At 40.7% G+C, this 72,089-nt stretch overlaps 1 protein-coding gene across 1 annotated transcript; it reads right to left on the bottom strand.

Moving 5' to 3' along the window:
* Positions 1 to 27,828: 27,828 nt before the first annotated feature.
* On the bottom strand, positions 27,829 to 67,223 carry NDFIP1 (Nedd4 family interacting protein 1). Its single transcript, XM_083353588.1, has 8 exons — positions 66,914 to 67,223; positions 53,974 to 54,061; positions 52,052 to 52,182; positions 50,388 to 50,475; positions 48,441 to 48,565; positions 46,273 to 46,339; positions 37,369 to 37,474; positions 27,829 to 28,761 (listed from the first exon to the last, which is right to left on the bottom strand). Exons 1-7 carry the CDS (start codon positions 66,971 to 66,973, stop codon positions 37,371 to 37,373), a joined length of 663 nt encoding a protein of 220 aa, XP_083209714.1. The 5' UTR covers positions 66,974 to 67,223; the 3' UTR covers positions 27,829 to 28,761; positions 37,369 to 37,370.
* Between the last annotated feature and the right edge of the window lie 4,866 nt (positions 67,224 to 72,089).

Below are 72,089 nucleotides of genomic sequence, written 5' to 3'. Positions count from 1 at the left end.
ACCAGTCACTCTCTCTCAGCCCAACCCACCTCACAAGGTTGTTGTTATGGGGAAAATAGAAGGAGGAAGGTGTGCTGGATATGTTTGCCACCTTAAGTTATTTGTAAAAAATAATAAAGGTGGGATACAAACAAACAAATAAAAACAATGTTGCGAGCAAGATAATTAATCCCATCATATTCCAGCACCTAAAACTATGGAAAATCATTGTCCTGCAGTCTGCTTGTAAGCAGTAGCCACCCAGAGCATATGTGGGTAATCTCCTGTCCTTTCCTTATACAGAAAGTTCCAAGGAATTGTATACTCATTCTTGATCTTTGCCCTGGTCATTGCCTCTGCTTTCACAGGGCTGTCTTCAGTTCACCCCAGAAGCCTAAGCTATCACATGAATTTTTGATAATATCCCAAAAGTAACTGCTTAAGCTCTGAATCAATAAGTAGCTTTATCACTAAGCTTTAAGTCCATTGTCAGTTCTTTTATCTGGCACATATTTATGATGTGTTTGGCTAGCATTGTTGGAATCATTAAATAAGAATCCTCGGGAAAGGAGTGCCAAGGAGCATAATTTTTCTTCTTCTTTTTCTTTCCTTTCCTTTAACTAGAAAAGACAGACATTCCAAAGTTTCTTTTCCACTTCTAAACAATACTGTCAGAAGAATCCCAAGAGACATAAGCTTTCTTGGCCCCACAAGATATGCTAAGAAGAGCTATGAATTCAGAGGATTTAAAATCTCCTATCTCTCCCTACAAAACTGCAAAAATAGATTTATGTTCTACAGTGGTCCTGGAGCAGACATAATAGCCGTATTGCCAGACAATGCTGGACTCATTCAGTAAATATATTCTGTTTGGGAAGGAGATACATATTAGTTTATAAGATAGTCCTTATATGAAGAGATTCTTACTAAATCAAAATATGAACAACCTCACTGGGCTTCTGTTAAAAGAGAATAATGTACAGTATTAAGTATGTACCGACTGAATTTAAATTGTGGCTTTTCTTGTAACTCACAAAAGAAACTGTAATGTAAATAAAGGCCATATTTAAGCTCACTGGTAGCTATGTTTAACTAAAATAACAACTCTGTTTGCATAATAGCCATTTTATCTGCCTTCTGAGCCTCTGAACAAATTGCATGGAAACAAAACGGAGAGAACTGCAAGTCCCCTGCAAAAATTAACTGTAATCATGGGGATAGTGAGAATAAAAGAATGACAAGTTATCAAAATTATAGTTTGGAACAGAAATTCCCACTTTGTTGATTGTTGAAGTTTAGCATAAACAAAAAAAGGGCCAGTTGCTAATGGAAAATGCAGAATATCCACAAAGAATAAGATTATTTTTTTTAGAAGAGGTTTGAAACTTCAGCCTGGCCTTCAGTGCAGAGCAAAGAAGGATCCCCTCCTGACACCCCGACATTTTCAAGAAGGAACCTGTAGCTTCAGTCAGAATAGATACTGAGAACAGAGGAGGGAAGAAGATGATTCTTGCAGGAAATCCATTTTCCTCTGCTAGAACAGCCTCGTGTTTTCAGCCAAATAATCTTGGCTGTACATGCTTATTGTTTCAAATATGTATGAGGTAATTCACAGTAAACTCAGGAAGTTTGTGGTCATAAAGCACTCCTTCCTCTAGAACTCCAGCTGGAGTGGGCTTGGGTAATGAATTGTTCCTCTCTGATAAATATCGCACTACACAACAGGCAAGGACACACAGGCCAAAAAAAAAAGAAAAAAGGACCGAGCCGCAAAGGACATGTCCTTCTGCTTGTTGGGTTACCTTTTTTTGCCAGCTTTGCAGCTATGAGTCAATACACAGGTTGGCTCAGTTATTTATATATGCTTGAAAATGGCCTTATTTGCTCATTCTTCACTCCATGGGAGTAATTATTTAGATAGTTTTCCTCAGCAGAATGTACTCAGGAAAAAGAAGGGACATGGAAATGAACCTAGATGGACCCGAGCATGTGCGCAATGGAGGAAAAAAGATACAATAACAAAAACAAGGGCAAAGCAACAAACAGGGGGAGCGTGCACAACTCAGTGAGAAATATTTTCCCCAATGATAGCACAATGTGCTCCGAGGGCCACTCATTGCTGATTCTCAACAAAATCTTGTACAAGATGGTTTAGTTTGGGTTTCAGTGCAGGTTTCTGAGCAATGTTCGCCTCGCCAAAGCTGATGCCATTCAAGCAATGAGCAATTAGGTGATTAGATGTTTAGAAAGAAATAGCCAGCACAGAAGTAGGTGTGTGTGTGTGTGTGTGTGTGTGTGTGTGTGTGTGTGTGAGAGAGAGAGAGAGAGAGAGAGAGAGAGAGAGAGAGAGAGAGAGAGAGAGAGAGAGAGAGAGAGAGAGAGAGAGAGAGAGAGAGAGAGAGAGAGAAGCACAGGTAGACTTCTAGCTTTGACTCTGCAGCAGTCCCAGAAACTCTGTGTAAGGAAGATTTCTATGAAGAGCCATGGTGACGCAGTGCTTAAAATGCAGTATTGCAGGCGAATTCTGCCAACTGCCAGGAGTTTGATCCTAACCGGCTCAAAGTTGGCTCAGCCACCCATCCTTCCAAGGCCAGTAAAATGAGGACCCAGATTGTTGTGGGGGGGGCCATATGCTGATACTGTAAACCACTTAGAGAGGGCTGTAAAGCACTGCGAAGCGGTATATAAGTATAAGTGTTATTGCTATGAAGAGGTTAGCACGAATTGAGTTTTTTTCTCCCATGGAAGTGGATACAGGCAGTCCTCAATTTACAATCATTCATTTAGCAACCATTCAAAGTTACAATGGCACTGAAAATTGTGACTTACAACCATTGCAGCATCTCCAGGGTCATGTGATCAAAATTTGGTAATCGGCATATACAGTATTTACAACAGTTGCAATATCCTGGGGCCATGTGATTGGCATTTGCAACCTTCCCAGGTGGCTTTCAACAAGTAAAGTCAATAGGGAAGGCTGGATTTGTTTAATGACCAAATGATTCAGTAAAGAACTACAATGATTCACTTAACAACCATGACAAAAAAATGTTGTATAATCATGTATGACTCACTTAATGTTTCCCTTGCTTACTAACAGAAATTCTGGCCCCCAATTGTGATCGCAAGTTGAGTATTACCTGTACAGCACCTATTGTGGATCCAGAGCACAATGAAACAAGGAGGTTTGTGGCACTATTAGAGTTCCATTTTCCCCATCTCAAACTGGATTGCATTTTTTTCATGCCTGCTCTCAAATATTTTAAAAGGATTTATGCAATTCACCTTGTTTCCCCCCAGATAGTGAACAAGAATGGAGACTTTTAGCTCTACTATATGGCATGTAAGCACAGGTAACCAAATATTGAGGACATAATCTGGCCACCAGCCATTGCAGTGAATTTGGTGGGATTTTAGTAAACAATGTTCACAGGACGTCATCTAAACCCTTGCTATGATGGGGGAAACCACTATATTGTTGCTGGTTTTTTTGTTTTGCCTGCTTTTCTTCAAAAGAAAGATCTGCTAATTAATTTGGAACAGCTTCAAAACACATCTAGTGGGGGCAAATGAGCTTCAGGAAACTTTGATAAGGAATTTGTCTGTAGGGGAATTTGTCCTCAGGATGTAGGAACAATCTTACAAATAGAGAAAAGCAATCTCCTTTACACCTTGTGAACAATTAAATATACACTATTGTGGCATTCCGATGTCATTTTTTAAAACTATATGTTATTCAAGAGCTGACCTCAACCGTGTCCATCTGTCCACTCTCCTTGCATGAAAGACAGAAGGCTGGGATAAGTTGCTAGTGCAAAGATACTTGCTATGGTTGCCAAAGGCCGTTTGGGGTATGAAAGCACTCTTTGGAAATGTTCTGTAGGAGGTAATTTTAGTTCACAAATATTTGCGCAACATTGCATAACCATTTCTTATTAGCTCTGTCATGGGTCCAACCTCCTACTTGAAAGTGAAATGCTTAAGCAATTACATGAAACAAGGGATATGTTCCAGCTCCCATTCACCTATGTCTTTCCCATGTTCTTCCAAGATATCTCTGTTTGTTTGACGGCCAGGTAGTGGTTGACAATGAAGGAGCAACCTCGGTGGGGGGAAAAACAGGCTGTAGTAGACCAAGAACAATGGACCATGGGCCAAGGATTCAGAGCTTCAGTTCCCATTTCAAAGACTCCACAGTCCATATTAAACCATGAAAACAACAGATTTTCCCCTAACTCTTCAATATTATAAAGCACTTTTGTAATGGGACCTGCGATACAGCAAAGTTGGTTGGCTGGTTGGTTTCAGGAGGAATGTAATTGGTATTTTCCTGCTTGGAACAAGCAGGAAAGTTGTATTAGTCCATTTAAAATGTTGTTTGTAAAAATATCAGGAAAATAGGATGGTCATCCTAACATCAGCTTATACTGATTGAACAAGAACAGAATTATTGATGTAAATGAAAGATGTATCAGTGGAAATAGACTGACTCAGATTTGTGCTGAGCTACTTAGAAGAACTGATGTTAGCTTCCTGGTTTGATTTTGTATTTTTCCCTTTGCGTATAACACAGTCATCTGCAAAATAAAGGAGCAAATTGCTTAGATAGCAACAGTACTGCTATCCAATGAGTGTGTTTAATATACAGTATATCCAACATGCAGACAGCATCAATAATTGGTGAAAGTGGCAGTTTCAGGGAAAGTAGGGAAAACATGTTGGCTTCATAATTATTCCTGAAGGTATTGTTGTGTCTGCAACTTTTTTTTTCCTAATCAAGCATTGGATTATGTCTATAGCAGACAATCTTGGCAACTTAAAGATGTGTGGACTTCAACTCCCAGAATTCCCCAGCCAACATGGGAACTCCTAGTCTAGAACATGCCACTACAGTAGGCACAGTGGGCATCACGGTGGGACTGTCCTCCCTCCCAGCTCCCTTATAATATGGGCTCCAAAGGGATTGAATCCTTATGAATTTTCATTGCTACCTTTGATTTTAGAGACTAAGGTGTTGGGCTGGCACAGGGGAGACTTGGGTTCAAATCCACTATTATGCTGAGATTTTGACTGACTGGTTCAAATATTCTCTCTCAACCTAACTTCTATCTCACAGAGTGTTGCTGTGGATAAAAATGAGAGGAAGGGGCATGATGTACACTCCCTTGAGCTCCTGAATGAAAGGTGGGATAGAAATGTAACAAATCAACAAATGTATAAATCAAGTATGTGAGCCAATTTTACTTTAGTTTTGAGAAACCAGGGCATGTTGTCAATTCATAGTCATTTTCCCCTAAGGCTCTTTTCTCTATTGTAGGAATTCTGAATTACACAGGACCCAAGTCCACTTAAATATAATTAAGGATCATTGATTCTTATGTCACTGAGTAATTTCCCCCAGACTGGTACCTTCTGAAAGAATTAGGATGAATCCAACATTAAGTATGAAAAAACTCCACTTTTCACTTATCTCTTGGTATGGAAAAGACGATCCCCTTGTAAGCTTCAGATGTAGGGGCTTGCTTTAGTGGATGCTCCCATGACACCTGGCATGCATTTGTCCTTTAGAGACTTTGGAAGCCTCAAAAACTCATCAGGAACCAACTTAGTTGGCAAATACATTGAATTGCTTTGCTTGAACAATGTTAAAGCCATCTTTTTATGAGGCATCAAGCCCTATCCTTGCTGTCTTCTGCATTGCAACCAAGCAATCACAGAATACCCTATCACTGCCAGAAAAAGCATTCGGATTAATGGCTAATATTTAGATGCTTCTCCTGGTTGTAAATCTACTTCACGTAGAAACATGCATTATTTTTCCTTATTTTTTAAAAAAGCAGAGATCCCTCATTTTAATTATGGCACTCTCAATATTACTGTCTGGGAGCATGTGTATGTTATGTTGCAATTGATATTAAACCGGGGATGGGGAAAAGTCCTACCATCAGAGTAATTACAACCTGTTCAGTTCTATATAAGTTCCTTTGAAACATGATAATAGCGCTGGTGGCGCAGTGGTTAGAATGCAGTATTGTAGACTGACTCTGCCCACTGCCAGGAGTTTGATCCAGACTGCGTCAAAGTTCACTCAGTCTTCCATCCTTCTGGTAAAATGAGGAGCCAGATTGTTGGGGACAATATGCTAACTCTATAAACTGCTTAGAGTGCAGTTCAATATCTAATGCCCTAGATCTAGCCAACCAATCAGAAATTATCAAGTGATCTAATCTACCTTCTTAATGGCCTTAAGTGGAATAATAAGAGCACCCTGTGCCAATGCCTAAATGGGAAATTTGGAGAATCTAAAGTTGAATTCAGGCTTCTCAACATGGAGTCAGTTTAACGGATGTTTCAGGAGACAGTGCTGTGCTGTGTCAAAATGAGGAACCTCTTGCACACCCCTTTTTCACATGTAGAAAGTGACTGGACTGGACACAGAATTTCCTTTCTACTTTGGCTAAAGGATAGATTAGAAGATTCCAGGATAAAAAGAGGGAAGATACAATCATGTTATCTGTTTAGTAGTAGGACCTTTGATTTTGCTCAGTGAGATTTCTACCTAAGCTGTCAGTCTAGGCCAGATTTCTCCAAAAACAAGCTGGAATTATATTGAATGTCAAATTCCTCAGTCTCCAACTTGGGGATATGGAAGATGAAATTCAAGGTATCTTGGGTAGAAGATTAAGAAGAGCTGGTTTAGAGTAGACTTAAGAAATGCCAAGATAAAAAAAACTCTGAGGATCCTGGGTGGAGTGGGAAAGAGAAGCAGTTATAGAACGGGTCTATGACAATTTGCCGTGGCCAACTCACCATGGCCAACTTGAACGGCGAACTTGCCATGGGCAACTTGCTGTGGGACAACTCGTTGCTGGACAAAAGTTACACTAATAACAAAGAAATGATGGTACAGAATCATTAAAGAAAGGATGCAAAAGGAGAGACAGAATGAAATGTGATCAACAAAAATTAAAATAATGTTTTATTTATTTTCAATAATTAAATAGAATTGTTAAATTGTTCTGCAGTGAGTTGTCCCATGGCAAGTTGGCTGTGGCAAGTTATCCTGCAGCAAGTTGGCCATGGTAAGTTGGCCATGGTGAATTAGCCGCAGCGAGTTGGCTGTGGTGAGTTGTCCCATTTCCTTTTTCTCACCCTTCCAATTCCCAACTCTTTCCCCATTTCTTTCTGCTGTCCTTGTTCTTCGGCACCACTTGCATTTGTAAAGTAGACCAGCTCCAGATTAATTCACAACTCAGACACTGCTGTTTCCTCTGCCAAAGTAGCCTTTTAATCCGATTACAAGAAGACAATTGAAAGCTCTCACCTAAAAAGTTTATCTAGGAAACGGGAGGTGAGAAACAACCGATAGCCCACTCTAATCAAGGGTGCGTGCTTGATTATCTTCAACGTCCGACCTCTTAACTGTGGAATTGTTAGCAGATTTATTTTACAATAGAAAAATGCATCTTCCTTTGTTTAAGCACCTGTCTTATTTCCTCAAAATGTGTCCACAAATCAGCTCCTTTAGGTTTTCCACCCATCAACCCCAAAATGTATAAAAATCTCTATTGTTCAGGGTTTCTCTTTTTTTGCAAAGCAGGCGCCCAACAATTATTGAATAAAGTTTCTCCTCAGAGCTGTGTTTCTTTCTTTGGTGAAAATTCTGCAACCCTTAATTACTCTAGATACATGTTCAGAAAAGGACATCTATTTTCCAAGACCAGATCTCAGTTATAATTACAGCTACCTTGATAAATCACTCCAGCGTGGACGTTCTAATAGAATGCTCTACCGTTTAAGTTAGTGATATGCTTCAGTGAAAAGGCAATACCGATGAAGTCTCCAAGATGCCAAGCTCAATTCGTGCTACCCATAAGGAGGCATCCATGTAGTCCTTGGTAGCTGAACAAAAGTGGTTTGCCACTACCTTCTCTGCAATGTTTTTCAGGCTTTCCAGTCTAGCCTATAAACCTACTTAATTTCCAAGTTTGGGCAATATTAATCATACATTGCTGTCTGTTCAGAGCACTGACATCATGAAGGAATTGAAGGATTATATCATGTTCTGAAGGGACGCGGTGGCTCAGTGGGTTAGGACGCTGAGCTTGTCGATCAGAAGGTCGGCAGTTTGGCGGGTCGAATCCCGAGTGCCGCGTAACAGAGTGAGCGCCTGTTACTCGTCCCAGCTTCTGCCAACCTAGCAGTTCGAAAGCACGTAAAAATGCAAGTAGAAAAATAGGGACCACTCCGGTGGGAAGGTAACAGCGTTCCGTGCGCCTTTGGTGTCTAGTCATGCCGGCCACATGACCACGGAGATATCCTCGGACAAGCGCTGGCTCTTCGGCTTTGAAACGGAGATGAGCACCGGCCCCTAGAGTCGGAAACGACTAGCACGCATGTGCGGGGGAACCTTTACCTTTACCTTATCATGTTCTGAGTGGCCAGGGCAGCATGCTGTTAGAGGGCTCCTAAAGAAGAAAACATATCCATTGATTTCAAGACCTTAATTGACTCTTAATTGTGAAAGCTATCCTAAATAAACTAAATAAAACAAAAAAAATCCATCTGTTGGATGCAATCGAATGGGATCCAGTCAGATGAAGGAAATGCAGATTGATGTTTCATTATTATTATAGGATAGAAAGGAAAGGAAGATCTAGAAAACATTTTATCTGTGATGGAGCTGGCAGGTTACAGAATGCCTGGCATGAGGTGTGGCTAACTTTTTTTCACTGTTGATCCAGAAATAAGGCAACAGTAGCATTTGATCTAGAAGCTAAATTGCTGGGCGTAGCTTGAAACCATTGTCCAATCACTCTGAAACAAACAGAAGATAAGATAATACTGTATTTTTATTTTGCAATACGCTACCCTTTCATATTGGGCAATGAAAACAAGTCCAGGGTGTAAGCTATATATTGTTCCTTTATATTTTATTTCAGTTCATACATAGCTTACCCAGAGGACTCTGCAGGTAGTAAAGAAAATAATAGCTTCTCCGTCTGTAACAATGCCCTTCAGTAATATAGAATCCAAGGTACTGGCTCTTCACCTAATAACTGTATCCAATGATTAAGCATTAGGAAAATAGGTCACATCTAGGGGTATTACATCTTTAAGGATTACTTAGGATATGTCCCCCATATGCTTAGATGTTCAGACCATTGCTTTTTAAAGCCAGGCTGTATCCCTATCGTGCTGCTAAAATGTGAAAAATAATTAGCAACATCTGATGACATTTCAGAATCAGGAAATATTCTAGTCATCGAGAGTTCTTCCGTGACCTATAATGTTTTGTAGCTTTCTTTGTGGCTTATGATACAAAATTAAATGTGAGAATAAGAAAATGTAAGCATATTTTGCCTGCTTGATTCATATTAACCCTACTCTAATACAGGGACACAGAAACAATCAATACAAAATACCTCCATAATGCCCTCGTAGTTTTTTAATTGCTTTCCCATAATGTAATCGTTAATTCTGATGGCTTTCAAAAGGATTTAGTAACTTAGTGACAGCTAATCTCTCCGAGGATAAGGAACAAATGAAAATATCCAGTCTGGATGTAGCAGACCCGGAATACCCACCATTAGGGAGCAAGAATAGAAGAAAGCTGATATATTCCAGGCTTGTTTACAGGCTTCCCAGCTACCACTGATTAAAGCAGAATAATAGGGTAATAGATTAAGTTGATCCACTAAGGCTCTGTTTATATTTTTATAGCTAAATAACCCTCTGGTTCAGGTTCTAATATTGTGTATACTTTATATACCTGCACAGAGAGAGAGAGAGAGAGAGTATACTTCAGTAGCAAACCTTCTATTCTTTACCAGTTGGTGTATATTCTTTACACACCTTTACAAACACACATACGCGCAGGTGCACACACACACAGAGAGCAGCAACCCTTCTACTCTTTGCCTGTAGGTTGTTTTTAAATAAGATCTTTTATCCGAAGGACTGGCCCTCAACATCTAAGCCCCACTGCAGAAGACTATTTTCCCTTCAGACCAGAGCTCCTCCCCTTTGCATCTAAAACAAAGTGCACGTGCGTCTCCATGCACAGACTTGGTACAGTAAGTGGCAACCATTATTTCCCCCCCCACCCCCGTTTTATGCCTTAATTATTCCATGAGCAAAGCAAGCATTTCTGGGTCACCCCTGCCGACCTCCAGATCAACCTTGAACCTGTTCTTCCAGCTTGTGTTCTTGGACTCAGGGGACAGAACCAAGCGATGACTGAAGGAGGTAAAGATGCTACATTGAGTTCTAGCAGTCAAAACCCCTTGGTTTTTGTACAGGAAGTCCTCAACTTACAGCAGTTCATTTAGTGACAGTTCAAAGTTACGACGTCACTGGAAAAAAGTGATTTATGACCATTTCTCACACTTATGAACGTTGCAGCATCCCCATGGTCACATGATAAAAATTCAGACAACTGGCAACTAACTCATTGAGACTCTAGAAAGAGTATAGAAAAGAGCAACAAAGATGATTAGGGGACTGGAGGCTAAAACATATAGGGTAGGGCAAGGGTCAGCAACCTGAAACAGTGAAAGAGCCACTCAGAACCGGTTCCCTCACAAAAGGAAAAACTGGGAGCCGCAAAAAAATGTGTGCGCATGCGCATACATGCGCGCATGCGCAGAACAGGGTTTGACTGAAGAGTGGAGCCAAGGCGAGATATGCACCTACCCTGCATATTTGAATTGATTGGTTGAACTTTTCTAGTCCCACTTTTTTGGGGGGGGGACTGCACATGGCAGAGGACTGGGAGCGGCAGGAGACGGCTGAAAGAGCCGCATGCGGCTCCGGAGCCGCGGGTTGCAGACCTGTGGGGTAGGGTTTCCTGCCTGAGCAGAGGGTTGGACTAGAAGACCTCAAAGGTCCCTTCCAACTCTATTGTTGTTGTTGTTGTTGTTATATTAGTAGTAGTAGTAGTAGTAGTAGTAGTAGTAGTAGTATATTTATAAGGGGGTCATGTGATTCCTTTTTGCAACACCAGATTCACTTAACAACCATGTTACTAACTTACCAACTGCAATGATTCACCTAACAACTATGGCAAGAAAGGTTGTAAAATAAGGCAAAACTCACTTAACTAATGTCTCACTTAGCAACACTTAAATTTTGGGCTCAATTGTGGTCGCAAATCGAGGACTACCTGTAATGTATTTCTACTTGAAACGCGCTCACTTTGGCTAAGATTATTTACTTCTTAAGTGAAGGCCTTAAGTAAGAAGGAGGGGAAAAAAACTGAAGTGGGTGCTGAAAGATTTGAAGTCAGCTTGGTTATACATTATGGAACCAGAGAGGACATGTGGATCAGCTGACGTCATCATTTGCTTTTCCTCCTTTGCACTTAAGTGGAGCAAGATGAGCTTTACAACTGCAAGAATCATATTCAGGCAATCCTCCTCTTTGTGTTAATGAATGTTCAGGATGTTCCAGTAGGAGATTATAAAGTGTTTTTGAGTTTTCATTGAGAAAGCTTGGTCAATTTTCATGCAGTGTAAATAATGCCTTATAAGGGAAAGCCAAACTATGAATGAGGCATTTTGTAGCGTAAGACTGTACAGAGGCAAGATTTTTTAAAGAAATCTTTACTATTTGCAATGCTAACATCAAGAAATCATCAACTTTATTAGCACAGAAACACAGCCTCTTAACTGGCCTATTAATATTCAGAACAAATTCTAATTGTCAGATGAATATACAGTTTGATAAAGTTTCCATCCATTGCTTCTTGTCCTGCCCTCAGGTGCTTTGGAGTATAGCTTGACTCCCTCTTCTTTGTGGCAGCCCCTGAGATATTGGAACAGTGCTATCATGTCACCCCTCACCATTTTTTGGTTCTGCTACAGCAATTTTCTCTGGGATAGGATTTCTTTTCCTCCCTGGCCCCCAGTAGCTATAACTACTGTAAATTGACAGTCTCACAGAAATCTCAAAGTTTTAGAGACAAAGCTATAACATTTTATCTTGTCCATACAACATCCTTCAAGAGTTTCTTTCAACACTGCAACTACAGATAGAAATCTCTACCTCCCCACACACTCAAATATCCCATTATGGGTTAGATTTATATGCTCTCCATTTGACTGGAACTCAGCTTGGTTACACAGCATGGCTCTCTGTTCTCAATTTTTTTCTCCACATAAACTGTACAAAATAGATTGGGAGGAGAGTTAAGTGTTTGCTTTGGAGCTTCTATAGTTAAGAATGGCCTTGAAGTTTCTCCAGGCCTAGACCAATACCATAACCATTATATCACAATGGTATCTGGGAGCAGAGAAGAGCAACAAAGATGATTAGGGGACTGGAGGCTAAAATATATAAGGAACAGTTGCGGGAATTGGGTATGTCTAGTTTAATGAAGAGAAGGGTGAGGGGTGACATGATAGCAGTGTTCCAATATCTCAGGGGTTGCCACAAAGAAGAGGGAGTCAAGCTATACTCCAAAGCACCTGAGGGCAGGACAAGAAGCAATGGATGGAAACTAATCAAAGAGAGAAGCAATCAAAGAATTAAGGAGAAATTTCTTGACAGTTAGAACAATTAATCAGTGGAACAACCTGCCACCAGAAGTTGTGAATGCTCCAACACTGGATGTTTTTAAGAAAAGATTGGACAACCATTTGTCTGAAATTGTATAGGGTTTCCTGCCTGAGAAAGGGTTGGTCTAGAAGACCTCCAAGGTCCCTTCCAACTCTGTTATTCTATCCTATCCTATCCTATCCTATCCTATCCTATCCTACACTACCCTACCCTACCCTACCCTACCCTACCCTACCCTACCCTACCCTACCCTACCCTACACTACACTACACTACACTGAGCTTCTCGATGTTCTCTCTGGGTTGGTGATTGAGTTCCCGAAACTTATAGTTTTGGGGGACTTCAATCTACCATCTCTGGGAGGATCATCCGAGTTGGCTCGGGAGTTCATGGCTTCCATGACGGCCATGGACCTGACGCAAGTAATTTTGGGACCGACTCATGAGGGAGGCCACACCCTTGACTTAGTTTTCTTATCTGGACGGTGGTTAGATGATCTTGGTGGGGGCTCCCCAATTTTTATGCCCCTGTCATGGACCGATCATCATCTCCTGCGGCTGGTCTTTCGTTTTGCCACCCCCCGCCGTGGGTGTGTGGAACCTATCAAATGGTACCGCCCCAGACGCTTAATGGATCCCCAGAGGTTCCAGGCGGCGCTGGGGTCCCCACCTGCCTCCCTTGCTCACAGCTTGGCAGATTCCTTAGTGGAAGCCTGGGAAAGGGCAGCCACTGAGGCTCTTGACCGAGTTGTACCCCTGCGGCCCCTGACCCAGTGCAGATCCCGTCGAGCCCCATGGTTTTCCGTGGAGCTCCGGGAGATGAAGCGTCGGAGACGGGGCCTAGAGAGCGGTTGGAGATCCAGCCGATCCGAATCCGATCGATTGCGACTAAGAACCTATACTAGGTCTTATCTCGCTGCGATAAGGGAGGCGAGGTCTAACCACTTCGCCACCCTTATCGCGTCCGCAGATAATCGCCCGGCCGCCCTGCTTAGGGTGACTCGCTCCCTCCTGAATCAGGAGGTGAGGGAGGATCCCTTGCAGGGTCGTGCCGAGGAGTTTAACCAGCATCTGTCGGACAAAATCGCTCGGATTCGGACCGGTCTGGACTCTGACTGGGCAGAGTCTGTCGAGCAGGACACGGGTGGTCTTGTCGATATCACCTGGGAGGAGTTTGATTCTGTGACTCCGGAGGAAGTGGACAGGATCATGGGGAGGCTGAGCACCACCACATGTTTATTGGACCCGTGCCCTTCCTGGCTGGTTTATGCAGCCCGGGAGAGGACACGTAGCTGGTTCCAGGCAGTTATATCGGCCTCTTTGAGTGAGGGTAGCTTCCCCGCCGTCTTGAAAGAGGCGGTGGTGAGGCCTCTCCTCAAGAAGCCTGCCTTGGACCCAGCTATATTGAACAACTTTCGTCCTGTCTCCAACCTTCGCTTTCTTGCGAAGGTTGTTGAGAGTGTGGTGGCACATCAGCTCCCTCTGGTCCTGGATGAAGCGGATTATCTAGACCCATGCCAATCGGGTTTCAGGCCCGGGTACAGCACGGAGACGGCATTGGTCGCGCTGGTGAATGATCTCTGGAGGGCTCGGGACAGGGGGCATTCCTCTGTTCTGGTCCTATTAGACCTCTCAGCGGCTTTCGATACCATCGACCATGGTATCTTGCTGCGGCGTCTCCGGGGGTTGGGAGTGGGAGGCACGGTTTTGCAGTGGTTCTCCTCCTATCTCCGGGGACGCTCGCAGTCGGTGTTGGCAGGAGGGCAGAGGTCGACCGCGAGGTCTCTCATTTGCGGAGTTCCTCAGGGGTCGGTCCTCTCGCCTCTCCTGTTCAACATCTATATGAAACCGCTGGGTGAGATCATTCGTGGTTTTGGAGTTGGGTATCATCAGTATGCTGATGATACCCAGCTTTTCTTTTCGACCCCAAACCACCCCAGTGATGCCCTCACCGTGATGTCCCGTTGCCTGGAGGCGGTTCGGGTCTGGATGGGGAGGAACAGACTTCAACTCAACCCCGACAAGACCGAGTGGCTTTGCATACCTTCATCCCGGATTTATTTGGACAGTCCACCTCTCGTTATGGGGGGCGAATTATTAGCCCCCGTAGATAGGGCTCGCAACTTGGGAGTCCTCCTAGATTCACGGCTCACCCTGGAAGACCATATAGGAGCTGTGACTAGGGGGGCTTTCGCCCAGGTTCGCCTGGTGCGCCAGTTGCGGCCCTATCTAAGCCGGGATGATCTATGCACGGTCACTCACGCGCTCGTGACCTCACGACTAGACTACTGCAACACTCTCTACATGGGGCTGCCCTTGAGGACCACCCGGAAGCTCCAACTGGCACAGAATGCAGCCGCGAGAGTTGTGTTGGGAGTCTCCCGATACTCCCATGTCACACCTCTGCTCCGTGAGCTGCATTGGCTGCCAGTTGTCTTCCGGGTGAGATTCAAGGTACTAGTTATGGTATTTAAAGCCCTACATGGCAGGGGGCCGGAGTACCTTAGGGAACACCTGCTGCCGGCATCAACTTCCCTTCGCCCTGTGCGTTCCCACAGAGAGGGACTCCTCAGGGTGCCACCGGTCAGAGAATGTAGATTGGTGGCCCCCAGGGGGAGATCTTTCTCTGTGGGCACTCTGGAGCTATGGAACCAGTTACCAGTTGAGCTCCGGACGGCGCCGGATCTTCGCTCCTTTCGCCGCGATCTGAAAACATACCTGTTCGAACAAGCCGGCCTGGCCTGAGGGTGGGATTGCTGGGGTTTTTATTATCATTTTATTGGGGGTTTTATTAATGTATTTATTGTTTTTTATGGGCATGTATTTAATAACTTTTTAATTTTTGTAACTTTATGTTTTATTCTTGCCCTGTACACCGCCCTGAGTCCTTCGGGAGAAGGGCGGTATAGAAATATTAATAAATTAAATTAAATTAAATTAATTAAACAACACTACACTACACTACACTACACTACACTACACTACACTACACTACACTATACTATACTATACTATCTTTAGTCACTGCCTCATGAAAATAGCCATGCCATCTGTTTTCCTAGGCTGAGCATTATGTTTTCCAGGTAGACCCATTCTCATGCCTTATATTGAAGACATTTTGAACACTGGTACAGAAAGCATGTGCTTTGCCAGAAAATTGTGGCCCATATTTGTACAATTGCCATTAATTTTTATTTCCTTCTGGGAAACTGCTTATACCTTGAAAATTTGCAAAATAGGAAAACACAATGATGGAGAACAAGTATCGTATTCCACAAAGTGTTAATTAGGGTTCCTTCCCACAAACCTATGAAACTATTACAATTCCTACTTCCCATCTTGAGAAGAGAAGAGAAGAGAAGAGAAGAGAAGAGAAGAGAAGAGAAGAGAAGAGAAGAGAAGAGAAGAGTGCAAGGGACCTCGGGGGTCTTCTAGTCCAAACCACTGCTCAGGCAGGAAACCCTATACCATTTCAGATAAATGGTTGTTCAATCTATTGAACAATACTACCTCTTAATGTATTTATATGCACAAAGACACACATAGGGGTGTTTGCAAGAAAGAACACAGACAGAACCCTGTAAACAAAATTCCACCTCTTTTTTTATGGACATGAGATGTGTTAAAAAGGAATAGAGCTTCAGTCACACAGTTGTGCTTGCCATCTTGAGTTTTTCTCTACCCTGTGGACACCCATAAATATACATTTTCTTGAAAGGTTCCTTACATATTTTTCCTTTCTCTGTGTGTGTTTCCTTTTCTGAATCAAATTTTCATGGTTAAATATTTCAAGAATTCAGCTCTCCTTTTAGGCTGAATGAAGTAGCCACATCAACTGGTGTACATTGGAGGTGAAATGGTGTTTCTTATGATTTAATAATAATAATAATAATTTAATTTCTATACCACCCTTCTCCCGAAGGACTCAGGGCAGTGTACAGGGCAAATACAATAAAAATACAATATACAAAAGTTAAAAAGGAATTAAATAGTGCAGCCCAATAACAATAAAAATAATACAATTAATATTAATATTAAAATACCCCAAACCCATCAGACCAGGCCGGCTTGTTCAAATAAGTATGTTTTTAGATCACGTCGGAAGGAGCGAAGGTCGGGGGCCGTCCAGAGCTCAACCGGTAAGCGGTTCCACAGGTCTGGCGCGCCCACAGAGAACGCCCTCCCCCTGGGGGTCGCCAGTCGACACTCTTTGACTGATGGCACCCTAAGGAGGCCCTCTCTGCGGGAGCGCACTGGACGAAGGGAAATTGATGCCGGCAGCAGGTGCTCCCGTAAGTAATCCGGACCCATGCCATTTAGGGCTTTATAGGTCATTACCAGCACCTTGAATCTTACCTGGAGGGCAACTGGAAGCCAATGCAGCTCACGGAGTAGAGGTGTTACATGGGAGCAGTGCTTTTTTTGTAAAAGAAAAAGGTGCCGGAACTCACACGTCATACAACCCACCTTGCCTACCCTACAAGGTTCCATCCAAAAAAGGTGCCAGAACTCCGTTCTGAGGGTTCTATGACAAAAAAAGCCCTGCATGGACTCGCGCACCTGCATTCTGCACCAGCTGAAGCCTCCGAGTAGTCCTCAAGGGCAGCCCCATGTAGAGAGCATTGCAGTAGTCCAAACGGGAGGTCACGAGCGCATGAGTGACTGTGTGCAAGGCATCTCGGTCCAGATAGGGCCGCAACTGGCGCATCAGGCGAACCTGGGCGAAGGCCAGGTGATTTCTCCATCACTTTTCCCCATCCTTCCATTGGGGATGCTGGGCTGGTTGACTGGCATCTTTTCAAAGCATGCTGGAGAATGCTGTGGGAAAGGCCCGTGAACAAGGGAGTTGGTGGGCCACCATCAAGGGTAACAAGCCTTGCTTTTTACACCCATGTGTCAGATGAAATTCCCCTTCCTGAGATTTTGGACACGTTTGATGATTCAGCAGGCAAGCACCAGGAAACCTATCAACTGGCAGTACTGGGTTGAAGGACAGAGCTATGAGTGTCATGTAGCCAACCTGTACTTCATTGGTCTTGCCTATCTTGCCGTGCTTGGGTATGATGATTCTTAGTATTCTATTGCAAGTGGTAAAGCAAAACACCAACCCACCTGGCTTCCAATGGGAGCCAGTAATAGGAGAGCAGCTGAAAATGAACAGTAAAAAGGACTCCCCCATCACTTTCTCTCCTATAAATCAATTGTGAAGCATGACCGAAGACTAGCAGTCAAAGTGCACCTCATTTCCTCCACGTAAAAGTCCCACCTGCATTCATGATTGATAGACAAGGGAAGGCAGGAGAATATGGTATTCACCATGCTTACTCTCATTTATCTTTCTTCGAATACTTTCATTTCTCCATTTCTTACTGCCCTTCTCTCTCCCTCCCTCCTTCCTTCCCTTTCCTCTTCTTCATCTCCCCATGACTTTATCATTAATATATTATAATGTGAGGCTTTGTTTTTGTTTATCGTGGTTTTTTTTAACCTAAGATTTTGTCCCAGAGATGATGCTAACAGCAGGAAGGGTTGCACTTGCAAACTCTAGACCATTGCAAAGATGCACCTGAAGGCAGAACAAGAAGCAATGGATGGAAACTACTCAAGGACAGAACCAGTCTAGAGATATGGAGAAATTTCCTGACAGAATGATCAATCAGTGGAATGAATGGCTTGCCTTCAGAAGTTGTGGATGCTCCATCTCTGGAGGTTTGAAGAAGAAATTGGACAACCACTTGCCTGAAATGGTAGACGGCCTCCTGCTAGAGCAGGGGGTTGGACTAGAAGACCTCCAAAGTCTCTTCCAACTGTTAGTCTTTTTTTACAATGAAAGCAAGCTCCCTAGATAGAAATTTTCTGCTATCTCTGAATGCCACTGGCCTCCAGGCTGAGACAAAGGTATATCTCTCTTTTCAAAAACATTTTCTGCAATGAAAACAAGCAGGTTTCCAATTTCATCACACCATTCCATCTGGTTTTCCACAGGCATCTTTCAGACAAAGGAATGTGGTCAGACATCAGCACTTTTGACTGCTTTTACCAGGGATTGATTTCAGCTGGCTAAGAGTTCTTATATGCTGCAGAAAGTCTGCATATCTCTGATCACTGTAGAAAGTTATCAAGACGATTTTCAGTTGTGTCCAGAAATCCAATGTTTTCTGCAAAGTGTTGTCAGGTGATAACATACTGCAATTGTGCTAAGCAGTCTTAGTATAATCCCAAGAGTGCTTAAGACAATTACAGAAGCACAGGGTGTAAAACAATGGGCTTCAGAACCACATATTTAAAGTTATCTTCAACAAACCACTTTTTTTTTTCTTTGTGAAGTAAAAGCTGCAGAAGAGGACTTTCCTCTGGAACAGTAAGGCAGGAATGAATTAAATTCTCTCCTCATGTCTGTCCTAGTTCTGTTAATTATCAGTCCCCTTTGCAGGAGATTCTATTTGCATTTTTACAAATTTGGAAAATAAGATATAAGCCTATATACAACAACATGTGTGACTCTAGGTTTCCTAAGCCTATTAATTAAAATCAGTGCTCTTGTTATTTTCATTTGTCTTGCAGCAATATTCCTTGTAGCCCCGTTTAGAGGTCAGGCCTACACTGCTGTCACTGCAGCTGTGTTTGCACCAGGACATTTCAGTTGCAATCTGATGGTTAATAAATAATCACACCAAACAAGAATGTTACATAAAGTATTTTGCCTCTGAGAACAAGCTTTACTGCACCCCAACGAAACATAAACTGAAAACACTGCAATGACAGATGCCACAGTATCAGGGAAAAAACATGTGCCAGGGCCCAGACCTTCCCATCCACATGCGCCCAGACCCACAAACACACACACAAACAGAATGAAGTTGGATTCTCCAGTATTATAGATTTTGGATGTCATTCAAGTGTAGTAAGCCATTAGGTGTGCTTGCTTCAAACATTTAATCCTTTCCACCATCAGAAATTATGGCAAAATAGAAAGAGGAAGCCTTTAACTCTTTGATAAACTTCTAGCTAGACACTGGTAGAAATGGATTGCTGGGCCAAGGAGCTCTTTGTGCTGATTTTTTTAGCTTGGTTCTTATGTGGGTTTTCACAGAATATCTGCTGGAATAGAGAGCAAGGTACTATATATGCAAAGCCACAATCGCTGAGTTCTGAGAGCAAAACAAATGATAAAACCCCTTACCGGAGCCATACTGGGTAAGAGGCTCAAGATGTTCCTCAAGAAGCAACACAACTGTACAGTAGTTGTAGCAGAGTTCCCTCTAACACTCATTCCCTGCTCTTCCAAATATGATGGTGAAATTGCCTAGGGATGAAATTAACCAGCTTAGGGATGCTAGCAACCAGGGATGTGGCTAACCACTTAGCAACTTCAGGTATGAGTGGTAAGGTAGTAGGAACATATTAAGTGTTGGCCAATAATGTTGACCAAGAGGGAGGTTGATCAGCTAACCTCACTCTCTCATGTACGTACCTTGATTTTTGTTGTGACCATTCCACATCACTTAATTATGGATGAGGCCCTCTCCCGAGATGTATTTTAAGACATAACGGTGGTATAATTTTCTGGCCCATTGTTTCTTAGCCTCTCATTAGTACCATCAGTTGCCCAGACAGAGAAAAACATTAATGCAACCCATACATACACACAAACAAACGAAAGTTACTGCCAATACCAGTAGAAGAAAGGGCAAGGAACTCTTGTTCCCCATTTTCTAGTGGGAGTCTCCATCGTCATCCCTGACAGCATTTCTGTTGAGTCAAGAAGGCCAAAACATTGGAGTAATAGTTACTTCTCTTTTTCTAAGAGATAAGCATCCTCCGTTTCCTATTTCCTCTGCATCTAGAATAGTTAGGTGAGCAAGCAGGTGGCAACAGAAAGGAAGTGAAAGAGGTCACAGGGGTTATGGTCTAGTTCAGCCGTTATTCCCAGGCAGCTCCGAAGAAAATTCATGTCATTAAGATAGGTAGCAGGCCAAGAGGAAAAAGCAGGATGCTGAACATTCTCCTTCTTCAGCAGGGAACATTTTAGTAAAATCCAACAAAATCCCAAATTTTAAGCACTAATTTCGCACCAGAGCAGAATAGATACACTTTGCTAGCCTACCACAGAAAAGCTGCCCAAGTTGGTTTTTCTCTTTCTTCTCTTCACAAAATATTATGGACCCAATTGGATGGTGCCATTTCATCATTTGTGCAAATTCACCCTTGGATTTAGTTTGGTATTGTTGGTTTTTAGAGGTATTTCTAAAGTTCATTTTCTTTTCTTCTTCTCCAGCAATAATTTTGTTTGTTGTAGACTTAACAGCTGGAGCCAATTGGATGTGATTTTTCTGTTGATGGTTATTAGGCACAGGAAGTGCCAGAAGGGGTTTGCCTTGAGTTCAAAAATCCATTCCCATTATAGCCACTGGATCTTTAATTATAGATTCTATGCTGCTTCTGATTTTCTAGTGGCTTTAAAAAATAGTTGAGAGGTATGTACCGAAAGTAACCAAAAATAATTTTTCAGAGAGGACTAATTGCTGCACTTCTGGCTCATTTCACAGTGGACTCTGGAGATTTCATGGCTTGCTAAACCAAGTCACATTCTTGAATAAGAACAGCAAGCTCAAAAATAACGTGCTTGCTAAAATCTAAGCTCTGTTGAGGCTTAGCAGATGGTTCAGATATTTCCAACAACATTCTGAGCTTAAAAAGCACTTAGTGGAGCCAGAATTGCCAACCCAGGATGTCCTTAGCTAGCAGCCTTTTTTCTCTCTCAGTTCCACATACCTTCTATTTCATGTTTTTGTTTTTGTTTTTAATCTTTTCAGATCAGGAAAAGATGCAAACTCTCCTCTGAAGAGGATTAAGGAATATGGTTTCTAAAATTTATTTTCATTAGTTTCTTTCCTAATAATACAAAAACATTCAGAGGAAGAATATCAAGACCCAGACACCAGTAAGCCAGTATGGTGTAATGTGGGGACACAGATTTTGATTCACCCTCAGTCATACGCTCACTGGTTCACCTTGGGTCAATCAACTTCTCCCAGTCCAACCCATAGATTATTGTGGAGGAAAAATACTGTGTATAAATATATGCCCCAAATACATATACTACTTCAAGAGACTTTTTCTCATCCCAGATCTTTCCCTTCCTGACTTTAGCAGCAGAATCAGAAGCTAGCCTGAAAAACAACCATGCAAAAATAACAGTGATGAGATACCCAGGGATGCATGCATTATCCAGCTGTCACTGGTTTTAAAACAAATAATCTTTTTTTCCTGGCTAAGGCCGAAGCAAATAGGACAACATTCCCAACAACCCATCATTATGGGACCAGCTACTCATAAAATACTGCTTTCTATTTGCACCAAAGAATTTAGCCAGCCTCTTAGTTCAATGAGGTTGGATAAGCAACAATACCCAGACTGGATCAAGCCATATAGGAAGTTTGGATCCTTGAGACACAAAAATTTAACCTTCACTTATTAAAATAAATTGCAAGTGTAGCCAGAGATATAGATAAGCAAGTGAGTTGCCTTGAAAAGATCTATTGGCAAGACTAGGGGGAGAGATATTGTAGAAAATAGCCAGAGTGTAATCCAAGCTGCTAGCTGGTGCTCAGATAAGAATCACAGTTAATGATTTCAAGGTTATTCAACACAAATAGAAGCAACATAAAAAGGTATGTTGACAGCTCAGTAGCGTCAGAGCAGGAAGTTATGTCCCCAATAGGAGTTAATCTACAGTTAATCAATATCTGTGTGCTAGTCAAAGTTACTGGGTCAAGACAAAATGAACCAGAGGTGGGGCTACAGCAATAGCAATGTATAATTCATTCCCAATTCTGTAGCCATCTACACAGAAGTCAGTAATTTTGAGTTCAAAAGGACTTATTCCCAGGTAAATGCATATTGAATTGCAGCTAAAGTCTTCCAGCAACTCAGGCTGAATTAATCCTCTGATCAAAAGATGCCAAAAGGAAAAAAAAATGGCAATCTACCAATGCTTTCCAGTTCAAACTCTAAAATAAAATGTATTGGGGGTTGTCAGCAAATTCTAATTTTTACTTGGCAAAAAATTAGATGATATTTTAGAACAAGGTAGTTATTTTAGAAGATGGAATATCTTCCTATCTATTCTAAACCTCTAGACCAGGGGTTGGCAACCTCGGCTCTTTTATGACTCGTGGACTTCAACTCCCAGAATTCCTGAGCCAGCAATAGCTGGCTCAGGAATTCTGGGAGTTGAAGTCCACGAGTCATAAAAGAGCCGAGGTTGCCGACCCCTGCTCTAGACACTAGTTGCTCCCTCCTGGTTTGATTACCGAGTAGCTGTTTCCCAACAGCAGCATTTGGTTTAGGGGTTTGGTATAGCAAAATCAATGCAGGTATCTTTCTAGTTTCCTAAAAGCAACATTTAAGCTAACTAGATCCAGGGAAATGTAAAGAAGACTTCTTGAGAAAGCCACACCAGTCTAGTCACACCAAACATCCTTTTCCTCTACCTCGCTGGAAGTTCTTTGCTGCAGAGGATAACCCAAGTTGCACCATTGTCACCTCACTGAAATTCTAAACTTTGCACCATCAATACAAGGTAAACATGTGGCTGATTGGTAGGTGCAAATAAACACAGTTAAGAGATAAGCTGCTGATACTATGTTCCTGTTGCTTCCGGGAGGTCTATTTAAACATGATTAAGCTAACCCACAAAAATTTCTTTGTGCATCTGCATCAGTGCTTGCAACTTCCCATTCCCAATTCCCTCTAAATTAGGCCCCTACAATTTTCTTAATATTTTATGCACCATACAAATTTCACCAGCTTTTCTTGTAGTCAACACTAATGTGTAAATTTCCCAAGATCCAGGGTAATGCAGTTATTTCTAATAGCTATAGAACTGAATATATCATTTATCTGTAGCAGGATCTGTCTTCAAAAACTCTCTTACCATAACTAGAATAGCACACAAGAAAAAAAATCACTAGATATCTTTGCAGGGTTACCAGAGAAAGTATAAACATAGTATCTAAAGCAAGATCATCTATAACTCTGCATGACTGAATAATTTTACATTTTTAAAGTACCAAAGTGTATCTGAGCTGCTGAACTTTAGAATTTAGGCAGGGACCCTCATAATGAATAAGCCACTGTAGCTAAGGGAGGACTGGGAACAAGATCCAGAAACGAGGGCTAGATCTTTTGCCCAGCTCCCTGCATTTGGTTAATAATGGCATGGCAATGGGCACCCAAAATCTGTCCCTATCATTCCCCCAGATGTCATTCAGAGGCGAGAGAAATTGCCTGAAACCTCTAGAACAGACAAGTCAAACACAAGGCCCCGGGGGCCAAATCCAGCCCACAAAGTGGTTTCATATGGCCCGCGAACCCATCCTGGAAACAGTGAGGGAATGGCCTCCACAGCCTTGGCCCTGGCCCAAGCCGGCCAGGAGCCAATGTACAATTTTATGGTGGCCATCTATGGTGAAACGCATTCAGTCTTAGCTCCACAAGGCCGTCTGGAAACAGCGAGGGACCGCCACGTCAGCCCCGGCCACTGGGCACGCGCTGGGGAGCTATCACCCTTTGTGAGGAATAAAGAAATGCACCATTGCCTGGAAGTGGCCAGCACATGACCCTGCCTACTTTGGGCAGGCTAGGGACTGGGCAGCATTGCACTTCTCTTCAGATTCATGCCACCCGGCTCAGCCTCTCAACACTGTGAGGAGAGCACCCCGCTGCCTGCCAAAACCGGGCAGGCTGGGGGCTGGGCACCATTGCGCAGGTAACATCGACTCTCATGCTGCTCATGGCATCCCCTCCCCTAGAGCCCACCAAACCGGATATGTGAAGTAGGTGAGGGCCATGTGTTGGCCACTTCCAGGTGATGGTGCATTTCTTCATTCCTCACAAAGGAGGACACTTCCCCAGCTGCGTTTCTTGCCTGTTTTTCCCCCTCCCTCATCTCAAATATTTTTCCCACCACTCTTAGGAAGGAAGGAAGGAAGGAAGGAAGGGGAGGGAGGGTGTGAGGGAAGTCCTGCCTTAGTCCTGCCCTGCTGCCCTTTCCCCATCCCCTTTCCCCCTCCTCCTGGCCTATCCTGGGGGGTCTCCCATCCTATTGCTAAGGAAGCTTTGGATACAAAGCCAGGTCTCCTCACATGGAGAGGGAGTGGGCCTCCCTCTTGACTTTGCCCTCGTACCTATCATGAGCAACCTGGCTAAGGAGAGCAAGCACAGCAGCAGCAGCCTTGAGGAGGAGGTAAGTGCAGCTGGGCACCCCTCTTGGGAAAGTGGGGCTGGGCTTAGTGCCGTGGGTGCTTGAGGGCTGGGCAGTTGACCTCTGCGCCACTGTCCAGTAGGCCACAAGCACTCCATCCATGCCCAACCTGGCCACACCCACACACACCCTGAGGGCAACCACAATGCTGATGCGGCCCTCAATGAAATTGAGTTTGACACCCCTGCTCTAGAATGACAAGTTGAAATATCCAAATCTCTCTATTATTAAGGTATGCCTAAACTCATTCATCTGCCTAATCCCTATGAACCAGGCTTTGCAGTTCACCTTATTCACTCTTTCTTTCTCAATGTAAATTCAGAGCGAAATCTTTTTTTTTTTACTAAAGTTGTGTGAGACCTGTCCTCATTGGCCCTTGATCCTGGTCAGAGTATCAATTTTTCTCTGGGGGATACACCGAGTAGGGAAAAAGAGAAAGAATATAGGAGGGGGTCTAAGAGAAAAGAGTGGCCTTGTTCATTTGGTTTCCATCTCCTTTCATTATTGGCTTCAGCCCTGCCCTCTCCCACCAGCATATGGGTCCCATCCAATAATCACTAAAAAGGCATGGCTCTTGACATAAACAATTCCCATCCTTATTTTAAATTAAAAAGTCAAAATAATAAAACAACTTTAACTTTGTCTCCCCTTCATCCCCCAAATATACACACTCAAAATCTCATTGCCAGTCCACAGTCAGAATATTCAAACTTTTTCTTTCTAGCCATATTTTTCCTGCCCTCCAAAGATTTAAATAACAGATATAATTAAATGTTATTAATGTTTGGGGAAAAAATAAATTTAAACAGCAGGTATTTAGCAAGCCTCATGTATATTCTTTTCTACAAGCAATTCTATGCACAGGGAAGATCGACAGCTTAGATGATCATACGAAGAATGAGAACAGTAAAACCCTAACCCTATCCATTTAGAAGTTGCTTTGAATTCTGTGGTGCTTACAATTACACTTAGAAAGCCAGTTGGCATCTTTTTAAAATGTGATTTCATTGTTTATTACAAAACAGACATGCCATAAAAATACTTTACTTACATATTTTTAGTAATGACATATAATTTACAGGAAAATTCTACATATCTATCTAAAATTAAGGTGCGCTGAATTCACTTATCAAGGAACTGGCTATAAGGCTGCAAGCCTAACCTATATATTTTTAACCACTGAATAAGGTTTTTAAAATTGTAAGATAATTCAGGGGAGATGGCCGATATTAAAAATGATTAGGCTACAGAAATATTATTGATAAATTTCCCACATCTCTCTGAAGGCATGCGTTTTCCCCAAAATCGAAGGGATGTGATTTGCATCTTTCTGCAAATACGAAACACTGCTGTCCCAAAATACCTTAACTAAAGACTCAAATGTCATGTTACAAAGTTGGTTGGTCTTAAAACAACCCAGGAAATGAAGAGAGGATTTGACACGACTTTAAAAACAAATGCATCTCTACTGAAGGTGATGCTATTAATCCTCGGTGATACCTATTTAAAGGAAAGAAGGCATTTGGAAAAATTTTCTGTAAATTATTGTACATGGTTCTACATCACAAAACAGCAAGTTAAAAACACACAGTCTTAATATAATAATAAGATTCTTAAAAGTCTCAATACAGACCTAGAATATTTATATGGTTAGCGTTTTTCTCTAGTGTGGGAGGGAAGGTTTTTTCGCCTAGGTAGTTTGCTGCAAAAGTTATTATAATGTTTATCAAAACAAGAAGCTTTAAAGTGGTGCAGTAAGATGGGGTACCATATTTAGCAAGCGGGCTGTGCTAAACCAGTCACAATGAACTTTGTTCACCGTGTGTCTTATAGGTTTTTGTGTGCTCCAAAAGAAAATACTAAGCATGCTTGCTATGTTACAAGAATTCAGTGAAATTCATTGTCAGTGCCTTTCATACAAAAGAGGTGGAGAACTTGAGGTCTTGGAGTTGCATAAGGCCTCAAATACCCCCCCCCTTTTTTCCCTCCTCCCCTGCACAAATTATCTCTGACCAAAATTGCTAAAGTCTGGCATTAAAGTTTTCTGACATTCTGAAATGGGAAACTGAAGCTCCAGCAGGAGCCCTAAAAGAGTTTAATTAAAAGAAGACAACACAAACCCCTAAAAAAAATCCACAGACAATACTGGCCATACCCACTATACATCTTCATCCTACTACTGCAGGGGTGTCAAACTCAATTTCATTGAGGGCCGCATCAGCATTGCGGTTGCCCTCAGGGGACCGGGTGGGTGTGGCCTGGGTGGGCATGGCCTACTGGGTGGGCGTGGCTAGAGTGTGTATGGCCTACTGGGTGGGCGTGGCCAGCTCTACATCATTTGCATCAAGGGTGCCTATGGGGGCCTGGGCAGGAGTGGGACAGATCTGAGGGTCTCTGGCAGGAGGAGGGTCTCTGGGCCAGGGCCAAGGCAGTGGGGGCCGTTCCCTCACTCTTTCCAGGATGGCTTCGCGGGCCACATGAAACCACTTCGTGGGCCAAATCCGGCCCCTGGGCCTTGTGTTTGACATGTCTGTACTACTGGAATCTTTAGCTGTTTGAAACTACATACAAGTCACATTCATCAAACAATGTAATACATACTTGAATCACATACGTGCACAAGTACAGTTCAAGCATGAAAAATAGTTACATTTTGCCTGTGGCATCCCTCCCAGCATAAAAATTATGCCTAGACTGGGCTTGGCTGAGTCACAATTTTTAAGCTTTTACAAAAATGATGAAGACTATATACCGTATTTTTAGGAGACATTATGCAAGCAATGCTACAGAGCAAATTTTGAGATAAACAATTACTTGGTTTGTCAACAGCCCTAGATGTGAGAATTGGTTAAGACAGCAGACATTTGAGTGATTGAATAAACTGAGCCTTGTAATAAAATGGTGCCATATCATCTTCCATCCTTGCCATTGGCCATCTAATAGCCCAAATGAGAGCGAGCATGTTCTAATTAGACTATTTTAGGATTTCCCCCTTAAAAGTTTCCATGCGAACATTGGTGTATAGCAAAATGAAAACCCTACTAATGTAAGTGACATTTATTAACATTCTGCTATATTTACAGTTTTAAAATAACAGAATTCCGAATTACTGCTTTGCAGAAATCACAGAAACGTACAATAAACTATATTTAACTGTAACATAAATTAGAAAAACAAGAAATATTAGTAAAGGAACTACCTTAAGACCCCTAAAATCATCAAACATAATAAGTCTGATTTTACACATGGCAGTATCAAATTATTTGAACTTTACGTTACCAACATATACTGCAAGGATCCCAAGTCAAAATGGATATAGTACAATTGTATAAAGGACTTATCATATATTACCAAAAATTAATACATATCTCTACCATCTTCTTAGCAATACTCTCACAGTTATGCTTTAAAAACATTCAGATTGTGCATGTATGCTTTACTTCCAAGTTGTTATCATTTTATTTAATGATACATATTATGTGCAGAAATACAGTCAAAACAAGTTTCTAGATCCAAGAACATCCCTTCACAATGGCCAGCATTATTACGGTATCTTACACTAAGAGTATACTCCAAGCTCATTTTAAGGGGAAAAAAAAGCAAGACTGACCCCTTCTGGCTACAGGGCAATAGCTCATGCTATTTAAAAGACTACAAATACTATATAAGGCATTATTAGTAACATCACAAACTTGATTGCAAGAGCTGTTTCAAACATTAGCCACTAATGATTTAATGATTACAGGAGTTTGCATTGTACTATTAAAATTTTACATCTAAAAACAAATAGAAAGAAATGCTTCTTTTTTCCAATAAAACTTTATTTATTTTAAGCAGGTGATTACTTTTTTTTCCTTTTGTGGGTGTTCAGTGTCTTGATTCATTTCCTGCAGATGTCCATATATTAATTGAGGGAGGATTCATTAAAGCAGGAAAATGTTGCCAAAAGACTTCAGTCTGAAAAGAGCAAAACGATAGCAAAGAGAAGAATGGTCATAAAACAAGTTAAGGATGCTGAGGAAACATTTTACATTCATGAATGATTGGAGATAGCATAATAATTCATAAGTGTTTATCTCCTTGGCTGCTTTTACATACTTCATTCTGTTATCTCATTTTAATAGCTGAATAAATCTGTGTCTGACACAATCCATGTTTGATGTCAAGTTTTTGAAGAATGAAACAGAAGACACTGGCCAAACTTATTCTAAAGGTAAAGGTTTCCATGACCAGTTGTGTCCGACTCTAGGGGGGGGTGTGTGCTGATCACCAATGCACACCTGAAGAGCCAGCTTTGTCCGAAGATGCTTCCATAGTCATCTGGCCGGCATGACTATATGCTGAGGCACACGGAATGCTATTACCTTCCAACCAAAGTGATACCTATTTGTCTACTCACAGTTACAAGCTTTCAAACTGCTAGGTTAGCAGAAGCTGGGGCAGAAACAGGAGCTCACCCCATTACATGGTGCTTGGGTCTTGAACTGCCAACCTTATGGTTGACAAGCCCAGTGTCTTTACCATTCAGTCATGGCACCGAGTAGTTACTCTATAACGGCAGGTCTATATTCTATAGTCCTGCTATTTTCTTCAAAACACTTTAGACAAAATGTATTTAAGACACCAATAACATATTATTGGATCATATTAAAATAGGCAGTGAAGGTTCACAAATGGGGGGTGGGGGTGAGGCTATAGGCTACCTTCTCTGGTTTAGCATAATCAGATCGATACAGTAAGTAACTTTGATATCTTGAGTACAGCCTGTGAGCACTGTATGAAAATTTGATTTTTATTTGCATGTATAAATTTATAAAGAATACTGAAAATAAAAAGCACAATAACATGCAAGTGATGAGAAGAGGCGATCTACAATCATGTTCATCATTGTAATTTCTGTATTCATGTTCAAATCTGAACAGCAGATTAAAGATTGCTAAATTTACTTTAATCTCAAGGAATAAGATTACTGTATAGTAAACATAATTAACAACTACAATCTAGTTTGTTGTTGTTGTTGTTAGTTGCGAAGTCGTGTCCGACCCATCGCGACCCTATGGACAATGTTCCTCCAGGCCTTCCTGTCCTCTACCATCTTCTGGAGTCCATTTAAGCTCACGCCTACTGCTTCAGTGACTCCATCCAGCCACCTCATTCTCTGTCGTCCCCTTCTTCTATTGCCCTCAATCTTTCCCAGCATTAGGCTCTTCTCCAGTGAGTCCTTCCTTCTCATTAGGTGGCCAAAGTATTTGAGTTTTAGCTTTAGGATCTGGCCTTCTAAAGAGCAGTCAGGGTTGATCTCCTCTAGGACTGACCGGTTTGATCGCCTTACAGTCCAAGGAACTCGCAGGAGTCTTCTCCAGCACCATAGTTCAAAGGCTTTAATTCTTTGGCGCTCAGCCTTTCTTATGGTCCAGCTTTTAAAGCTGGACAATCTAGTTAATTATATTTAACTAACCATAATGCTAAAAATTGCATTAGTTCCATCCAAACTGACTGCAAAATACTGGCTTAGGATAATAACTGTTAGGAGCTTCAGACAAGTAGGTTCTGCACATTGTTTGTAAGCATCCTTTTTGGATTGCTTTTCTGCACGTGTAGCAATAGCTTCAGATTTGATTATGAACACTGCTGCTTGTTGGATGATACAGCTGTTGCTCTGTAACTTGCATAAATTTGCTCAGTTGAACCAGCATCAAGCACCTTCAATAAATAAATACATACATTTTGTTGCCTACTGAATTTTAATTTGGCAGGCTAGAGAATTTTATTTATAGGCACTCTCTAGTTTATGTAAGAGTTCTAATCCAAGGCTTTTCAACCGGTGGTACAGGTACCACTTGTGGTATGCGAGTACATGGCTGGTGGTATGCGGCGTCGCCTTCCTCTCCCCCGCCCCCCCCCCTCCGCTCCTTCCCAGCACTTGCTGCTGGAAAACAAGCTGCTTGGCGGCAGCCTGCCCTGCAGGAACCCTACTGAGGGCGTGCGAAGAGCGCAGGCGCAGAGCGAGGCCCCGACCTCCCCAGGGACTCATTGTGCAGCAACCAGCTCGAACTCTTCTCGTGCGGGATCCATGTCGTCCTTCCCCCCCTCTTCTTACTTCAGAAGCAAGGGGACAGAGCCATCCACTCCCTCGGCAGGTAGGGCCCCTCCTTTTTTCCCCCCTTCTCTCTCTCTCTCTCTCTGTTGCGGCCTCTTCCAACTTTTTTTCCTCTCCCCCCCGCAAGCTTGCGATACCCCTTACGGGCCCGTACGGCCAGCCCCAACCTCCGCCGACAGGCTCCAGTGTTTTGGTGAAAACGCTGCATTTTTACTACTAGAGAAGCATTTGGGTTTTTTTATTTCTAGGTGCTTGTTGGTTACTCTGCCTTCAGTGGCCTAAAATAATTTGACCAACTTTGTGGGTGCGAGGCAAGCCAGGGAAAGTGTGTGGGGGGGGAGAAATCCCCATGCTGCTCACTGGCATGGCGGCCGTCCACTGCACGCTCTTCTGTGCCCTGGTGTTCCTGGGCTTCAGCAGCAATGTGCAGTACTGTGCGGGCATCGGATGGCGCAACAGCAGCCCCTGCGCAGGACCCACCTGATTGACCCACAGGGTGCAGCCGCGCCTTCCAGACTCCCTCCGGGCGCACAAGGAGCTGGGCCAGTTGGTCCTGCTGGCGCTCAGGACCGCCCTTTTCACCACCTGCTCCCTGCCGCTGATCGTAAGTAGCTGGTGGGGGGAAAGAACTAATGGGTGAGGACAGACAACAAGGAAAACTGTTCCCAGTTCGGCTTCGGCGCCTGCCAAACGCGCTGTAGCTGCCATCAAGGCCTTTCTTCCCCCGGGATGCAGCTTAATTTCCTGAAATAAATACGAGGGAAGAGGAAAGCGCTCTGAGGGGTGGGGGTGGGGAACGAGCGCCCGTTTTGCCTTCAGAATTTCCTGTTGGGTCTCGCTCTTTCCACGCGGGGCTGGGAAGGTTTGCTTGAAATCTGTAGCTGTCCATGCCAAAAGCGCAACAGATGAAAGTGCATATGTGGGGGAGGGGAGGGAGCAGTGACGCCCCATTGCTGTTTCGGTGGGGTGGAGTGGTTGGGCTGCTTCGAGACTTCCTTCAAGTTGGGATGGTATTGTCTGCAAAATTGGTCAAATTATTTCTGGCCACTGGAGTAACCAACAAGCACTTAAAAATTTAAAAAAAAAACTAAAAATGCAATGTTTTCAAAACACTGGAGCCCGTCGGCGGTCAATTGAAGTCTGTTTTGCAAAGGGGGAAAGTGAGAACTCTGTGTGTGTGTGTGTGCGAGAGAGAGAGAGAGAGAGAGAGAGAAAGAGAGAGAGAGAGAGAGAGAGAGAGAGAGAGAGAAAGAGAGAGAGAGAGAGAGAGAGAGAGAGAGAGAGAGAGAGAGGGAGGGAAGGAAGGAAGGAGGGAGGGAGAGAGAGAGATCCCTGGCTGCAATTTCTGTGCCTGCAAAAGGAAGGGACAAACAGGGAAGGAAGGGACAATGGGAGAGAGGGAAGGAAGGAGTGCACCCACCCCAGTCTCACCCCCCTCCACCAGAGAACCACAGATTCCCCCCCCCAAGCACCCTGCAACCTGAGGGAGGGAGGGAAGGAGGAAGGGACAAAGGGACAAAGAAGGAGGGAAGAAAGGAAGGAAAGAAGGAAGGAAGGGACAATGGGAGAGAGGGAGGGCACCCACTCCAGTCCCACCCCCCTCCACCAGAGACCCATGGATTTCCCCCCCCCCACAGGCACACTGCAACCTGAGTGATGAGCTCCCCCCCACAGTCATTGACTTCTTGTCAAAAAGTTGCAAAGGTTGATCACATGACCCTGGGACACTGTGACTGTCGTTAAGTATAATCAGTTGCCAAGCATCCGAATGTAAATCACATGACCCTGGGGATGCTGCAACAGTCATAAGTGTAAAGAATGGTCATAAGTCACTTTTTCAGTGCCGTCGTAACTTCAGTCACTAAGCGAATTGTTGTAAGTTGAGGACTACCTGTATCATTTTTTTCCTTTTTGGGGGTGGGGTTTCAAGTTTTTGAGACCTTGCTGGGCAACTGGTAGTACTCGGATGTTGCCATATCCTAAAAGTGGTACAATGGGTGAAAAGGTTGAAAAGCCCTGTTCTAATCCATGAACTCTGAAAAAGTCACTTTTTACGTATATCACATTAAAACACTGAGTAGATGCAAAATTATGTGGCTGCCATTTTGGCACCCTCGTGTGTAATATCAGAATTACTTAAGTCAGGCTTACATAACCAGGGGATTTACCCATATTTATTCGTTTGGGGACTGGCTTAATTTATAAATAAAACATTGCCTGAACCATGTAACTTAATGCCTAACATTGATATTCTGAACAAAGCCTTTGAGGGTTGTTGTTATTTTTTTGTATGGCACAACAGTGCCCCCTAAAGCTTCTGATAAGCAGATTCCATAATGAGAGGCCCAAATTTTTGTTTCCTCAGAAAGTCTCTTCCCTGCAATCCTGTTTACGCAACGGACAACTGGCAAACCTAATCTGCATCTTTATCACTCCACTAAGTTATTAGGAAGGTGGTGTCATTGGCTGGCTAGACTCAGGACCAGAGGAGGACCTTTTTCTTTTTTGATTGGACAAAGCAACAGTTTCCCCCCAAAAGGCTAGCTTTTACTTAGGCTCCCAACTGAATTAATCAAGAAGAGAATAAAGGAAATGACATGGGTCATCCTAACAACATCCAAATGGCTAGTCTCTCTCCAAACTGGGACACGTCCTGGGTTCATTTAAGGAGTTTATTTTAAATACCTGCCATTCGTCTGCTCCCCCCCCCGCAAGAGCTGCGTGGGCCCTGCTGTTCACCTGATTTTGCCCCCCCCTGCAAGAGCTGTGTAGGCTTGCCATTCCCTGATTTCTTCCCCTCCCCCCAAGAGCCACGCAGGCCCTACCGTTCACCTCCCTACCCTGCAATGTCAGACTCCTTGCTAGCCTTGCTCCTCCTCCCCTCCTTCATTTGAGTTGCAGCCAAGCTTTGTGAACCCCCTTGAGGTACCTCTCCCTCCCTCCTTCCCTGGTTCCTCCCCAACAAACCTCACCTGTCTGCCCGTGTTCCCCCCCCCGTGGACCCGGCAGCTTCTACTTGCGCCGCCACTCCCCCTCCCTCCAGTCCTGGTAACAGAGCGGCACTGGCGCAAAGCGCCACACGGCATCTTGCTGTGAGCGGCTGCAGAACTGAGGCAGCGGCATGACAGGTGTCGGGGGTGTGGGACGCCCGGCTGCAGTGATCCTAAGGTAAGCGGGTGCGGGGTACGTGGGGCAGCTCTGCCCCACCAGCCCAGCTTGATTTTTACCCAAGCGCCTCGCGCCAAAACTAGGACTTATTTTGGGGGTAGGGCTTATATTAGGCACACGCGTAAAAAATCAGGCTAGGTCTTATTTTCAGGGAAACACGGTAGCTAGTCTGATTAGGCTGACTGTACTGATTTTATATGAAATTCGGTTTGTGATTACTAATTTTTCTTGTTTTTGTTATATTTCCTTTCTCACAATCAACTTCTTTTGAAGCTGGATTTTGTTCACTAGACAGTGTGGTTTAGAAGTTAAAGATAGCAGGCTAGAAACTGGAAACTAAGTTTTAGTGCCACCTTAGGCATGAAAACCAATCCGGGTGATTTTGGGCCAGTCACTCTCTCAGCTCAACTCACCTCACAGTGTTGTTGCTGTAAGGAATATAAGAGGAGGAGGAAGAAGTATTAGATAAGTTCTCTGATAAAAATGGGATATAATTAAAATAATAATAATGAATTAATGAATGTAATAATTTATTTTAGAATTTGTAGAATTGTAGAAATGTATTACCATCTCAAAGAATGTTTATGTGTCTCACTAAATCTTATTTTTCTATGGTTTATGGTTCTCTTTAAAGCCTTTCCCTACACCGCTATCCCTTGTGTTTCTCAAAGGGCATTTTGATCTCAATTAACTTTGGGAAAAATTTCAGGCCATTTGATCCAAGCTACCTTTTCCATTTCCGTTTTCTTAGACCCGTGTAGGTGAAGGGAGAAGTTCTTGGTAGAATACTTAACAACTTCCCAGCCAAATAAACTGGAGTGAATTGGGAGGTTCAGCTGACTGTCCGGCAGCCTTTCACAAATATATTTTATTGGAAAAAGAATGAGTCTGCCAGTGAAATTTAAAACGAACATTCCCCCTAGTTTTTAACAGCACTATATTGTTTAGCCACTAGCTATTAAATTTAACTCAAGTAAATTAGAGATTGGATAATACTGGATAATACTTTTTAAAGTAGCTATGTTTCTCCAAGGATAAAACAGCACAGTATCCTACAGGAAGCAGTTTCCAAACAAACGTGAAGCATTCTTCACTTCTTGTTTCATCAGCATAAAAAAATCTCTACTAATTATCAATTATCAATTCAAGGAGCAAATATCCATTTATTTCTGTTCACTGAATTAAATGTACAAAAGTGGAGAGAAGTTGGTATTTTGTCTCCATTTCCAGACCGAATTAAGATATGAACAAAAACTGAACACTGCACTTCTTAGTTGAAAGAATGTTTGACTCTGAATTGCTTACTCCTTTTCAAGAACCATAAACAATAGAAAAATAAGATTTAATGAGACACATAAACATTCTTTGAGCTGGTAATACATTTCAAATTCTACAATAAATTATTGCATTCATTTTATGTGACTTAAATATTTGTGACATAAACAAATATATTTAAAAAATGCTGTTATCTGGATACCAGTCAGTTTACAACTTAAGGAATGACATTCTATTCAGAAATATTGCTCATAACACACGTCCATGTGCTTGATATTGTTTTACAGAGAACTCTGCTCAGTTTTATATACAGTATGTTTGTTTTGGTCTTTATACTTGTCTTGAACGGGTATAAAAGTATTCACTATTTTAGGCCCTGTGATCTATCCCCCATATGAAGGAGTAATCTCACAGTTCCAGGTGTTTTACAATGAAACTGAAATTTCTTTCTTGGTTGGGCTCTTGAGGATAACAGAATACGTGTGTCCAGTAAGAAAGAAAGCAACCAGAAAACTATGTATCTTTTCAATCAGACTATTAATTCCTACTAGCGGAGTTATCACTAACTCTAAAGATACAAAATTCACTAAATACTACAAATATATATCCCAAACTATACACATACATGCCAAAGATGAAAAGTGCATTCAAACAAACAGGCAGAAAATAAGCCAGAGAATTATCAAGCTTTCTCATAATTCAGACAGGCTTTCTTTGGGGTCAATGTATCCAGAACATATTACCATACAAATAACAGTGAAATCTATGCATTGTGCCAAAAAATATTTAATCATAGTTTAAAGTATCTAGTACCTGCAACTGGCTGGGCTCACATAATATTTGAAGTTAAAATCAAACAAACCGCATAACGATTGTATGGGGCATATTTAAACCAAATCAAACTAGTTTTTTCAGTTCTGTGTGCCTTGTTAGAAGAAACCAAGCAGGTTCTATCTATAAGAAGTAGTCTGTTGTAGTTGTTAAAGTGCTGACCTAAAGACTAGGAGGAGACTGAGTTTGAGGCCCACTTTGGGCATGAAATCCAGCTGGGTGGCTTTGGGTCAGTCTTTTTTTCCCCCCAGCCCAACTACTCACAGGGTTGTAGTGGGGAAAATAGGAGGAGAAAGGAGCGCTAGGTACGATCACTCTCTAGAGTTATTTATAAAAATAAAGAAGACGGGCTAAAAATAAACTAAATCTACGTTCAGAAAATTAATATAGTTGCTGATTTCAGTAGAAAGAAAAGGAACAGGAATGGCCTTCCAACCGAACCAATTTTATTTTACATTAGTACTGAAAGAAATTTAGAAATGAGGAAAATTGTAATTCAGTGGGAATTCCTCCTAGTCAGGAGGGCTATAGGGGATGCCAATTTACTAATAAAGGATTAAAGATACCCTAGCTAGCCCAAGGGTTCCTTTTTTGACCTGTAGACTTCAGTAGCCAGAATTCTTGAACCAACCATGCTGACTCAGGAATTCTGGGAGTCATAAAAGAGCCAAGGTTCCCTACCCCTGGGCTAGCCACAGTTTAAAACACACACACACATACAAAAAGCTTCTCTAGTTCAAGTGTCTTTATGTGGCTAATGCTAACTGCATTCTTTTATACAGCCTGTCTCGTGATGTGTTTTTCTTCCCTGAGTTTTGATGTTGCCTTCTAATTCAGTACTGAACATCTATCTGACAAATATAGGCCAAGGAAACACATTTTCCTAAAGCAGTTCGAAAGCTTCTTTTAGCACTCAATATGACTGAATTACAAAAATGTATTATGGGATCATACAAAAAAGACAACAAATGCAACAAATAATTTTATAAATTATTTTATAAGTAACAGGGAAAAGTGAATTTTTCTAGTTTTTTTTTAAAACATGTGTCTATATATATACATGTTAAACGTTCCTGGAGGAACCTTGTCCATGGGGTCGTGATGGGTCGGACACGACTTTGCAACTAACAACAACATATGCACAAAAACATGCACCCTAGAAATTAGCAAACTTTATTGAAGTATATTACCTTTAGTAAATAAAGAGAACTCTTGTCCTAGGGAGCGTAGAAAATGTTTCTGGCATCTTCCGAACCTTTGCATAATTGATAAATCCTCTGAGAAACAGAAGAAAGCCTATAGAAAAAGTACAGAACATTTTTATGTAAACTCATTTCCCTTTGATCCAAAAAGCACTGTTTGTTCAAGTGTTTAACAATCAGTTTCTAATTTGTTACGGTCTTCCTTAATTTGTTACATTTCTTACTCTGGTACAAGGTCAACTGATGAGCAAGTCAAGTGATTTTCTGCTAATTCAATCCATCTTCAAACCAGGATTGTTGGCAGGTAAGCAATTCTCAGTGAAAGGGAAGAGATGAAAAGGAAAAGAGTTTGGTAGGATGGGAATCCCTGATTTGGATAGAATTGTAAAGTGGTCTCAAGACTCCCCCCCTCCTTCCCAAAATAATCTAAACCATCACAAAGACATGAAGGAGCTTCCATCCTACTGAAGATAGTTAGGAACAGGGATGTCCAGCTTTTGATGAAACTATACAAGCAGAAATTCCCTTAGGCAATGGAGACTGTTGGACATTTCTGGAATTGTATAGGTAGTCCTCAACGTATGACCACAATTGAGCCAAAAATTTCTGTTTCTAAGTGAGACATTTGTTAAGTGAGTTTTGTCCCATTTTATGACCTTTCTTGCCATAGTTGTTAAGTAAATCATCAAAGTTAATAAGATGGTTCTTAAGTGAATCTGGCTTATACACACACACACATTTTAGAAATAAGATACATATCTTACTTCTAAAATGTGTGTGTATAATCTTATTTCTAATGTATATAGTAGCCTTAGCTTAACAAACTATACATCAATGTCCTGTCCCTTTCTTTACCTCCAACAGTCTGTTGCCTTTTTTTTATAAATGCAACATTGCCAAGAATTTTTAGGCTTTATATTACACTTGGAGAAAGAGAGAGCATTCCTACAAATCATTTCACTTAAAATTAACTATGGTCTAATTTGTTTATCATTCCACAGACAATCAGGTTAATCATTCAGAAACTGCTCTTACTTTCGTTTGCATATTCTAGACTTCCAAAGATCCATCAATATTGATAGGATAAGCTAATATTTCCTTTAGCCCTATAGGGGGCACTAACTTAAACAAATCATGGTAACTGGGATGACTGTCATTGAAAGAATATAAAACTGGAGCCCCTCATCTTAGTCAGATTCCTACAAGAGGGGCTAGAGACTAGAGAAGGCTGAAGTGACAAAGTGGCAACTGGAACAGAAGGAATTGGGAGGTTTGGGCGAAAATTTATAAAACTTCCAGCACTTAAGAGTGAGCTGTTTAAGCAACAATAACTTAAGTTCAAAAAGGCTAAAGTTATTTCTAAAGAATAAAAGATATATATATATATCCAAGTGGAAACTTTGATTTATTAACTACGAGCTTGTTATTTTACTCAACAAACAGAAAAACAAACTTCAGTTGAAGTTGAAAAGTAAACATTGTTTTTAATTTTTGCTTCTAAACATTATACTGCACTAGTCAATATTCACCCCACATTCAGTCACATTACTAAAATAAATAGAAGAGTTCCAAATCAGAAAAAAGACATTTAATATCCAAGCAATCTATATTTCCTTACAGTTACAGACTGTGCTTAAGGTACTTAACCATAGGTTTATTCCTTCCCTTGTCTTATATTGTGCTATTCAGCCAGTTTAAGAGCTACAGATTAGGAGTGTTGAAATACACAGTCAGAGACAGAGTAGCAAGGACTTCCGGTGACGGCGCGGCGCCGGAGACAGCCTTTTCGGGCTGCCCGCGGCTCAGCTGTGTTATTTTCACCCGAAATAACACCGATCAGCTGTTCGGGTGAATTTGAAGCCCCCTCCTTGGGAGAAGAGGAGGGGGAGAGGCTCCAGGTAGGGGTTGAGTTCTCCGGGGCCGCCTGAGCTTAAAACTTGGGCGGCTGAAGGATTGAACTCCCCCGTAGCCTGGGTCGCTCCCAGCTGGTCAGCGTCTCTGCTCCTTGATTTCTGGAGTGGAGCCAGGCGTTTGCGACCACCCCTGCCAGAAGGAAAGACCATGGAATAAAAAGAGCAGGCAGAGCGGTACAGGAGGATAAGGTGAAGAGGACTTTTATTCTTGCTCTCTAGCTTAATGGACTTTATAAACTTAAAGTGAAAGTGCGTCATAAGTGAAAGTAAAAAGATGGCGGCTAAACCTCCCCCAAAAACTCTTCGGAGTGCTGGAACTTCTCCGGTGCAACAGACATCATTGCAAGCTTTGCTTCCTCCTGCTGCACTGACATCAAAGGACTTACAAGATGCTCTTGAAAAACATGCCCAGGTAATTTTGGAATCAATGGGTGATAAATTGGCAAAGATGGAGGAGAAATTGGAGGAGAGGATGGAGGAGAAGTTCAGTGCGATGAGGGTAGACATTTTGTCTACAGTGCGTAGTGTGGCTGAATGTGTGCAAGATCTGGATGAAAAAGTGGAGGACCTGACTCAAAAGAATGCCATATTAGAAGCAAAGGTATTGGAGAATGAAGATTTAAGAGACAAAATGGACAGAGAACTGTGTCTAGTTCAATATTACCAGATGCAATATGCTGTTAGAATCAGAGGTTTAAAAGAAAATGTTAAGGAAGATCTAAAGCAGCTGATTTCTGAAGCTCTGGAAGCAGTATTGGGTCAGCCAGCATCTGAAATAAAGGGAGGCATGGATAAAGTGTTCTGTGTTAATTCATGGATTGCTAGACAGAAAAAGTTACCTAGAGATGTGGTGGTATATTTTGCAAAGAGGGAAATTAGAGATGAAGTTATTCAAGCTGCCTATGATACTAAAGTTGTGATTGCTGACCAAGAAGTTTTGGTTTTAAAAGAAATTCCTCCAAAGATCTTAAGGAGAAGAAAAGATTATGCATTTATTGTGCAGGAGCTTAAACAACGTGATATAAGATTCAGAAGGGAGATTCCAGTTGGATTGGTGGCGATGCATGAAGGCAAAAGGTACCGTCTGGTCACTGTGACACAGGCGCGGGATTTTTATAACAATGTTTTAAAAGCAACCCCACTATCACTTCTGGAAGCTGCAAAGGGATCTGGAGAAGGAAAACTTCAAGAGGCTGAAGCTGGACAGACAGAGGAGATTGGTGCTGGAGGAGATCAAGCTACAACTTCTTTGGCTGATCCTGGAGAGCGGCTGCTTTAAAACGAGCAAAAAAAATAAAAGAACAAGATCAGCAGAAGTCTATGGAACTTCCAAAACGTACTTACAGCCAAGCAGTGGGAGGAGCACGGCCTAAAGGAGAGCCTATTAAAGATGTGCTCCAACAGCTTTGGGATGACATGCATGGCGACTAAATTTTTAACTTGGAACGTTAATGGACTAAATTCACCACAGAAGAGGAAGAAAGTTTTTCAATATTTAAAACAATTCAAGATAGATGTTATATGTTTGCAAGAAACGCATATTAGGGCTATGGACCAAAAGTATTTATTGAACTTAAGGTTGGGCACGCAATTTGTTGCTTCTGCAATGAATAAGAAAAATGGAGTGGTTGTTTATGTTAAAAGTGCCTTAACAGCGGACTTAATTGAAGCAGATAAGCATGGAAGATACGTTATGATAGAGTTGCTGTTAGAAGGTAAAAAGACGCTTTTAGTTGGATTATATGCTCCTAATCAACAACAAGCTGATTTTTTTAGTTTACTTCACACAAAGCTTACTCAGTTGGATTATAAATCGTTCATTTTTATGGGGGACTGGAATGGTGTTTTGGATGTACAGATGGATAAGGCTGGTTCTTTTAAACACGTTCCAAGTCATGCTAGACTGCCTAAATCCTTTTTTGAAATGAAGGATGACTTGGAACTGCGAGATATTTGGCGTGAAATACATTTGCATGAAAAGGATTATACTTTTTTTTCTGACAGACATCAATCTTTTTCCAGGATCGATTTTATTTTGCTGACTAATGACTTTTTTCAAGGATTAAAAAGGTGAAGATATGTGCAAGAACTATTTCTGATCACAGCCCAGTCTGGCTAGAGATTAATAAGGAGAAGAGAGATAGGCGCTCGTGGCGCGTAAACGAGAATTTGTTTAGAAATCAGAAAAATGTGGAAGAATGTAAACAGCGGATGAAGGATTTTTTTGAAATTAATATGAATAAAGACACTTCTATGGACATGGTTTGGGATGCTAGCAAGGCCTATATGAGAGGGGTGTTGATATATATGAACAATAAACATAGACGTATTTTGGAAGCCAGGAGGAAAGAATTGGAGAATGAAATTAAGGAAAAAGAAAAGGCTTTGATTTTGAATCCAGCGGATGTGAAGACTAAGGAGGTTATTAAGCTATTAAAAGGACAATTTGACAAATTAATGGCTGACCAAGTGGCAACCAATTTGCGGTTTGCCAGGCACAACACCTTTTGCAATGCTAATAAACCAGGTAAATGGCTAGCTTATAGACTGAGGAAAAAGCAAAGGGCTTCTAATATAGATAAAATTGAGCATAAGGGAAGGGTTGTGTTTCAACAGGATCTTATTAAGGATGCTTTTGTGGATTTTTATTCTAAATTATATGCTAAGGAGAAGATTAATGAAAAAGACATTGATATATATTTGGAGAATGCTAGCATCCCGGTTCTTACGCAAGAACAAAAAGAGGGGATTAATCAATTGATAACAGAAGAAGAAATTCTTATAGCAATTAAGGAATTGAAGGTGGACAAAGCGCCAGGTACGGATGGTTTGACTGCGGCTTATTACAAAAATCTACAATTAGAGATGATAAAACCGTTAAAGGAACTGTTCCGGACAATTCAGAGGGGGGGAAAGGTGCCTCCGTCTTGGAGAACTGCTTTTATTTCTTTGATTCCGAAGGAAGACCAAGATGCTACTCAAGTTAAAAATTATAGACCGATATCGCTTTTAAATACAGACTACAAGATATTTGCTAAGGTGTTGGCTAATAGATTGATGAGGGTTCTGCAACAGACGATTCATGGGGACCAAACGGGGTTTATTAGTGGTAGGCAAATGAAAAATAATGTGAGGCATATAGTTGATGTGTTAGAGTTTTTGGAAAGGAATAACCAGATCCCTGCGGCGCTATTTTTTTTAGATGCTGAAAAAGCTTTTGATCAATTGAATTGGCAATTTTTGATGAAAGTCTTGGATAAAATGAATTTTGGGGATAATTTTTTGCAACCAATTAGGGCATTATATCAAAAACAAACGGCCCGAATAATAGTTAATAATAGCCTGACAGAAGCATGTAATATTGAGAAGGGCACAAGGCAAGGGTGCCCGTTATCGCCCTTGTTATTTGTATTAACATTGGAGATATTGTTGGTTAAAATACGGAATTCGGAAAAAATTAAGGGTATACAAATTAGAGATCAGGATTATAGATTGAGAGCGTTCGCAGACACTCTGGTTGTTACAGTGACCCAGCCGGAGAACTCTGTTGTGGACCTGATGGAGATAATAATACAATATGGGAAGGTTTCTGGATTTAAAGTTAATACACAAAAAACTAAAATTCTGGCCAAAAATATGACAGCTTCGCAAAAGGCTCTCTTAGAAGGATTAACTGGATTTGAGATTGTTAAAAGGGTTAAATATTTGGGGGTGCTTTTGTCGCCCTCTAATACAAAGTTATATAAAAATAACTATGAAAAATTATGGGGGAAAATTCAAAAAGAAATGGAGAGTTGGGAAAAATTGCAATTGTCTTTGTTGGGGCGAATCGCAGCAGTGAAAATGAATGTCCTGCCTAAATTCTTATTTTTGTTTCAAATGATACCGGTTCTTAAGAAAGATTCTAATCTGGAGGAATGGCAGCGAGGTATCAATAAATTTGTATGGGCAGGGAAAAGGCCACGAGTTAAACTAAAGATAATACAGGATACTCGTGAAAGAGGTGGTCTTAAAATGCCTAATTTTAAATTATATTATGAAGCTGCTGCTTTAGCAGGAATAAGTGATTGGATCAATTTGACACAAGAGAGATTATTAAATCTTGAGGGCCATGACTTGTTGTTTGGCTGGCATGCATATTTGTTGTATGATAAGAAGGTAGATAACGTTTTTCGAGTGCATATTTTAAGACAGGCATTGTTGAGGGTTTGGAAGAAGTACAGACATAAATTAGATTGTAAGATACCATTGTGGGCAATCCCAAAACACGCAATAGAAAATATACATGCTGGTTTCAAACATGATGTGACTACGTACAAGGAGATTCTAAGCTTGGAAAGAAATGTCTGGTGTTTGAAACCATATAGTCTCTTGCAAGATGAGAAGATTGTTCAGACTTGGTTTCAATATATTCAGCTACGGGCCAGGTGGAAAGAAGATCAGAAAAATGGTTTTACAGTGTCAGATGAAAATCTGATAAAGCAAATCAGAAATCAGGGTCCAGCACATATTAAACGGATATATCTTGCCTTGATAGAAATTGACTCAGAAACAGAACTCGTTAAGGATTGTATGATTAAATGGGCCCAAAATATCCAAGAAGTTATTACAATGGACACATGGGAAAGGATTTGGGTGAGGAACGTAAAATTTACACAAGCTCAAAATTTAAGAGAAAATTTTTATAAAATGTTTTATAGATGGCATTTAGATCCTAAAAAGCTGGCAAGTATGTATCCGAACTATCAGCCTAAATGCTGGAGGTGTGGTGAAGAAGATGCAACATATTTTCATATATGGTGGACTTGTAAAAAGGTTAAGGCCTTTTGGATAAAAATTTGGTGGAATATGCAGAAGATTTTCAAGCAAAGGATAAAGTTTTGTCCGCAACTTTTTTTGTTGGGTATAATTACAGATGCTACAGTTGTGGACACTAAGCTGATGTTGAATTTAATTACGGCAGCAAGACTCTTAATAGGCCAATATTGGAAGGAGGAACTGCCGACTGTAGAAGAATGGACTTTAAAGGTTTCTGACCTGGCAGAGATGGCAAAGATCTCGGCTTATTTGAAAGATCACTCGCAAGAACGTTATGTTATGGAGTGGAGAAAATGGATTGAGTATATCCAGAACAAATATGGGACTAAGAAGTTTCATGTAGCATTTGAATAAGTCTTCCTTTTTTTTCTCCTCTTTTTTTTTCTTTTTTCCTTTTTTATATATCTTATATTAATAGTGTTTGTAATTACCCTATATGAGCTAGAGAGAGATGGATTTCAGAGTTTATGGTTGTTAGCATATGAATGTTTACGATTGGTTTTTTTTTGTTCTTTATACTTGTACTTAGTTCTGGGAAGTCGGGGGGGAGGGGGGGGAGGGGGAGGGAGGGAGGGATAGGGGAGGGTTAGGGGGGATTGTTAAAGATAAAATGTATGATAAAACTTTTCAATAAAAAAAAAAGAGAGACAGAGTAGCAAGATGGGGAAGCTCTGTTTAAGGGTGAAATTTTATCCATAATTCTTAAGATCATGTAGATCTAAAACCTATACATTCATTGAACAATACATTTTCACTAATAATTATCACATTCCTTATTGTTTTGATGATATTTGTGATTTCTGACCTTTAAAGACATATCATTTCTTTACTTAAACCAACATGAAGCAAACTTCAGATTACTTGAACATTTAATCAACACTTTTTTTTTAGAGAGATAGCCAGACTAGTTGTTGTAGCAAAAACCTCAAAAAACTTTTGGAAAGTTTCAGTGCACTGTGAAATCAATTATTTACAGTTTTGTTTATCCCAACATGCAATATTGTGTATGCATACTCATTTGGCATTTTATTGTTAATGCATGTGCTTGGCAAGATCTCCAACACTAAAGAGTTTGTTCCCCAACAAAATCTACAATTACAAATAGTATTACATATACTATAAAACTTAAGACTAATATTAAAAAAAATGTAACTACCAACAAATCATTCCTGTTCAAAGGCCTAAATGGAGCCAAGGGAGAATGTTCCATATTTAGCCCCCTTGACCTTTAAAATCTATTAAAAAGTACTGGTAAGTTCAAATTACAGGTAGTTCTCAACTTATGACCAGTTGCTTAGCAACTATTTGAAATTACAACCTAGCTGAAAAGGGGATTTATGGCCTGAATCTGAAGTTCTGATAATCAGGGTCCCTACAATCATGTAATTTTATTTCGGGTGCCCAACAATATGGCTGATTTATGACCGTTTGCAGCATCCAGTGGTCACATGACTGTGTTTTATGACACTTTTGCTGAAAACTGGCACTTCTAGGAAAATTTATAACTTCTGTAACACTGAAACAGAGCATAGATGCTTCTAAACATGGGTTTGATTATACCGGCTTCCATTAGTCAATTATTTAACATTTGTTTTACCCGAATCTGGGAAGTTTTTTTTCCCTGTAACAAGATGCTTTTGTTAAAGAAAGCATTCCTGCTTTTTAGCATTTTCTTGGTACTATTATTTAACTACACCATAATCATTTGGAAATTGTTTATGTCTCTCCTAATTTGTGGCATATATTTACCTAAGCCTGTGTTCTAGTGATTCATAATAATGTTGAAACCTTCTGAAGAAATTTGACCAATCTGATTCTTCCTTTCATCTGTTTTCTCTGACGACGTGATTAAGCTTATAGGATTTGCGCTTGGCCAACATAAGAGTCAGACAATATTTTTTAATATGCAACAAATGACATTTCCGCTAGGTGGCAGAATTCCTTTATATGAAATCCCCAAAAAGGGCCCTACATTCTTAGACCGTTCTCAAGTAATGAATTAAGTTAAAGTTAAAAATTAAATTAACTCAGAAAGCTAAAAGAAATGTTATTTTATGAAATCTTTTTTTAAGTTTAAGTTTAGATTCTGATTTATAGCCCCAGGTAAAATAAAAATCAACAATTTGGTAACACTAAAATAAATTCACTGAAAGCCACTTACCTAATACAAGGAACACCCACCACAGCCAGTATTGTCCATCAAAATAGCCAGGGAAATAGGTAGAGAACTAAAAATTAAAAACAAAAAATGAGGAATGTATTAAGCTGGTAAACATTTGTTGGATTTTTCACACTAATTACTTGGTAGCTAAGTAGAACAACTGCTAAATCTTCCAAAGCAGGGATAGTTTAGTATTAAAATAACTGCTGCTCATTTAAAATTATTTATTGAGCTAGTATTAATAGTTCTGGGAAGAAATCCTTTACGACATAACAGTTGCAAAATACCTTCACTTATACTTTCTTAGCGGAAGAGAATATAGGACAGTCGCTGCTTGATCACTCTTTGTTGAAGAAACAGAACACAACATACTTTACTGCTGAAGTTAACAATGAGGAAAATCTGCTCTTGGAAAAGGTAAGTGACTAGGCATTCTGCGTATTCTTCCTCAAATAGAAACAATTCCTTTTGCATCAAAGTTTTGATGCACAAGTATGTTTACCTCTTGCACTGATCTGTGTCATGTGTAGTTCTTGGGCCCTGCGCACTTTGAAATGCTCCAGAAGTACTTTGGATATGGATTTGTTTATGCATTCATTCAATTTCTATAGTCGCCCAATTCAACCGAGTGATTCTGAGTGGCTTACAATTCTCAAATTATAGTTAAAACAATTCAAAACAATGAAACCATAAAAACAGCCAAAAAATAAATACATACAGCAGATAGTTAACCAACAGTAAAGCCAAGGAACAGGGCCCTTAACGCCTGAGCCACAGGCCTGGGTACACAGCCAGGTTTTTAAAGCTTTGTGAAAAGCCAACAGGGTTGGGGCCATTCTAATCTCTGAGGAGACTATTCCATAAAGCAGCGACTACAGCAGAAAAAGCCCGTCTTCTAGTTCCCGCCAGTCGACACTCTTCGGTTGAAGGGATCTATAGCATACCCAATCGGTTGGATCAGATTGGAAAGGTAGAAACACAAGGTCCCTGACTTGATATATCGTGGTCTGTGTGTGTGTGTGTGTGTGTGTGTGTGTGTGTGTGTCCCATTCATTTTACAGGTTTTTAAGGATCTGAAAAAGATAAAGCTATTCTAAGAACCTGGCTCATAAAAGTTAAATGAAACTCTTGCAGCAACTGCATTATTTTCCAGTTTTGCATAGAACCCTGAAAAAAAGAAATCTGGTTAAAAGAATAGCAGAGAAGTGCTGTGATCATAAAAAGTTCAAAGCACTTCTTACAAATCATCTTTTAGTATCTATTGCCTAGTTCTTAGTTACGTTTTCTGAAATTAAGCTTAGATTTTGAATGATCTGTCTTTTCCTTTTCTCAAAAATGACTGAATTATGTTTAAAGACAATTTTGTACAATATTTTTTAATAGAGGTGGTATTAACGTTAAGGACTGTTTTGCCTTCAAGTTTCCTCTTTTTCCCCTAAAAATGTTGTTCATCTTCCATGCTTAAGGAAAATTTCTATATATAAATTCTATTTTATATTATCCAATTCAGTTTTTCAAACTTATTTCATTATATTTATGTGCTGCTTTGGGAAGCTTACTGGTAGAAGAGAACCATATAAATATATGTGGGAAGTCCACATACATAGTTATATAAATTAATGGCAAATCCTGTCTTCTACACAGGTAATTTTAAATTTAATTCAAAAGAAAGAGGGAAAGAAAGAGTGTTTGAGGTCCAGATAATTATGGCTGCAGCATTTCCCTGAGGTACTAGGGTAATAACTTTATCAAAGAAGAAAAAAAAGATTAATCTTGCACGATTTGCTTGTAACAAACTCATGACTCCTGTTTATTGCAGAGTGCCTATCTAAAAGAAATATAGACAAGGTTTAATATACACAGGTTTTCTAACATGTATCCAAATGCTGCACAATAAAATATAAAAACCATTAAGTTAAAAGAAGTAAGAAGTTTGAAAGAAGACTAAGCAAATTAGTGTGCACGTGTATGTTAAGGACTCCACACAACTGACCGTAGGGATGAAACAGAATCTATTATATTGTATTTCCCAAATATAATGAATAGAATACATAATAGTTTTGTCTAAATTAGTCTTCTAAAACTTTCACAAGGAGGAAATAATGTAAACTCTGCATCAAATAGAGTTGTGAAACTTGGGAAACTTCTTTTTCCATTCTGCAACTTACCCTGACAATCAGAATCCACTTAATGAGAGAGAGACCAAATCCAGAAATAGCCCCATATCTTCCTGCTGCTGAGGTAGTCAAGCAGAAAGAGAGGAAGAATCCAATCCAGTTGAAAAGGAATGCCACTAAAAAAGCAAAACAAAGAAAATGCCTTAAGATTTAATTCCTTAATTCCAGATAATGGATTTAATTTTGTTCCAGTTATTGACGATGATCATGCTGTACTAAAAAAAAAACACCCTCACTGCTACCAGGACACCCTGAAGAATTTGACAGGGTTATTAAAAAGACTAATGTAAAAGGCAATTTATAGACGGCTAGTAATCAGAATGCCTCTCTCAGCATCACTTTGAAGAGATAGGAAGAGAAAAGGGTAAAAAAGGGTAACTGCTTGCATGCCCGATTCTGAGCTTCCCAGAGAAATCTCATCAACCACTGTGGAAGCAAAGTGAGTTGGTCTTATGACCATTGGTGGAAGTATTTAGGTTTCCCTTCAATTTTTCTAATATTTCCACTTCAAGGCCTCTAAAATAGAGAGGTAGCATAAACCCGATCACATTCCTAAATTAGCACTGCTGTCTATTAGTATCCTTATATCTTATTATATCCGCTACAGTTTTGATATTTGTATTAAAAGACGTAATGGACACACGACTTTTCCTGGGTCAAAAATGATCAGCTCTGGAATTTCAAGGGGAAAAAACAGCAAACTGACACAACTCAGCTAAAAGTGGAACTGAAGACCAAGGTGGAGTGAAGAGCTGTTGAGTAGACTGACTGCTCAGAATTCCTCTCCGGACAGGGAGAGGATTTGAGATTGCCGCCAAATGTTCAGATAGTTTCTCCTTGCAAGGAAATTGCACACGACAGCAGTCTCCAGCAGGTATTCAGCTCTGGGAGGCAAAGGAATACCTATCTAGCTCAAACCAGTTGATGCCTTTAAGGAAACTGACTTCACAATACTTCCTTTTCTAATCATTTTTAGAAATTGCTTAGCTTTGATTTTGAAAATGTACAGACTAAGTGTTCAGACGGATTTAAAATGGGATTTTAGAAGAATCCTTTCTTTTATTTTTAAATGATAGGATGAGATTTTCAAGGCTGGACACTGGAGGGATCCAGAAAGTACTAAAGATTACAATTTAAGGAGAAAAATATTTAATTTGACTTACCAGCGCAGAGAGAAGCAAAATATTTTAACACTGGACCTACGGATGGATATTTTTTTTAACAATGGACCTAGACATTAATTTTAAGAGTGTCCATTTCTATAGACAGATTGAGTTGTAAAAGATGTTATGACGGAGGAACAAGTTTTACTTGACAAGATTGAGACTGATCGAAAAGTGAATTCAAAAGTGACAGTCTATGAAATGGATATTCAAAAGAAACCCACTCATTACTTAATAATTAAAAAGAATATATAAATAATTAACCAATAGAGTGACATGGATTATTTTCCTATACTGGATTTACAAACGAAGCTTGTAAAAGCTTGGCAGAATTTTGTGAGAAGGGACAAAGAAAATATGAAAAGAAATCAAGTCATTATTTCAAGGTCATTATTTCAAGGCACTGAAGATCAAGATTGTTAAAAGTAAAAGGAAGTTGGTTTATTTAATCAGATACATTGTTCTCTCTGTTAGCCCTTAATGGGCTTTTGCTGATTAGGACTGAAACAATGAGACTTCAGTGATTTGTTTATAGAAAGATGTGACATATGGGAAGAAAAGGTCATTTGCTGTATTTTAAGAGAAGATGGTAAGTTACTAACATTGTTTACACTTATGATGAAAGTGAAAGTTATTACTATTACTATTAGATGTGCAATCTCTGTAACAGCACAGAAGAAAATATTTCTATTATGTAGATGACCTTATAAAATATGAAAATCAAACGTCATTTCAATTTCAATTTCGTTAAGAGTACTTTGTTAAAAGCACTCACTGAAGAAAGTTAGCATGAAAATGCCATCATTTCCTATCCTCAGTTGATCAGAATCATCAAAGTCATCCCGTGTCACAAACTCTTCCTCCTGTCACAGAAATGAAGAAAATGATTAGTAAAAATCTGATTCATAATAACATGTCACCTTTCTTTAAGGAGAATAAACTAAAAAACCTGTGAAAATCAGAGATTTTCCTTATGATATTCCTCAGTGCCTTCAACAACGGCAGAACTTTTAATGTTCTGGAAAAGTTCTTAAAAATTCAGGGAGATATTCAGAGATGTATCTGCCTTGAAAGCAGCTGTACAGCAGTCAAACATGAGGACAGGGAATGTTTTGTGATACATTTTCTTATGTATCATAAGCTGTTTTTTTATTATTTTTAATGCCATGTTTTATAAAATTTGTCAAATTTCAATTCCATGGGAGTCATAGGTTCTGGATTTGGGCGTATTCTGTAAGTTATTCCATTGAGGTACCTTAGTTCAAAAAGCATTGTTCTATGAGGCGCCATTTTGCCCAGTTTAAGGTTACAGACAAAAGAGTTTTAGTAGTGTACAGTAGTGGCCAAAATTGTGGAAACCTTTTGGAAAAAGTATACAGTAGAAATGCCACCTTTGGTTAAGTTTCCATCAATTTTGATTCTAATTTCTTTATAACTGTAGCCTTGTTCACTTAATAATACTATTTTACATCGGTTTCTGGGCAACCAGTCAACTCTTTGCACCGTTACTTTAATTTTATTACATTTTACAAGCTCACTAAATGAAAGGAAAAAAACCCAACCAACTTGATAGCGATCACATAATATACTGACAAATGTCCTCCTCTCGGCTTCAATACATGACATCAATAAATGAATCCTACTGTGATCTGATTGGCTCATTGCCAAAACAAGATGACACCTGGTTGGCTCTGTAAACACTCGTGCTCATTGGCTACAATTAGATGAAGGAAAGCTACCTCATATCAACCTAAGCAAGTTGTGCTTCCTTTTTCTCATTATTTGGCTATAACTTTTCATAGAATACAGTACAGATAATTGAACAAACTGTGTTACATTACATTCCTGATTAAATTATCTTTCCATTGATATATGGTACTACTCCAAAAAAAAAGTGGTGTTATTAGCCATCAAAATACACTTTTCCCAAAAGGTTTCCACAATTTTGGTCACTACGGTACAGACAGGTGTTTAATAAAGCACACCTACCTTCTCCTAGTTCAGTATAAATCACTAAGATATGAGAAATATTTATACCATAATTAAAGAGAAATTTAAAAAGAAAGACCTAAGTGAAGTGTATTTAATGTACAAATAGGACAATGCAAAAATTAGCATAGCAACCTTATAACTATACTCTGGTGATTTGAAATGAGGAAAAGAGAGCAAGAATATAAAAGCATTTAAAAGTGTTACCTACATTTCCTAAAAATGCACAAATTGATAAATCATTCCTGTTATTTATCTAATTACATCAACACACCTAGTTTATACTCATTTCTTAGGGAGTTGTATAGGCCTAATTATGCTTGTGGGAAAACATTACCTATTAAACATCACCTATTAAACAGCACTTGAAAATACAAAGAGATCAACATCAACAAATTTAGTTTTTCGTATGTTTTGATATGAAGATGCAGAGAATCAAAGCACACTTACCCTTCCTGGAACTAAGGGAATAGTAGCTTCTGCCTTAGTTCTCTCGGCTTCATCATAAGTAGGCAAAGTTGTAGCTACATTATATGAAGGAGGTTTAGGGAACCCAGCTTCATCTTTGTAATCAAAATACGCTGGCAGGCAGGAGAGATAAGATAGTTAATTTATGACTAACATTTCTTAACTGAAATAGGTTATGGTTGAAAAGTCAACACTTCAACTTTCTATTCTCAGAAAAATGGCAACATAAAACTCATCAATGTCAAAATCCATTATATTCTTGGAGCCGATGTACTGAATAAATATGTTCCTCCAATGCCCTCCAAATGAATTACCTCCAGACTTATCATGTCAACACATCTGGAGGTACCACTTTGGGAAAGATTGATGGATAACAGTGCAGTATAAATAACTGTGGAGAATAATCCCTTCTCAAATCCGAGTGGCTCAAAATCCCAAAAGGGGTAAATTTGTAAGTAAGGACAAGAACAGCAATTGGGGACAAAACAAACAACACAATAAAGCTTCTCCATGGGTATCAGTCATAATAATGGGCATTTCTGCACAGAGATCAAATTAACCATCAGTCGTAAAAGCCACTGTTTATAAATAAAACATCAGACTAAGACTATGGAAACCAAGACCTCACTAAGGCAAAAGGCTCACTAATTTTATCTACTATCTAAGGATGTTTTGCAGACAGGTGGCACATAAATGTTTTAACTTTTATGCATGTTTTAACGCATAATGATAACAGTTGCCTATTCTCGAACTACAATCTCTTTGTTCACAGGACTAAGGAAACAGAAAGGACTACATGTGCCATCTGAGCTCCTCAGAGGTAGGAAAGAATGGGAAAAGCTATTAAGTAAATATTAATTAAATAAGCATGTTCACCATTGATTATAGTGTTCTTTATTCTCAGAACAAAAAATATTTTATTCAGGCCAACTGTCTTTTTTTTAAACTATCAAATGCCTGATAAAATATGAATGTGGTCTTCTACTATCTAGCTTTTCGATCTTTAAATTCTCCTTTCCTTTATCTTCTTTTGGCACTTTATTGTAACAGTAAAATATGAACAAATAGCACATTTATTTTATAATCTGTATAAAACAAAGCATGTTATATAACAGAAAAGTGAACAGATTCACTCTGAAATAAGTGGTTCCTTCCTTAGCATAAAAATGTCTTTGTAAAATAGAAAATTGTCAAATACAAGAAGAATCACATGAAATTTAGAAACATATTGTGGTATAATTAATTTATCCTATTAATACAATGCTATATTCAAGAATATTTCTAGTTAACTGAAAACACAGATGATTTGGGACTTTATAAAGATAGCCCTTGACTTACAACCATTTGTTCAGCGACCGTTTGAAACTATGACGGTGCTGAACAAAGGGACTCATGATCTGTACCTGACGTTATAGCCACTGCAGTATCCTTGTGTTCACATGATCCCAATTTCGGTGCTTGGCAATCCACCCACCCTTATGACTAACCATAGGCATTCTGCAAATGCCCCCATCTGCCCCAAGTAGCAACCCAATCATTCGATACATAGCACGTGGCAGATTGGTTAAGTTCTATAAAGTTGTAATCTCTTCACTGTGGTATTATGTAACTATTATCTAAGCAGCACTAGAAGGAGAAAGGATTCTCTTCCACATACTATTCCTTCTTAACGTACTGTTGGGAGGTAGGGCTTCACGGCCAACAATGCAACATACTATAGAATTACTTACATAATGTGTCATAACTTTTATAATTAGCATTATTTGCCTGTTTCTTCTGCAATGTAAAATAAGTACCATTTAATAAGGATAGATTTATCAGTCATTTGTTTCTCTGCAAATCTAGATCGTTTACACAACAATCATCAAGGAAGCTATTCTGATACCAGACTTTCATGTCTTTACCTGAATTCTCCGCAGAAATGCTACTGTAAGGTGGTGGAAAATCATTTACCACTGGCAGGTTTTCAACAGGTTCCTCCTCGTTCTGCAACTGAGAAAATTTTTTTTCCTTTAATTTAACCCAATTATAATGCATACAGAATGAGATTAAGTTTGATGATACACAAAACAGATATCACTTATAACAATCACACATATTTTAAAGGTGGATAATTGATTCATATTTTTTTAAAAAAATCAATGTTTTAAAAGTATGTAATTTTTCAGTCATCCTTCTGAGAGAGATATAAATCATGTTTTAAATCCAGTTATTAATTCTGGATTAATAACATTTTTCCTTATCAAACATACTTTTATTTTTATTAAATATTTTAGTTCACAGCTAAATAGTATTGAGATAGCAATGTAAACCCACCATTGTATGCTTTTAGCATTGCTGAAAAGTTCTTAAAATCTATATGCAGTTAGGTGTTTGAACAAGACCACTGAACAAGACCACATATGCCTTATATGAATAAGGCAACACATGTGAAATTAGGATTTATTGGGGCTAACATGCAAATAATTAGCAAACATGGGACTCCTAAGTTAAATTTATATTTCTTTTCATGTACTTTCAAATTATTAATACAAGTACTCTGAGCCTTAACAGATCTTTCTAGCTGTGTCTCACACACTGCTTCAAACAATCAGCGAATCAATACATATTATTCACAATTGTTTGTATTAGGAACAATACTGCAACATCTAAATTTACAGAAAGATTACTTTCTAATCAGCAAAGAAAAACTGGAATATGGAACATGTATTTCTATTATTAAACTGTAACTATGTAGCTTAATTCAGTGGAGCAAAAACTGCTCAGTCACCAGATGGTAACAACATATGAGCTTACTGACGGCTGATACCACTCCCCACATTCATCGTGTTGCTATGGTAACACAGGGAAATTCTTCAAGATTTCTAGCAGCAATGTGAAAGATAGAGGATTATGACAGCATTACACACACACACACCCCTCTCTCGATTTACATAAACATATATACACTTGTCTTTACGTTTATATATGCTTAAGACAAGGTTGCATATGACTACATTATGTAGTATTTATTTGCTGGAAGAATACTACACTGATATTTAATATTTTACATAAATGTAGGGGTGTGGGCCTATACATATGTTGCATATAGTATGTTTCAAGTGTGTGACATGTATGTGTTTCACTTTGAGAGCGGGCAACTAAATTTCATTTTTGATGTGTGCCGTTGTGCCCACAGTAAAAAATGACAATAAAGATTATCTTATCTTATCCAGGTAAGTCAAGCTGGGGAACAGGCAACACAAGTATCACTAAAACTCTACATTATTGATAATAGGACACAACAACAGAATCTTGAAAATTTGAGTGTTTTTTCTCTGTGCTTTTTTTTATACCACATAAAAACAAGGCAGGCTTGAGTTACTTTCTTAACCTTTCTTCTTTCCCAGTCTAAGTTGTTTACTGAAAAGTTCTTGCATTCCATCTTTAAGGTTATCTGCATATCCCTCTACAATTACTCCCCCATCAGTCCTCCCTCCTGGGATCAAAGAAGGTTCTGGTAGGTTGCTAAGGGAAATGTCTACAGACTCGTTCTCCCACCCTTGCTTGGCAGCTCCCCAAGTTCAACGAGTAAGTCTTGTCACTCAGAATCAGACAGTTGGGAAAGTCCCCCCTCCATCTGGCGCAGAGAAATTTGGAGAGTTGATTGTAACTCTGTCAGAAAGTAAGGAATCAACTTTGTCCATCGAGATAATTGTGTATTGTTAGTGGCAGCACTTATAGAAATACGGTTTATGTGGAAATTCCAGATGGAACTGGATAGCCTTTCCAATGACTAAAATACTCCTAAAGTCCTCGCCTATGTCTAGAAGCTAGAATATATTCCATTTCACACCCCCTTCTTCCCCGCCCCCAAAGGGGGATTTTGAATGCAAGGGTCAGAGAGGCTCTTCACAAATGAATAATGACTAATGGAAGACCAGATAAGCCTCTAAACCTTCAGCGAAGCAGACAACTGTAAATGAAAGGCCAATGGGTTAATTTGCTGGGTAACTGGGAAAAGGGCAATAAACCTTGAATCCAGATTTTTAGATGTAAAAATCTCACAGGAAGCCGAACCAAATCACCCACCAGAATCTTGGCACCCACTTGCTTGTATGTATCTGCAACGCATCTGTATGCAGTCTTGGCCAAATTTGTTTCTTTAAAGAGGAGTTGAGCAGTCTGCCTCTCCTGTAGAATGTCCAACACATGAACAACAGTAGATGCTGGAATTTTGGAGGGCAAGATGAAGGGTTGGTAGCAATAAAGTGATTAAAGGGGAGATGTACCTTGGAGGTATATACTGAGTGCATTATAGGCAAATTCAGTTCAGTTGTCCCTCTGATATCAGACATAGCACCTCAGGTATTTATTCGCATTTTTAAATTTCCATTTGATGACAGATAATTGACAAATTAATTCAATTGTCTAATAGGTAGAAGAGGGTGTTCCAAAAGTGGATGTAGCAAAGATGTTGCGCATTGCAGACACAGAACCAGCTTTGGGCGCTTGCTTGTCAATCTTTTCCACAAGTATAGGTTTCTCTAGTAATTGTATGGACAATTTAAGCTCTTGCACTGTGATCTCATCAGAATCTAAAACAGTGGGGAGTTGCAGTTCTAAGCCTGAAAGTGTAGAAAAAAAAATAACATAGATAATAAAATGTATTTGCCTACTGTCAGCAATCTGAGCTATTTCTAATAGTTTCAAGAGGGCCCTACCAAGATACTGAGTGAGGAGACTGTGAAATTTCTCAAAGATGATGTTCTGGAGTGATTTGGGTATTTGTTTGCTGTACCACCTGAAGTTTCACAGACGCAGCTGATTCAATGGGACAAATCTTGGCTAGGAGTTTGGGCTCCATAGCAGCAACACAATCAAAATCTTTCCTCTAATCCTGGTCTGCTGCAGACAAGGTTCTTTTTTATTCTTCCTATCTGCAGATGGCACCTAAGAGGGAGAAGATTAGTGGTGTAGAGCAGGGGTCTTTAAACTTGGCCCTTTTATGACTTGTGGACTTCAATTCCCAGCATTCCTCAGCTAGTGTGCCTGGCTGAGGAATTCTGGGAGTTGAAGTCCACAAGTCATAAAAGGGCCAAATGTGAGGACCCTGGTGTAGAGAGTATAAAACTTCCTCTCCTTATTCTTTCCTCTGTGTTCAATTCCTCCAATCATCCAGCAATGAACATACAAAGTTGAAACAGTTCTTCCAAACTGCCTTATCTTATTAACATCTCTCAGTTCATCAGCAAATCCTTCTATTCCAAATTTCTGGCCTATAACTGGAAATCCAATAGGAAGTTACAAACCCTGCAATACCTTTAGTTTATAAATCTCCTGACTTGGTGTTGCTCTCCTTGCCGAATCAAAAAAAGATAGTTCTAAAACTTTGCATGAAGTTCTGGTAATTATGCAGCAATAATCATTGCCTTCAGTGAGAGGCACAGCCCATTAGGCAGTCTCTTTTCTTCAGCAGACTCAGAACAAAGGCATCACTGGAGCAATCTATGGGAATCGAACAATGATAAGCTTCCCAGTTGAATGGTATGGTCTAGTTTTTCTGGCAACTGTGGCTGGCACCTTCAGAGGAAAGTGATCTGATTTGAGCAGACATTAATTTCTATTTCTTTGTTAGGATCACTGTCACATTGCACGACTACATTACGTTAAGCTTCAGATCGCAGTCAGTTGTTCTGCTATTCTCTGGAGAATGTAATGATACAATCCCTAATCCAGTGTTCCTTCAGTGATTAAGCCATCCAGATCTTTGCAGTCTCAAACATAATATCTTTCCAGAGATTACGTTCTTTTGCTGAGATTTTTTCCAAACACGTTTCTTATTAAATAGTACCACTTTTATTCCTTCTATCCACAAAATGTTCTAATAAGACTATGAATAGAAAACTTGAGCGAAGCAGCAATGTGCTTTCTGAAAAACAGTGGTTTCTTCCTTAGTATCCTCTCTCACATGCCACTCCTGTTTCTTCATGATGGACATCAAGCAATGAGAGAGGCATGAGACAAAGGAGCATACAAAAAATGTCTTTATTCCTAACTGCTCATTATCTTTTAAGGGGCTTGTCCTTCCTTTACTTGAAGTAGTAGCTCTGCAAAACACACACACACACCTGACTGGAAAACAAATTTTGGAGGAAAATAAAGGGTGGTAGCAATGAAGAAAAGTTAAAGATGGAAGACAAAAGAAACAGAGATGAGGAACAAAAAAAATGAAAAAAGAGTAATAATAAAATAGCCCAGAAAGAGCCTAAGGCAGGGCTTTTCAACCAGTGGTACGGGTACCACCTGTGATACATTGGCACTTGGCAGGTGGTACGCGACCATCCTAGAAAAGTGGTAGTGGGGGAGGGGAATGAGCTGAACCGGTGGCAGCACCACACAAGCCTGAGGGAGAGACAGCTGGAGCTGTAGGGCTGTCAGGGCTCAGCGGAAGCACCAGGATCAGCGCCAGGCTCCAGCTGGAGCTCAACGCTGATCCTGGCACTCTTGCTGAGCCCAGAAGAAGCACTGATCAGCTGGAATGTTGCAGCATCTCCAGGGTCTTGTGATTTACATGCAGATGCTTGGCAATTGATTCATATTTATGACGGTCACAGTGTCCCAGGGTCATGTGAAGTGACCAAAACCTGCTGCAACCACCCAGCAAATGGGGGGAATAAAAGTCAAACACCCCCACCCCAGCCCCGCTGCCAATCCTCAACAGAAATGTTCACAACAATGAAAACCCTGGACAGGAGGAAGAGCGCCGCCGGGTGGGCAGGCAGGTGTCTTGCTTGGCTGTGGCTTGGGGGGCACTTTTTTCAATGCCATTGTAACTTTGAACAGTCATTAAGCAAACTGTTGTAAATCGAGGACTACCTGTACTTCATCACTTTTTTCCTTTTTTTTTTTGGTCATCACGTTTTTGACACCTTGCTAGGCGACTGGTGGTACTCGGATGTTGCCATATCCTAAAAGTGGTACAATGGGTGAAAAGGTTGAAAAGCCCTGGCCTAAGGCACCAAAGTTGAGTCCAAAGGTAACAGCATTACAGAAAGGAACCTATGGAACCACCAGAATTGTAATAACAGCTCCACAAGAATAGCTGAAGATGAGTGAGAGCAAAATAGAATGTCAGGCAGATCAGTAAGTACATAATACCAATAGCAACAAAAATGCCTATGGAAATATAATTGACTCCAGCACAGTAACAGATAGACACAGAGAAGGAAGGTTCAGAAAACGTACAACCTCAGGAAAGAGGTACTGGCAAACTGAAGAACTGGACAGGAAACAATTCTGAGTGGCAGCCATCATTGCCACGAAGAACCAGGAAACTAAATATCTGACAGCAGCAGCAAAGTTTAGGAAAAAGTAAAAAGTTGATAATATCAGCCTTACACCCAAGCTGACTGAGGCTACACCAGTGGCTATGAGACAGATAAGGTTGGGGAGAGGTAGAAAAAATGTTAAGAACTGGAAAAAAATAGAGATAAGGCTTTAAAAAGAGTTGTGTCTGTGTGTGTGTGTGTGTGTGTGTGTGTGTGTATTGGGGCTTCTGATTGGTACTGTCGTCCAAATCAGATCCATCAGATGAAAATCATCTGCAGCTTCTCAGCCATTACCATGTATTTTGTGCAACCTTTCAGAGTAGTATATTCCTAATTCTTGTAGTGATTTGGATGACCATTCCTGGGAAAAGTAATAATGATGTTGAATATTTTTCCACTTGTACATTATCTGCTTCACCATGGAATAATGAAAGCCGAAGTATTTGGCAATGGTTTTGTAGCATCAGCATCAAAGATACTTTATCAGGGGAAAAGTAGCTAATGGCAGACATTTTACTGAATAGCCTCTTCCCAGGAGTTGTGAGGAAAATACAGTAGGATTATGGGTAAAAGGATTAGTTTTCTTTGTGGAAGGCAGAAAACTGCATCCAGCTCTTCTCATACCGTATGTGCATTTTTACATGCCCTGTTACAACATAGGTTTGAAGCTGTCCTTCAGAATTCAAGAAAAACATATTCATAAAGTTTAGATGCCAATCCAAACAGTCTGGAATCACAGAAAAAAAAATCTAAAAAGAATAAATTCTACAAGAAAAACCAACATATTAGATTTGCAACCATTATCATTTTGAAAATAAGAGGTTAATATAATTCAAATGGGTATTTAATTGAAAACTATGGACTTTCTTCCAAACAATTATAAGCTCTATCTTATATGTTGTCAGGGAAATGCATATTCATTATGTACTATATATAATTATTATATAATTTTGAGATAAGAACATGTTCACAATATATATCTTTAGGGATATGTTGTACTAATTCGGGTTTTTTCCCGCGGAAAAAAACCCGAATGACCAAAGGTCCACATACAGACACCCGCGAAAACCTCAGAAAACATATATATATATATATATATATATATATATATATATATATATATATATATATATATATATATATATATATATATATATATATATATATATATATATATATATATATATAAGGTAAAGGTAAAGGTTCCCCCGCACATGCGTGCTAGTCGTTTCCGACTCTAGGGGCCGGTGCTCATCTCCGTTTCATAGCCGAAGAGCCAGCGCTTGTCCGAGGACGTCTCCGTGGTCATGTGGCCGGCATGACTAGACGCCAAAGGCGCACGGAACGCTGTTACCTTCGCACCGTAGTGGTCCCTATTTTTCTACTTGCATTTTTACGTGCTTTCGAACTGCTAGGTTGGCAGAAGCTGGGACGAGTAACAGGCGCTCACTCTGCTACGCGGCACTCGGGATTCGACCCGCCAAACTGCCGACCTTCCAATCGACAAGTTCAGCGTCCTAACCCACTGAGCCACCGCGTCCCGGCATATATATATATATATATATATATATATATATATATATATATGTGTGTGTGTGTGTGTGTGTGTGTGTGTGTGTGTGTGTGGTGTGTGTGTGTGTGTGTGTGATATGTTAACTATTAGATTACCTTGCTAGGCCCCAAACATGGGGCAAATCTTTATTTCCTGTTTTCAGCCTTATCTCAAAGGCCATCGAACAGGCTGTAGTCACACCGGACAGTTCATATATTTGTGTAAATTACTCCCTTAATTCTTTGTTAGTAATTTACACACACACACACACACACACACACACACACACATATATATATATATATATATATATATATATATATATATATATATATATATATATAGAGAGAGAGAGAGAGAGAGAGAGAGAGAGAGAGAGAGAGAGAGAGGGGATACCAAATATGGATTTAAAAAAAACAATAAAAATTCTTGCCTAAAATATGAATATTTTATCATTTAACGTTTTACTGGAGAAAGGAAACTATAAGTAAATTATGTGATTAATTATCATTTGTTCAACAGAATAGTCTTAAAATCTAATAAAAGACTTCTGCTTTCAAGATTTTGGCCAAGAAACAGACAAAAAACAAAGAATCGCATTTTTGAAAATGAGACAAATTCATTTTTAGATTACCATGAATGTTAAATTACCATGCAATCCAACTCTTAATAACAATGATTTTAAAATAAAACTACAAAATGACTGCAATGTAATACACACCCAAACCTGAGTATAAGTCCTTTAGAACAACAGGATGTATTCCTGAATGCAGGAATCACTTAGCAACCATTCAAAATTACAATCGACAGCCCCAAAAGATATTTTAGAATCCGTTTCCTAAATTCTGAGTGCCAGGGTCTTCCCAATAGTCACATTTAGTCATTAGATTTACATGCCATCTACCTCACCATGACTACATTTTGGGGGCTCAATAACCAGCCTGTATTTATGGCCATTTGCAGAGTCCCGGGATCATGTGACTGTGATTTATGATGTCTCTGCCCTCAACTAGCATTTACTTCCAGTTTTCAGCAACATCTCCCATAGAAAACAATGGGTTTGCTTAATAACTAACTATGGCATTTGCTTAACAACTGCCACAAAAAAGGTCATAAAAATGGGTCTGCTGACATGGTGACCCACTTTATAACCATCACAACTTACAAGTATAACAGGCAGGCTCCATTATTCTCATAAGTCAAAGACTATCTGTATATATAATAGTGTGAGATAGATAGATATATAGATAGATAGATAGATAGATAGATAGATAGATAGATAGATAGATAGATAGATAGATAGATAGATATCAATTTCATAAACAATCAATGCCTCCTGTTTTGTTTTTTTTAGCAAACTCCATTGTTTGGGAACCATGCACAGCTATTATTCTAAAACAGTATTATTCCAGGCCTCATTACAGTAAGGCCCTTTTTATAGACTTGCAATTATTGAATCCAAAAAAATTTCACCTAAATTCCTATGAAATATAAATTTCTTACTAATACATAATTTCCAAAAATATTTTCAGAATTATATGAAGTTGAATAGAAAGTAGACACACAACTGTGAACATAACTGAAGTTAATACGTTTGTTCAGCCTCACTACTGCAATTATATTTGCAGTTCAGGCCCAATACATATATCGCCTTAGTCCTCAATTACATATAAATATATAAGGATATTTATTAACCATCTAAGCCAGACATGTCAAACACAAGGCCCAGGGGCCAGATCCGGCCCGCAAAGTGGTTTTCATGTGGCCCACGAAACCACCCTGGAAACAGTGAGGGAACGGTCCCCACAGCCTTGGCCTGGGCCAGCTGGGAGCCAATGTACAATTTCATGGTGGCCATCTATGCTGAAACGCAGTCTTAGCTCCACAAGGCCGTCTGGAAACAGCGATGGACCAGCCCCTGCCGCATCAGCCCCGCCCACTGGGCACGCGCTGGGGAGCTATCACCCTTTGTGAGGAATGAAGAAATGCACCATTGCCTGGAAGTGGCCAGCACATGGCCCTGCCTACTTTGGGCAGGCTAGGGACTGGGCAGCATTGCACTTCTCTTCAGATTCATGCCACCCGGCTCAGCCTCTCAACACTGTGAGGAGAGCACCCCGCTGCCTGCCATAACCGGGCAGGCTGGGGGCTGGGCAACATTGCGCACGTAACATCGACTCTCATGCTGTTCATGGTATCCCCTCCCCCAGAGCCCACCAAACTGGATATGTGAAGTAGGTGAGGGCCATGTGCTGGCCACTTCCAGGCGATGGTGCATTTCTTCATTCCTCATGACACTTCTCCAGCTGCGTTTCTTGCCTGTTTTTCTCCCTCCCTCATCTCAAATATTTTCCCACCAAAGGAAGGAAGGAAGGAAGGAAGGAAGGAAGGAAGGAAGGAAGGAAGGAAGGAAGGAAGGAAGGAAGGAAGGAAGGAAGGAAGGAAGGAGGGGGAGGGTCCGAGGGAAGCCCTGCCTTAGTCCTTCCCTGCTGCCCTTTCACCATCCCCTTGCCCCCTCCTCCCGGCCTATCCTGGGGGGTCTCCAATCCTATTGCTAAGGAAGCTTTGGATACAAAGCCAGGTCTCCTCACATGGAGAGGGAGTGGGCCTCCCTCTTGACTTTGCCCTCGTACCCATCATGAGCAACCTGGCTAAGGAGAGCAAGCACAGCAGCAGCAGCCTTGAGGAGGTAAGTGCAGCTGGGCACCCCACTTGGGAAAGTGGGGCTGGGCTTAGTGCCGCGGGTGCTTGAGGGCTGGGCTGGGCATCTGACCTCTGCGCCACCATCCAGCCCCCCCCCCCCGTATGGCCTGAGAGGAACAGTGAGGCTCCTCCAGTGGACTTTGCCTTGGCACTTGCCCCAGTCCCATCTCCTTCTGCCAGAGACCCTCAGATCTGTCCCACTCCTGCCAGGCCCCCATAGGTACCCTTGACATGAATGATGTAGAGCTAGCCATGTCCACCAGTAAGCCACACACAGTTCAGCCACGCCCACCCTGGCCACACCACCACCCCGAGGTCAACCGCAATACTGATGCGACCCTCAAATTTTTGACACCCCTGATCTAAGCTATCACTAGCCCTTCAAAAAAATTCCCACTACCCTCAATTAAAAAAAATACATGTCAATTTTACAAAGTACAGGAACTTCAAGCACAGATAAAGATAATTATGGATTCAAAAGTCAATTGGTTCCAGAAACAACTGTGGATAGGTTCACACTCTTGCAGGAAGAACTGGCTCAAAATCTGGATTTGCAACTCCTAAACACTAGATAAAAGATATGGCCAGGGGGTCCTTTCTGCAATTGCATCTTGGTGTCTATCATTTCCAAAAGAGACTTTGTTGATGGCCAGTCATACCTTTGTTGTCTGGACCACTATACAGAAATGTTTGTACATGGAGTTATCATTAAGAACCATCTGGAAGTTTCAGCTGTTCATTATATGGTGGCCCAGGATATTATGGTTGTGTCTAGATTAGCCCATCTAACATCACTAATATGGGATCTGCTTTAGCTATCAATATGAATGAATGCAAATCAAGATGTTAGCTATCACCTTTAAACCTCACATAGTTCAGATATTGCATATTTCTGAGACCATCTAGCCCAGGTTGACTCATGGAGGGGAAATTTGCTAAGAGTTCCTCTACCGAGGGATCGTACTGTAATTCACAAGGACCCCATAATTAAGTTTTCTTAATAATGCCCTCTTGTTGTTAGTTACTCAAGAGTCATTATGACTAGAGTGGCCTACAAGCCAGAGCAAATAAATAAATGAAGCATCAAGATTTCCATATAAATGACTTAATGTATCATTATTTCTCCATGTTTTCTCACCAACATATTTCCCATTTAAGCCACAAATCCCTTGATTTCTATATCATCAAGCATGTTTTAAATCATGGCTTTGTCATAACTATGTTAGTACCTAGCAAAGCTTGGCTAAAATAAGCAAGGTCAAATCTGGTCAGTATTTCAATGAAACACTGTATCATGATTATAGACTACAATGGGTTTTTTAAAACAAAAAACATACTCCAAAGAAGGCAATAGTTACCTAGTTCTGTATTGTTATAAAAAAGCAAGTTGGACATGGCCCAGTTCAGGTAGTTCTAAACTTAGGGTGTTAATTGAAACTTAAATCACAGTCCTAAATCATGTGAGTTATTAAACGAGTCACCATGAGACTATGCCCAATTTATCTTTTTGGTGACAGTTGTTAAGCGAACTCAGTGGTTGTAAAGCGAACACCATGATCATTAAACAAATCCATTGGTGTTATGCAATCAATTGTAAATCAAAGACTGTCCTTACTCAACAGCAGTTGACCTTTGACTGAATCTGAACCTGAATTAAGTTCACTTAACAACTTGGGAGCTTTTTACATGGACATGAGATTTCTTCAAAGCAGACAAAATTAAATAAGAAATTTGGCAAGTCTTTCACTCATAAGAACTAACTTTCCTGAAATCCAATTAAATGATGCTAATGATATGAGATGCAGGCAATTGTCTAGCAACACTTGGTGGGCCACAATTTCCCCATGCCAGAGTTAGATTAAGAAGGGTGATCCCAGATCTTTCATAACGTATTTAGGTAAATTTATTCTTCATTTTCGTTACATATACAGTCATTGTAATATTTTACCCAATGTTGTCTTTCAATAAATACTTTTTTTTCTGACAAAGAGTCCGTTAAGGCAGGGAACCAGTCGGCTTATTTAATTTAAATTTCACACCTGTAAATGTAAGAGTTCTGGAATTCGCCGTGTTTTACTATTTGGATACGGGAAAAAGTCCAGAGATTGTAAGAATTAGGTCTCCCAACAATTTGCTACCTCCATCATATCCTGATGGCAATTAATTACTCTAGCCCAGGGGTAGGCAACCTCGGCTCTTTTATGACTCATGGACTTCAACTCCCAGAATTCCTGAGTCAGCATAGCTGACTCAGGAATTCTGGGAGTTGAAGTCCATGAGTCATAAAAGAGCCGAGGTTGCCTACCCCTGCTCTAGCCACAACTACAGTCCCAGCTTGCCTTCACACTCACAATCAGCGCCCATGAAATTCTCCATCTATTCTATACTATAGGATGAAGAATTTAGAAGGGCAAGCGGGCCACCATCTCTCTCTCCTGTTAACGCTGACTTTTAATCACCAGGGCTTTGAGTAATGGAAAGATACTTCTACTGCGTTAACTCCCTCTAATCTTATCCATCCTGACAATATGGAGTCGGGCAATAATAACCAAACCAGCCAGCGACGCACAAACCGAGAAGCGCTGTATTTAGGACAGGCGTTTTAATCTTCTTTTTTTTTTCTCCTCCCCTACGTTACGATCAAATCTCACTCAGACCAGAGTCCGTGGAAGAGAAATAAATTGCTTAGCGTCGGTTTCCGAACGGAGCAGATGGTGGGAGAGGGAGGGGAAACAAACCCACCCACATATTCTCTCCTTTGGCCTTTTTAAAGCTAACCCAGCAAGTAAAAGGGGAGTAAAAAACCGGATGCGCGATTTAAAAGGCGGGCGGGGGGGGGGAGAGGAAAGATTGGAGTCGCAATCTTACAAATCAAAGAGGCCAAAATGGAAGCGACGAGAGAGAGAGAGAAAAACATATCTTTCCTGGGGGAGGGGAGGACGGGACCGAGGCGTCGAAGGCTTCCCTGGTTCTAGCCCAGGGGTAGGCAACCTCGGCTCTTTTATGACTCGTGGACTTCAACTCCCAGAATTCCTGAGCCAGCTATGCTGGCTCAGGAATTCTGGGAGTTGAAGTCCACGAGTCATAAAAGAGCCGAGGTTGCCTACCCCTGTTCTAGCCGGAGGGAGCTTTTCAAACGCCTTTGGCCGCCTCGCTTCGCATCAACTCCCAACCCTGCCGCGGCCTAAAAAAAAACACACACAAAATAAAAACAAAACAAAAACAAAACGCGGCTCTCGCGTGATGAACCGCCTTGCCCGGTTGCGAGCCGCTCCTCACCTGCTGGTATCGGCCGCCGCCGCCGCCGCCGCCGTTACTGCCGGGCTCGGCCGCCGCCATAACAAGACCCGAGCGAAGGGCGAGGAGGAGGAGGGAACCAGCCTGGAGAGTCGAGCGCTTTGAGGGAGCGGGGGGGGGGGGAGGCCCGTCGGGGACGGCTTAGAGGCACTTCCGTCCCTCGAGGGCGCAGCCGCTGCTAGGCTTGGAGGCGGAGGGCTGGACGCTGAGAAGCAAGGCGGCGGCGGCAGCAGCAGCAAGTCGGAGGACTCCCTGCCGCTATTGCTGCCGAAGGCCCGGCCCCTTCTCCTCCTCCTCCCCGTCACGCGCCGCCGCCGCCGCCTCCTCCTCCTCCTCCTCCTCCTCTTCCTCCTTAGGTTCTTCCGCTGCTCCGCGTTTTCAGCCACTCAGCAGTCTTTAAGCGGAAAATCCAGCGGAGCTCAGCAGAGGTTGGTGGAAACGGTTCCGAGCAAGAGAGCTCCTGAGTGCCGTCTGGTGATCTTTTCCAGTCGAAGGGGGGAAAAAGTTGCCGGGGCCCGGGGAAAGGAGCCTTCCCCGAGATTGATTTATTGATGGGATTTATATCCCGCCCTATCTCCCGAAGGACTCAGGGCGGCTAACAACAAAACATATAATAAGTACAGAAATCAAGATAAGAATAAAATTAAAAACATCTGTGCAATAAATTAAAATTAAAAACTAAAAAAATAAATTAAAAATTCTAAATATAATTAATTAAAATGCCTGTCAGTCCAGGTCAGCCTGGTGGAAAAAGGAGAGTTTTGAGGCCGCAGCGAAAGGATTGGAGATTTTGGGCCATCCGAAGCTCAGGGGGGAGCTGATTCCATAGGGCACTTCCGAGATGGGCTTTAGGGACGTGACCCGATAGCCTTGTTCGTACACGGCCCGCTTGTACCCCCACCCACCCACCCCCCGCATTTACAGGACCCTCCAAAGTGAAAACGGCACTGGAAAAAAGGGAGTTGTTTGCATTTTTCACACTTAGTCCTGTTTGCGGAAGCCCGGGGGTCACTGATCAAAATTCGGATGCTTGGCAACCGGGATGTATTTATAAGGCTTATACTGTCCTGGGGTCAAGCGATCTTCTTTTGCAGCCTTCTGACAAGCAAAGTCAATGGGAAAGTCAGATTCATTTAACAGCTGAGGTAATAATAGCAGCTGCACGGGTAGTGATGGGAGCACCCCGATACTCCCATATTACACCCCTCCTGCGTGAGCTGCATTGGCTACCAGTTGCCCTCCGGGTGAGATTTAAGGTGCTGGTACTTACCTTTAAAGCCCTACATGGCTTAGGCCCGGGACACTTGCAGGACCATCTGCTGCCGGGAACGAATTCCCATCGCCCAGTACGCTCACACAGAGAAGGCCTCCTCAGGGTACCATCGGCCAGACAATGTCGGCTTGAGACCCCCAGGGGAAGAGCCTTCTCTGTGGGAGCGCCAGCCCTGTGGAACCAGCTCCCCCCTGAGCTTCGGATGGCCCAAGATCTCCAGTCCTTTCGCCGCGGCCTCAAAACACTCCTTTTCCACCTGGCTGACCCGGACTGACAAGGATTTTAATTATGTTTACAATTTTAACTCTATTATTTAATTTATTTTAATTTATTTCAATTTTTAATTTTAATTTACTGTACAGAGACCTTTAAGTTTTGTTGTTGTTAGCCGCCCTGAGTCCCTCGGGAGATAGGGCGGGATATAAGTCCCATAAATAAATAAATAAATAAATAAATAATAACAACTGTAGTGAATCACTTAGCAACTGTGGCAAGAACGGTTGTAAAAAGGGGCAAAACTCAATAACTGTCTTGCTTAGCAAATGGAAATTTTGGGCTCAGTTGTGGTCATAAGTTGAGGACTACCTGTACAAGGTGGAATTAATTCACTGTAGGGCTCCTGAAACAAATACTTGGATCGCTGGGGTTAGGGTGAAAAATAGAGCTACTGCATTAGGCTAACAAATGATCATCTTCAGGACAGACCTCCACTGAGTCCAGATGTACTCTATCTGAAAACTGACAAGAATTTATTGAGGTAAATTACGGGAGTGCCAGCCAAGTCCTCCATGTGAATATGAATGAAGTGGTCCAGGAGTTAAACATCTTCAAAAGATTTAATTGATCAAGAATATATTCTATTTCGTATTTTTGCTTATAATGTATTCACCAAGACATTAGAAAATGTTTCTTTTTGTGTACCTTTGTTGCCTTTCATTTGGAAATGGTACTCAACGTGGTGAATACAAATTTAAAAACTAAAAATATAACTAAAGACATCCACACAAGTTAAATTAATATCCACCTCAGCAAAAAAGCCAGGTTCCATGCCAAAAGATTGTGCAGCTAAATATTATCTTCATCAACTGAACATAAAAAGGAGATATTTTGACATTCCTGGCAAGCAATAGTGTCAGAGCAGTTACCCCAAAGTGCTGTTGTTATTTAGGGTGTGTGTCAGTGCCTGGGGGGTCAGGAAGCTAAACAACTATTGAGTGGCTTGTATGTATTCCTGTGATGATTTCATCTTCAATAAACGTTGGTTTTTATTTTGCTAAATTTATTTTATTTTAATGTAGTATTAAAGCTCTTCCCCGTGGTACTTGTGAAACATGCAGCCAAATGATTTAATAAAAAAATAATGAACCCACATTCTATTATCTTGTGTTATTGTCAAATAAGTCTACTAAGGAGGCAGGACTAAATGGACTTTCTTTGAATCTTCCTCCTTCCGATATATATTCAAGATGAACAGTATTAATATTTATTTGTTATGTATATGTAGGGGGGTGGGTCTATACATAGGTTGTATACAGTATGTTTAGGTGTGTGTTATGTATGTGTTTCACTTTGAGAGCGGGCAACTAAATTTCATTTTTGATGTTTTCCGTTGTGCCCACAGTAAAAAAATGACAATAAAGGTATCTTATCTTTGAAGATTTTAAAGTTCAGGTGAGCTTTTCAAAAAGAAAGTTAATGGAACCCATCACCTGCTGAATTTGAATACTTAGATGCTTCCTAAATTTCCACCTTTTTTCCCATGTTGGCCTATTTTTGTGGTATTAGCATTTATCTGATATGCAAAAGGCTGGATATGAAAAGTCTACAGAAATTCAAAAATATTTGTACAAGATAAGAAATTGGAACACGTGCAGCACTTTAATTAAGAATTGAATACTATAACTGGCCATGAAATGACGAGTCACATAACAGGAGCAGTGAATACAAAAGCAGGGGAAGGTCTTGAAATATCATACCGGTATTTAAAAAAAACATTGCTGACTGCTTCAACACTACAAAAATTTTGTGGCAAGTCCTTTTAGTTTTTAAGAAACCAATTTTTCTGGCATTCCTGGACCAAATGCAACAAATCAGACATTTGATTAGTACTTCATTGTTAAATCTAATAAAACCTAACCGTTGACATCCATGACTGAACACTCCTAATAAATGACTCTCAAGGACAGGAGTGCAATATCAAGCTACAGTCCAAAAGCCTTTTCCATCTCTTTCTTACAGAAAGACAATGATTGAGCTTCAAGCCCTGCTTGGCCAAGAATTGCCTTGCTACTGGGCATAATTGGTGACTCTTGAATTAAAATCTCTGATCAACTATGGAAGCTACTGAGGATATACTGGGGATTTTATTTACGTGGGAATAAGCTTCAGTGAGTGTATTTACTATTGTATTTAAAGGCAATGGCCATTTACTCAGTGATTTATAACAGGGGTCCCCAACCCCCAGTCCGTGGACCAGTACATGCCAGCAACCAGTCTGCACAAACAAGCAAAGCCCCATCCGTGGGATACAAGCAGCACACAAAACTACACACTCTCTGGGTCTGTGGAAAAACCTCTCGCCATGAAACCGGTCCCTGGTACCCAAAAGGTTGGGGACCTCTGATTTATAATAGTAACCAGCCATCAGTATCACATTTAAGCACATTGGTTTGTGCTTAAATTGTAAGCCGCCCTGAGTCTTCGGAGAAGGGCGGGATATAAATGGGATTAAAATAAATAAATAAAATAAAATACTGTTCTACCAGCACAGCAATAGTTAAATGTCACTCTAAAAAAAGTAAAAGTAAAGCCTTCTTCCAGTTCGACTCAAATTCTGGTGGCCTCATGGAGGGATCCATGCATTTCCCCTGAAAACAAGATAGGAATGGTTAACTATCTAAAAGAAAGCCAAGAGATTTTCAGCTTTTATTTTTAGAGACACTTCTTGCAAAAAGAGCAGCAGAACCCACAGAACCTACTTCTCTCTCCCCCCCCAGGAAAACAGTATCTATAATTTATCTAGATTACAGTTCTCATGACAACCATCACTGTAGGTTGACAACTTTTATTTTGGTTTGTTTTACTGATATTATAAACTGGTCTAATCTCCAACACTGGAAATATCAACCTCCCTAAATCACGTTTCTTTATTCGATGCGTTTCTTTTCCTTTTCTTAGCAAAAATAAAATAGCAAGTCCCGACGATGTATTATTCCCGACCATCCTTTCCTATCCGGGGAGCTCCCTGCAGAACCGCCCAATGTGCAAAATTAAAAGGAACTGAATCTCTTTACAGATGCTGAGGGAAGAAGTGGCCATCGTTTACAGCCAGCTGTTCTCTCCTCCCATTTTGCGAGATTTTCTGCTGTTTGAAAAAAACCAAGCAACAAGGAGGCTCACAGTGGGAACTTATCTAACTAAGCGCCTGTAAGAGAAGACAGGAGGGTCGCAAAACACAATCTGGATGCCTCCTAACTTGTTGTTGTTAGTTGCGAAGTCGTGTCCGACCCATCGCGACCCTATGGACAATGTTCCTCCAGGCCTTCCTGTCCTCTACCATCTTCTGGAGTCCATTTAAGTTCACGCCTACTGCTTCAGTGACTCCATCCAGCCACCTCATTCTCTGTCGTCCCCTTCTTCTATTGCCCTCAATCTTTCCCAGCATTAGGCTCTTCTCCAGTGAGTCCTTCCTTCTCATTAGGTGGCCAAAGTATTTGAGTTTTAGCTTCAGGATCTGGCCTTCTAAAGAGCAGTCAGGGTTGATCTCCTCTAGGACTGACCGGTTTGATCGCCTTGCAGTCCAAGGGACTCGCAGGAGTCTTCTCCAGCACCATAGTTCAAAGGCTTCAATTCTTTGGCGCTCAGCCTTTCTTATGGTCCAGCTTT

Source organism: Vipera ursinii (genome assembly GCF_947247035.1).
Source record: "Vipera ursinii genome assembly, chromosome: 2".
NCBI lineage: Eukaryota > Metazoa > Chordata > Lepidosauria > Squamata > Viperidae > Vipera > Vipera ursinii.
This window is presented reverse-complemented; position numbering and strand designations above follow the sequence as displayed.

Bases quoted from the DNA above. Each gene is read 5' to 3' on its own strand.
- NDFIP1 (XM_083353588.1), bottom strand. From the start codon at position 66,973: ATGGCGGCGGCCGAGCCCGGCAGTAACGGCGGCGGCGGCGGCGGCGGC. The intron at 54,062-66,913 runs GTGAGGAGCGGC...AAATTTTCTCAG, and splicing joins GCGGCGGCCGATACCAGCAG to TTGCAGAACGAGGAGGAACC. The intron at 46,340-48,440 runs GTAAGTTGCAGA...TTTAATTTTTAG, and splicing joins AGTGGATTCTGATTGTCAGG to TTCTCTACCTATTTCCCTGG.